Source organism: Ambystoma mexicanum, chromosome 8 (assembly GCF_040938575.1).
Source record: "Ambystoma mexicanum isolate Mex_15411 chromosome 8, UKY_AmexF1_1, whole genome shotgun sequence".
NCBI lineage: Eukaryota > Metazoa > Chordata > Amphibia > Caudata > Ambystomatidae > Ambystoma > Ambystoma mexicanum.
The window spans coordinates 202,166,718-202,238,806 of NC_090929.1; positions in this window are offsets into that span (position 1 = coordinate 202,166,718).

Below are 72,089 nucleotides of genomic sequence, written 5' to 3' on the forward strand. Positions count from 1 at the left end.
CACGGAGGGGCAGGTCTGGCTTCGAGTGCTGATGCTTCTTCAATGGTGAAGCGCAGGACTCTGAAGATGGACAGGAAGGGCCCTCAACTCTGGCTTCTCCGGCTCGCAGGAATATTCCCCTGTGCGTGAAAAGGGAGTATTACCTACTGACTGAGTTATGATCAAGCCTCCCACTCTCTTCCAACCCTCCACGATACCCTTCCACGATTCCCCGTGAAGTCTCACCTTAGGGTCAGGAAGGATGAGCTCTCCATCCTGCTTCTGATGCAGGGGCGCGTTGAAACCCAGTTACTTCACTGGATTGAGGATTGATGGGAGTTCAGGTAAGCTTGACTATTCAGGTAAGGCTCTGTAAAAGTTCTGTTGCAAGTTCAAAAGTCCAAGCTTAATAATAATGTTCATTGTCTTTTTGCAGCAAGCGCTAATGTTTATGTCTTTTTTCCCCTTAGGGGCCGGGGTTCGGAATGCCGGAGATATGGCACTGACCCGAAGTGAAACGTGCAGTTCCAGTTGCAGTAAATGGCAGGTTAGTTCTGGATGAGCGCTCGGGAACTGACTTTGCATACGCTCATTCAATGTCTTTGTCTTTTTTCCCCATAGGGGCCGGGGTCCAGAAAATGCCTGGAAGCGGCAAGCCCAAAATGAAATGAGGTAAGTCTTATTCCCTTCCTTCTCTCACCTCTTATTCTTGTCTTTTTCTCTAGGCTCTGGGAAGTGGCTGTGTATCCGGATGATCGCTGCTGAAGATGGAGGAACCCAGGAAAGGTGAGTGAAATGCAGCGCTGCAGCCATCGTAACGAAATGCTTTTAAAAATAATGTCTTCCTTTTCAGGATCGTCGGTGATGTCTCCGTGGTGCAGATTTAGCTGGTAAGGTCTCTTGTCTCCCTTTGCAGGTGACCCAGGATGCAGACAGGTGTGGCTGAAGCCCAGAAGCAGGAGCTGACACAGTGAGCGTCCAGCTGTGCGGAGCAGAACAACGCGAAGCGTGAGTTGCTGATCGGGTGTGGTTTAAATAGATTTGGAAGAAGTCCCAAGTGTGTATCCTTCCTCCGATCAGGTATGTATCCTTCCCCGACCACACCCGGGTGAAAAGTAGTCCCACAGGTAAAGTAGTTCCATTCAGGCCTCAAGAGGGCCTGGATGTGGCAGCATGGTCTGCATCAGGTAAGTGCACATGAAAACACTTGAACACATGTATAGCTTTATGAGCCTGGCGCCTAAGGCGCCAGGACAGAGGTCCAACATGAGCCTGGCGCCTAAGGCGCCAGGACTGCGTCCAAAGGGCCCCAGCTTGGGCCCGCTGGCACTCCCCTGGGGGAAATGATGCCTGCCTCTGGGGTCGCTGGGTCGGACCTGGCTCCTTGGAGGTAGGCATCATGACAACATTCCTAGTGCATATTGTTGTTGTTTTGTACACTGCATGGTGTATTGATATGTTCTTGTGCATCCATGTCTTCCTCCTAATTTGCAGGTTCCTTCCTCATGTCTTCACAAGGCCGTCTACTTTGCAGATGGAGTTCATGTTGTATGCAGTACACTGAGACATTTGCGGGGCAATAACACTGTACAGTTGGAAGGGGTTGATGTGCTGGCGTATTCCGGTGGTAAGACTTGCACTACTTTGATTTTGTGCTGTCATATTTTGCCAATGTTTCATCCTGTGTTTCTGTATTGTGTTGCTGGTAAGTATTTGTCCATGTGTGCTGTTTCTTATTGATTACTGGGAGCATATTGTCTGTGGCCTGTTTCCATTTCGGACAGTGCACTTTGTGACACTTGTGTCATGTGTTGTGCATTCGTTTGGATACTTTCACATTGCATGACATGCCATGGTGTGTTGGGTAGCTGAGATGGGGAGGGGTTGGGTGACATGGCACTATTTTCATGTTGTATTTTGCAAGGGGGTAGTCATTCATGCAGCATGAATGTGTCTTTTTGTCACACTTCATTGGTTGTCTTTAAGTAGGTAGGGATTCACAGAATGTAGCACTTCCAGGTGACCAATCTCAGGCTGGTATGGTACTGACAGTTGGCTTTCCCTTATGTCATCATCATTGATTGTCAGCTGGTGCCAGGGCTGTGTGCAATCCGCAGGGGTGTGATTTTAGGGGTGTGATTTTAGGTGAAGTAATTAGCCACCAACTGAGTACGGGCTGCCTCACCACGTGCCCTTTCCCCTCCCATGCGCATGTCCACCGGCAGGCCCCGGCGTGTTGCAGCGTTGTGCAGGACACATGCTGCCACTATGATCCTGCACACTACTGGTGGAGCGTATAGTAGCTGTCCACCAGAACGGTCAAGGGAGCGAAAGCGTGACTTGAGCACTCCGAATGTGCGCGCCACTATGCCCCAGGTGCAATATGGGCTGTGTTGTATCTTACCTCGGGTGGCGTGGTGGGGTTCCGAATTGGCGTCATCATGTGGGTGCTCAGAGGGTAGGCACTGTTCAGATGCCCGGGGGGACGTAGAGCCACATGGGTGCAATCAATGGCACCTAGCACTTTGGGGAATTGTGCCACCCCGTAAAAATCCTGGACGGCAGCATGCCTTTCTGCAGGTGTTGTGGGCAGGTATATGTGCCTGCGGACTGATGGGCGTGCAGTCATGATGGCCAACACCTGGTGTAGGCAGCGTGACTGCGTGGCCTGTGACACCCCCCCACTATAGCAGTTGTCCGCTGAAATGATCCAGTGGCCAAGAAGTGCAGTACATTGAGGACCTTCTGCAGGGGGCTGAGTGCTTGGGAGCACAGGGTGGGTGATGTGAAGTCATCCTCCCACTCACTGACTAGGTCGAGTATTATGTGAGGTGGAAACCTGTACCTTCCATACACCTGGTCATCAGGCAACCCAAAAAGGCTGGTTCTGGGTGTAAAAATTCTGGGCCTTACTATCCTCCTCCTGCAGTGTCCCATGACCACTGCTGCTAGGAACGGTATATTCATCCTGGCGTCTGAGCTTGTTTGTTGTTTGCGTGCACATTTATGCTGCGCGGTTCCACGTATGCCTGCCTTATGCTGGTGTACGTGTTTCCAGATTAGCGCGTCTTTTTTGGCGCATGCGTTAGCCCCGTTCGATTCCATGAATACGTGTTTTGAACGTGCGTGTGGGCGTTCCACGCATTTGCCTCCTGTACTTCCCCCGTGACGCCCACATTTTCACACGTTGTTCCCCATTCCGCGTGTCACGCCCCCTGTTCCTCCTACTTTTGTTGTGTGCGCCGCGCTATGTGCGATTTCACTGTGCGCGTAGCGCACGCTGTTTGGAGACGTAGAATTTTGGCGCACATCCTGGGATTTACACGCGCACGGACTTCCATGAATCGCTGTGCGTGGGTTTCGCTGCGATTTTCACACTTGCACTGCGATTTGCACGCTTTCAGACGCTTTCGCATGCTTTCGCACGCTTGCACCGAAACTTTCAGCACACATTAATTCCATGAATCGGCCTGTTAATCTGTTTTGACCAAACAACAAAATGAAAAGCAATCCAGTAGGACCAACCTGTTTTGCCCGTCCCATCAACATGGCAGTTCAGCCACTGAATCCATAATCCTATAGCACACATGTTGCTCCATGTTCAGAATCCCGCCTCCACCCTCCTGGCAGCCACAGTCCTGGGCTGGGGCAATCTTCTCACCCCTTCTGACAGAGGTTCCTTTAATGCATATTGATGCATTACCTCTGAACACCCGGGCTTGAGGTTTAGAGCGTCTCTTGGCAACTTGGCAATACAATGCTTTTCATCGAAAGGCTGATGGACTGCTGGAGGCTTGGACATGCTTTGCTTGGACTGATTTATTTTCTGGGATGCAGCGTCTTCAGAAAACAGGTAATTTCTGCAGCTAATCACTTGTTACATCCAGAAAATAGAACGTTGACTGAAAAGGTTATGTTCTCTGATAGCCACGCGACCAGGAGTGCAGAACATTATGATGGATACAGAATGCTGGGGAGCATTAGCGGGAATTGCAGCCTGAAGCCCCTGGGACACATTCAAGCTAGGAGGGCATATTTCCTCTGATTATATGCCCCCAATGCACGCAACTGGCCATGTTGCAGTAAAAGATCTGGGGCAGTTCAGTCACCTGTACCAATCAATCGCCAAATGGAAACAATATAAAACTGCTGGAAAGCTTTTACTGGCTTTCATTCAGGTGAGGGTAAGGTGGGGATTTTTATTTTGAAGGCAGTGCGCTGCAAAGGTGAATCTATATCTTCTCGGCTTTGCTTTTGATGGTGTACATTAGTAAGAAGCTTTATAAACACTGAAAATCACCAGAGAGCTTGCTCGGTTCCACTTCCTAGCACTCCTGAAAAGCATGTAGGATTCCCAGGAAATAAAAGTTCTGATTATTTTTTTTATTTTTTATTGTGCATTTTAGTCAACATTATGACTATTTTTACACAGAGCATATTCGAAAAAAAGGAGAAAAGAAAAAAGACAAAAAAACACACTGCATACAAATAAGATAACCATAAAACAAAAGCATAAAAAGTCAAACGTCAAAGGGAGCTATGAGCAGACAAGGCACTATGAATACTGTAAATCAGAAAGTAAGTTGAGCTCTATACAGAGAAACAAGAGCACAGCTTCCGTCCCTCTCGTACCTCCTTTCACAATCGGACCATTACCATACACAAATGCTAAGATCATCTTTCAATTAATTTCAATTCTTTCAAGACTGATATCACTTCTGCTGTTAAAAATGTTTCATGTCCCTGGCTTAACCTTTGCCAAAACAGATTTCTGTTTAATGATGCTCCATCGTGTACAAATCTTAATAGTCTCTTCTGTCTAATGTCCCAAGATCCTTCACATTCCGATAGGACATGAACTATGGTCTGTTTTACCCCCTCTTCACAGAGGTCACAAATGTTAGATGGAAAAGATATAGGGGCTGATTCATGGAATTTTTGTGCCGAAAAACGGGGATTTGTGTACCATTTTAGCTGCAAATCCCCATTTGTTAAACAGGGATTCGCGGGCTGAATGGCACACAAATCTCTGCTTTTCGGCGCAAATAATTCCATGAATCCGCCCCATTAGGTCTCTAATATGCTTGATTTCCAATGTTAATATCAAGTTTAGCCGAAATCTCAAGAAGTCCATTCTGGTCCTCGGGTTAATCCCTTTCTGCAGATAAGTGGGAACCATTGCTCTTGGCTTATCCAGCTACGATCAGGACGAGAATATTTTGGCTTCCCTCATCTTTGTTATGGTTCTAATCCAGAGTTCTAATCCAAAATTCTGATTATATACTACTGTGTCTCAGTGGTGTCAATTCTCCCCAAATTTAGAGGTAGCAGAAGCTGCGTCACCCATCCTTTGACCCCCACCCTCCCTGCCGCTGACAAGCAGTGAAAAGGCAAGACATTAATTCACATTGCTTTGCTAACAACATTGCACTAATGTAATATTTAAATGATATGTGTTGAATATTACACCCAGTATACGATGTTCTGGAAATCACTGAATCACCCTATGTTTGGGCATTTAGGTTACCCACAAATATTTAAAATGTTACTAGAGATTCATCCATTGAATGTTATTGGCACTCCTGGGTACAAACCTCGGGTTCATAAAGGTAGGGCAGCCTACTGGCATCAGTCAAAGGGCCCTATAACATGGAGGCCCCCTCAACACAGAGCACTGGAAACAGAAAAAAGTTGAAACTTTTCTTGTAGGGATTGATATGAGGAGGGAGATAATAGGGGGGAGTAGGAGGCTAGGGGAAGCATAGGGGTGGTGCAGGGTGGTGCAGGGATGCTGTTTGCACACAAATACATTCCCCATTATTACTTGGGCCCAGAGATAGAAGTGAGCGGGGACAGTCAGGAATGGTGTTCCACTACTTTTATTTTCTGTTTAACATTCCTCTACTTTTTACGACCATAGTCGGCATTCTATACAGAGGAATTGTCCGTTCATGTCCTTGTGCAAGTGTAAAGCCTTAATAGGAGCCTTAGTTAGTTATCACTTAGACTATTGCAATGCCCGGGCCGCAGCATTGTGTCACATGTTGCCCTATGCTTCCGTATACCCTCTCCCCTGACGAGATCACAGTTCTTCTACTTTTTTTAATACACTTTAACCGCTGCTTGTGGCTGGCTGAACATTTGGGTCAGTAACCGGGAGACATGTGCAGTTCTGTTTTTTAAATCAGGCCACCAAAAATCTTTCAAATCCGGCCAGACCTGCAGGTTAAGTCATATAGTTTATTTACATCACCTTAGAGTAATGAACTTGATTTCATAATATTTCTTGTATTAAAATACATGGTGACGCATGAAGAAACATTACCATCAATGGTAATGTGCCTTTTCAATAATCTCCTAACCCCGGACATATTGAAACACAATTTCCACAGAGTACAAGATCCACCCCGTGTGAAGTGGTGAGGCTAATATGATGATTGTAATAAACTTGGATGACAGGCTTAAAGATTGCAATAGCTTGTACGTTGGTGTAAGGGTTATAATAGGTCCAAATGTTATGATTTAAATTCAGGTTAGAATTAATGATACCACACACAATGGACCATCAGCCGAGGCACGGGATCATGGAAGAGTGTCAGCATATTTTTGGACTTGTTAAAGAAATGGAACACAAAATAGTGCAGTGTTCCTAGAAAGACTATGTAGGGCATCCTTACAAGTTTGGCAGTCTGGAAATAAGGCTGCTGGTAGCAGTGTACAAGCACGCTTTCTGGACTGCCAAACCAAGTGTCTGCCGTAAGGGGCACGGTACTCCCGGCAGGCATGACCAGCTGGGAGTTCAGGTCCCTGCCAGCAGTGTTTTCACTGAAGCACCAGCACCATTAGCAACGGTACTTCAGTGACCCCATTCCCGTGGAGTCCTATAGGCACTCATGATATCCCGGTGGCACTGTGATATCAGGCGGCGGAAACAGTGTTATGAGGTCGGCAGTAGCTCGCCACCTACTGGTGGGTTCTATTACAAACCTCGTAATGAGGGCTTATGCTTTGCTGCAATATGATGCTGAATTATATTAATATGTTTAACACTGCATGAGTTATTTAAAGAATCAATTCTTAGTACCTAACAATACAGCTCCTCACTAATGATCTGTGTGCTGTTGTACATCAGTGGTGGCAGAGACTTACAGAAGGAGCTATTGGCTGTTATCTAATATTCGGTCAATATACACATTTGCAAATGGCTGAACAGGGTGCGTTGTGGGCATACCACGGGCACTGAGCTGCAATGCTGCTGCCCCTATTCTCTAATCCCTCACTTGTGATCTGTCCTATTATGAATGAACAAAAAAGAGCTCATATGTCCAAAGTCTGTGTCGATGTTGCATTGTCCTTACTGCTTCCTTAGATTTTTCATTTTCTCACTATGGTACATACAGTGGAAACTCGGCTACACGCTGCTCTTGGTCCTCACTCCCCATAATAATGCTATACTGATCCATTGATTTCTGTGGAAGCATTAAGAGCTTGGATCCTAAGGATCCTAAGGATCTGAGTGTATCACTCTTTGCCTCCCTCAGGGTCTGGTGGATCCCACCTGCCACAGGTGACTGTGTCCAGCAAGCCTTCATCATCCATGGACATATCGGGTCTCACTGCCCAGGCTCCATCCTGAGTTTCTGGCTCTCCCAGCTCTGTGCCCCAACATCAATAGGTAATTGAACAACTCTGTTCATTTTGCAAAATCCTTGCAATGCCTGCCTTCCTCAACACATAGCCTAGGTTATCAAGCTTGCATGCCTCTAGTATTCAAGTTTATACATTTCATGTATGCATACAGTGATAAAGAATAATGTTTCTGACTAATTATCAATGCTATCACAAGACACATTTACACAATCTAATTAATGTTAGGCAGGCATGGATTGCACAGCCAACAACTTCATTCAGCAAGTTGCAGTGTAGTCATTGCGTGGGACGGGGGATGTGGGTGGGTATGATGCAGAGTATTTTGACATCCTGACTGGTGTAGTGTGAGATATAAATTGTATCACACCCTTTCTCAACCAACTTGGATTCCTTCATTTGTTTTTACTACTTACAGGTCTCAGTGACTGCTCAAATTGGAAGTCTTATTAGAGAGAGCAGAAGTGGGCCAGTCTCCAGACAGGTAGACCGAATGGTACAGAGAACACATCCAACTCAGAATTGCGCCAGAGCTCACAACCAGCCTTCACAAACAGGCTTGAATGGCAGACTATGACAGCCTGACTTTCAAGTAATTTAGATTGTTGCACTGCTGCCATCCAAAAATGTAAACAGTGACACTCAACCACAGGGACTAGCACCATGAAAATAGTACTCGACCATCCTAAAAAGTGCTCAACTATGCCAATGTGTGAGTGGATTTCGCAAAGTGTTGAATGTCTGCCTACCCTTATTTAAAGCTAAAATCTACAGCATGTTAATAAGCAGTTTTTGATAACTCATAAACTGAAACATAAAAAAAGGCAAAAGCTAAAGGCATTCTTGAGGTAAGGAAGGTGTGTGCATACCTCTCTGCTGTTGGCGGCTTTAAAACAATACTTCTTTTGCATGCAGATGATTCCAATCTTATTGCACACAGACTCCATATGCTTTCCAAGCCTTGTGGATTAACAGACAAATTCTGCCAGAATAATGCTTTGCTGTAAAACAAAAGCAGTAACCTTTAGACTTAAAGAGGAGAGTTGGCAAATTGTGAAAACCTTTGCATGCCTGGGCTTGACTATGGGGTATACTTTCAGCTCCCAAGATACAAATGAACTGCCTCATGCTGAGTTAAGTGCAAATGGTGCAGAAATCTGAAAACACACTGTTGGCAGAAACAAGGCCAGCATGAGCCTCAAGTAACTGAATCCTGGTTTCTAAAATTAAATGGGGCCTGAATGTGAATGACAAATCCCAAAAACAGAGGCCTACTAAAATGGAGCTGCAAGGAAAAAATGTGAACATTATGCAGCTTGGAAGCAATGAACATTTTAAATAGGAAACTCCATTGAAAGTAATTTGAGGGCCCACTTTAATGAAGGTCGTGACATTTTATCCTATGGAAAAATACTGACACAGGCAGCACAAGGAAAAATGAAGAGAAACTTCTTGTATTTACTGCGAGATGCAAAGCACATTTAATGTATAAAAATGCAGAATGTAAAAGCATCATGTATTTTGCTGTTCCTAGGAATTTAGCTAAAATCTGGATTTAGCACAATATACCTTTGCCCATGAGATTCAAAGACCAAGAACCGTTCTCCCTCCCCTTAAACTTAACAAGCCCTGTCTTCTCCCTCTAGCTAGAAAATTGTTTGGAAGCTTCTGCCAGCCAGGAAATGGACAGAGCTTGTGCCTAACCAAAGTTTATTGGGATGATGGAATAACCGCACTGCATAAACAATGACCCAGCTAATAGATGTGAACCCTAAATAATCCCCCAAAATTCAAGTCATTTTGTGGTGATGCCCCAAACTGACTGATGATTGAAATGCACCAGAGAGTATCACATGGGCAAGGGGGTGGAGTTGTCCCCTCTGCTCCAGCAAGATTAGAACACAAATGGGCACTAGACCCTAAGAAAAAGAATGATTAATTGCTTCTGTGTAGGCCAAACCAACAAAGAAGCAGATAGCTCAAGTCTGCACTGAAGGCTTGGGAAGAATATGCATGGTTAATTGAACTCATATTATGTATGTAATTAAAATGTTCATAGGATTGTACGGCAAAATCATCATATTTTGTTAATTAATTTGAGAACCGTAGCACATACAAAAATAGTTCAAATATGCCCAAAATCTAATGAAAAGCCTCATCTGATGATACAATTCGACCTTGGGAATCAGAGGTATAAGATAAAATGGCATTATAGCTTCCCAGAAACAGTTACGCAGCAGAGAGTTGGGAAGATGGTAGCTTATTAAATCAGATACCTGTATATAAAATCTCATGATGCAATTTTCTTCCGTTTGAAAAAAATATCACTGAAATCTGCCATTCGCACCCACAACCATGTGGCAACATGAGACAGTGCATGAAATTTCATATGGGTGAAGTTATACCTCCCAGAAATGAAGAATAGGAACGAAAAGGAACCAATCTGAGACATGGGGCTCTGCCATGTTCAAGGGGAAGGAAAATAGGGTGTCCAATCAGAAACATGAGCCAATAAGCTGGCACCTGAAACTTAGATGTTTTGTGGTGTGATTATGGGTTTGAAAGTAGACACACAATGGGATAAAGGGATCTCATGAGAAAGTGAGGATTGTCTGCCCATAATGAAACACTGACTAAAAAGAGGAGAGTTTCAGAAATGATCTGAGCTGTCTAAACCGACTGGAGCTCTATAAAACTATGTCAAAGAATGCAAAAAGAGGTGGATGAGACCAGGAGAAAAACTAAAATCCTGAGGGAACGAGGACAGAGGGATTGATGCTGGAGGCTACTTATAAACAAGTCTGCAGGGGAAGTTTTACCAGGTGCCTAGGCTTCCTACGAGATGACACTGGAACTTGATGACTTTCCTGAGCATACATCCAGAGAGATATTCAGTGTGAGTACCTACCCCCAATGGAACAAACCGTTGTTGGGGATCTTCGTAAATTGGTATCTTTTCCCATATAGACATTCCTGGGCAGGTCATCCAGTAATATATCCAGGGACATCCATTGGGGGTTGCCAGGGGTTGTAATTGAGACCGCTGGCAATGCCTGTGCAACACCTGGCTCTGCCTGTGCAACCCCTGGGGTCTCTTGGGCAGAGAGAATCCAAAAATGAAGAGGGCTCTCAGAGACGAGAGCCCTCTTTATATTCATTTATTTTTGAAGTCACTCTGACTTCAAAATAAATAATTACCGTTATGACTTTAATTTATTTTTGAAGTTTGACCTAATACAACCCTCTCACCCTGCCCCCCCCACAGAACATGAAAGGGTCTGTCTTCCCTGCTCTGTGCATGAAAGGAAAGCAGAGCTGGGTTCTTTGCGTGCATGGAGCATGGGAAATAGGCCTACCTCAGAGGAGTTCCTCAGAGCAGCAAAGAATTTGGAAAAATAAGAACGTGGTTTTTTTGTACATTTGTGTGCGTGCATGAATCAAAGTGTGTGTGTGTATGTATATGTATAGTATTTCATCCGTGCAAGTGAGTTCATGATGTATGGGTGGCTGAGAGTGTGAGTGAATGGTGGATGGGTGCAGTATAAATGAGCATGTGAATGGTGTGCTTGTGTTCAATACCTAGATGACTTACCTGTAATCTTCCTTACTACTAGTCCTACTCTTCCTCGTCCCAGCACCTTGCCTCATATGTAAGCACTGGGATGATGAAGATGGACTTGGAGGCAATGCTGGGCCAAATTGCTGAGTTTGAGGTTGGATGGGGAGGGTTGGAGGGATAGGGGATATGTCAGGAGGGTGGGGCATGTGAGATTGCACTATCACGTGATGGACATCCATGATAAAGCAGGCATGATATGTGTTATTAGTGTCTAGACTCGCAGCTTGGTACAGCAAGTCTAGTCATTTCTTAATGTGGCATGACATTTTTACAGGGCATATATGATAAGGTAAGCATGACAAGTGTTATTAATCGTCTAGACTGGAATTTGGGTTGAGCCATTTCTTGTTATGACCTGACATTTTTACAGGGCATCTCTAATAAAGGAAGCATGCAAAGTATTATTAACGGTCTATGATATGATATGATATTTTATTTACAGCGTGCCTATACACAAGTGTCTAGACCAGAGGTCTTCAATCTGTGGGGGCGCACCACCATGCCTGGGGGGGCGCGTGATGCCTGGCGCAGGAGAAGAGTAACGCTTTTTTTTTTTTTTTTCCCTGCACTGAACTGAGCATGTGCAATGGGGAGCCACTGGCTCCCATGCACATGCTCAGCCAGTGGGATGTGCTGGGGGCGTGGCCATGAAACAGGAAATAAATGCAGCCTGGACGCACGCTTTCCTGCATTTGGATCGCGCGTCCAGGCTGCGTTGTGGTGTCCTGTGTTCCTTGCTCCTGCTGCCGCCGCCTGTGAGAGGTAAGTGACCCTTTATTTACAACGCGGCTCCCCGTGGCAATATGTGTCTGCAGAGTTTCCAACTTTATCGAAATGTGCATTCAGCACCTCATACCTGTGCAAAATTGGGTTCTCTGCACTTGCAGCCCTAAAGACAAAATATCGGTCAAAGCTGGAGGTGGAAGAAAGCCTGCGGTTGGCTGTTGGAAAAATTGAACCCAATATTGACAGGCTGGCTGGTGAAAGGCAGGCCCACCCTTCACACTAGTTCTCCAGTATGCCACTGCCCAACTTGCAAGTGACAGCATTGACAGTACGTTGTTGTACTTGAGAAACAAATTGTTACAGCACTTGCATAGCAAATGTTACTACAGGACAGCAATATTAGGTGTTTTCGTTTTTGTGAAATAAATATCCAACACTATTTTTAGTTGAGTCCTCTGTATTGTAGCAAAATCGGAATGCTTTGTTCACAAATATTTGTCCTCTAATCTGATTTGAATCATTGCAAGCAATGATTTTGAAACAACATGGTGTTTGGCATTCATTCCTTCGTTAGGGGCACCATTCTACTCCAGCGCGCGATAACCGTTCGCAACCGAGTACAATTTTGGAGTCCATGTTTATAGGGGGGCCTGGGCCGGAGAAATTTTTCTTAGGGGGGGCTCGGGGTCAAAAAGTTTGAAGACCACTGGTCTAGACTGACATTTGGGTGCAATCAGTCTAGCCATTCCTACTGCATCATGGCATAGCTTTCTGGGCATCTATAATGAAGTATGCATCATGAGTGTTATTACGTGTCTAGACTAGGATTTTGCTGCAGCTAGATTAGCCATTGGCTACAGTGGCTTGACATTTTGTACTGGGCATCCTTAAAAAGCAATTGTGATACGTATAATTACCTGGATAGACAGGCATTTGGGTGCAGCCAATCCTTACTGTGGCATTGTATATATCAGCTATGATAAAGTAAGCATGATAAGTACTATTACATGGTTAGATGGTATTTTGGTCTTGCCATTCTAGGTATGGCTTACTGTGGCATGGCATTTATTACTGTGCATCATCAAGGCTACAGTAAACATGAAAATTGTTATTAGGTGTTTGGCTTACATTGTACAGCCAGTTTTGACATGCTTTCTTATGATGGCATTGCATTTTAAATAGCAAACTGGTAAAATAGCTCAGCTGGTTGAGGGTTCACTGATGGGATCAGTGTCTGATCTGCAGGTTCAAATCCTGGAAGGGCCAACTCAGACTTTCATTCTTTGGAGTTTCATAAATAATGACCAACTTCGGTTGCAATGATAATTGTATGTGACATGAGATATGTACAGCACTTTGGCAAACGTGCTATAAAAATAACAAATCATTATCATTAATTCTCCTGTGCACTGAAAGTGACTTGCATCTATTGGATCTTTTGATACAGTATTATTGCAGCAACTGGCAATGTAGGGGATCTATTTTTCATATAATGAAAATACCTGACATGCAACTATAAATGGCATAATCTGGAAGTAACTGGCCATTCAATGCTTAAGTAACATATCTATGACAGTGCTTCGGCCTATTTCTTTTTTGTGTTTATAGTTTAGAAAAACCTTTAACACATTTTTAATCATATACTTCTCAACTCTTTGTTCATTACAAATGGCAAAAAATTACTTCAGGCACAATATTCCAGACAAAAGTGCATTTCAATGAAACAATATTTCAGCCCTGAGAATTTAATCACGGAGCACTGCATCTCCATATACTTCTTCTGGTTGTGGTGAACTCCCTTTGTAGTTTATCCACTGACATTCTCTGTATATATTTCCCCATTTACAATATTCATTTAGTTGTACATCTTCACTGGGCTCTCCATCAAGGTAAGCTTGTCTGAGTCCATTTCAGCAAGAATCGGGTCACAGAATTCCCCAAAATTGCTCAATGCTTCGTCAAATGTATTGCTTGAAGAAACATTCAAATCTTAAAATAGCAAACCCGATGGTGGAACAAATATTTCCTCGGCTTATGTTGTACTACCATGTCTAACCCTATTATGTCATGATCCCATCCAAGGCATATGAAGGCAGCACAATTGTTAAAATGTGGTTGGCATCTAAAATATTTCTGTCTGCTTCAGCATGAATTTTTTATTTTAAGGTATTTATGTTTATGTACTTCTTTTACTCCCGCAAGCCACTTTCGGCATTGTCACTAGGGTTAAAGAGGAACGGATGCCACCTTGGTAAAAGGTCAATAAACAATACTTCCTGTGATGTCATCACATCTGTAATGTCACTTCTACTACCGCTGCTGTTTTGGTGACTCAACATCCCTGAGTAGATCCCTAGCCATTGTGATGTATTCAAATTTAATGAATTCCCACACAGTCAAATGACATCGGGTGATCTTGGAGAAGTTTGAAATCTCCAACCTCTACCCCATTGTCAATAAAGGTATAGTCCTATGAAGTGCTTTTAACCACCTGTATCCCTGTTGCAAACCTCAGAATTTCCCTTAATGGAAGGGGGATGCAAAAAGAAATTTCAAACTGTTGAACACTCCCTACACCTTGCATTAAAGCAGACAGGGTGCAAATACCAATTCAATATCTGAGTCTGTGCTGTTCAGGAAAGTGTTTTCTAGGTTAAACAAAGTGAAACAATTGATTTAAAAGTCCATTCTCTAATGAGAATGAGAGAGAGACTCCAACTTGAATGCAACACTGTTCAATACCTTGGTGTAAAGGGAAAGGGTTCATTATATATTGAGAAAAGAGGTTGGTGATTAATGTTGTTGTACCAGAATCTTGCTAGAACTGAAAAGGTTGCAGGGAAGACTGAAATAAAGAGTGCTGTGCATGTCTCTTCTGTTGCCAAATTGAAAAGCATTACATTTCATTTAAAGTCAGATAATTTGCAATCTATATGGTAAAGCAAAACTATCATGTCATGTTCTCGGGTGCTGCCTATATTACCTTCATATGAAGTGTATTTGTGAGTGACCCAAGTATATGAAGGATTCTATAGACCTGTGTTTCTATTTAACAAGGGAGAATATAAAGTAAAGATGAAAAAAGCACATGTTGTTGTGTCATAGACATTCTGTGAAATGTACTCAAAAATAGTGAATTGTCCCCATCTTGTTTGTATTGCAGTTATTGGAAGGAAAGGTTTTGAGCTACTTATTTTGTGATAAAAGTTTTGTTTACTAAATAATAAATATATATTCTTTCTGCACACCAGCTTGATTCTTGGTTTGCCTATTGGAAAAGGGGTGAGGGATAATAGTGGTGGTATATGTGTTAAAGACAATGCTAGTCAAGAACCCAAACATATTTAGATATTAGTTTGTCGCTTTTGATTGGGGCGAACAAACTCCCTGCATTAATTGTCGCCTCATAGATTTCTTCTACAGAAAGTGGGGCCCATCCGGGATCTAGCTATCTTATTGATTCATGACAATTGCATTGTAAGCAGGCTATTCATTGTAGTGCAACATCAGTAAGGCGTATGGCTAGTTTTTGATGCAGTTGTTAAAGCACAATTGTTTGTTACACCCCTGAGAATTATGGAGGTGTCCAGAGGAATACGATTGTGCAGAGTTAATTCAAAGATAATTTGATAAAGCATTGGTTGTTATGAAATCTAGCAGGAATAAGGTGCAATGTTTTTGTTCCTTTGTAGAGAGAGTTTATAAGGTTGCAAAAAGCCACTTTTAAAATGAGTGCCATTGAAATGGAAGATGCCAGGAGACACCTCCTAGCAAAGCTATTTATTTGTGGAGACTGGCCTGAGAATGAGGCTGGGTTCTGGCATGTAAGAATGGCACTGACATTTGGCATGAATGTAGGATTTACATAAAGCCATAACAGAATTTTACATGACCCAAAATATCCATCTGGGACATATTAAAATGTCCCAACTCACGGCTCAATTGTATTTCCATTTCATTTTCATAGAAGTGGGATTGCAAAAAAAAGATGCTAGTCTGGTACAAGTTCAGCAGCCACTCACGCAATTATAAGAAAAATTACAGCAGAGCCAATTTCTTGAATTCAAACATGAAACCTCATTGAGACACTTTAAAATGAGGTAAAAACCCACCTACAGGCCAGCGCAATGTGAGAAATTAAGTTCGCCGCGCTGCAGGACACACATACAGAGAGTGTAAAAACATTAAATTGACTCAAACAGCAGCTGATTTACCAAACTATTGACAATAGTGCATTGTTGGGTGAGATTGTGGCCTTTAACTAAAACGTGAAAACAGTCAGTTCATCATAAAAGAGACGACAAGGAAAGTGACCCTGAGAGCTCATGATGGCACAGGCGAAAGGAGGAGTCCAGATCCCATGATTCTGGAAGACATTGAACAGGGGTGCCCAATGCCCTCCCTGGGATTGTGACATCTCTGGATTAGGAATGGAACATTGAAGACTAAACAGGGAAGTAGCAAGACACTCAGTCTGAATTTCAAAGTCATTTTTATTCTTCACAGAAAGCCCTCAGACAGGCTCCAGCAGACAGCGGAAAATTCAGCAACTCTGGGGCTCTTTCCTAACTTCAGCCATTTTAGAAAAAAACAGCCTGACTCTGTCTCCACCAAAATGGCCAATTATTTTACAAAATGACTGAGCAACCTAATTTTAACCAAAACTTAGTTCCTGCTCGGATTTAAATCTAGAAATTGAATAACTTATGATAAACATGTACTGTTTAGCATACTTTCTATTGTGCAAGGCCTTCTGACTTAAAACGTATATGTTGCTCTTTAATGTGCTTGTTTTGGCCTTCCAGGCACTATTAATCCAATTTTTACAACACTTGGAACTATCAATCATCTTGCTACATTCAGTTTGAGGGGGTTGGGGTCTACCTTCTGTAACACTCCCCCCTCTTGATTGTATTTAGTCACTTACTCAATAAATAGCACTACATCCAATGTCCATCCTCCTCAATTTTCAGTGTACCTAAATATCTCTGTCCTAATCACCCTCTTCTGTAAAACAATTTATTTCAATCCGAGAGATAGCCTAAAACATTTCTACAGAGTCAGTACTAACACATTATATTCTTGTAGTCTAAACATGTATGTGTCCCCGTAGAATGCCTTTGTTTACTTTTATCTGAATCTATCTCCATTACCCAATTAATTATATGCCTCAGATAATTTTACAGCCACTATGAGAATTGAGAGATGGTCTCAATTTGAAGGAACCCACAGCCCGTTTTCACACATTTTTCACATGTAGCTTATACTCCACAAGTGTTCTGCCACTCCCGTTCCACAACATTTCCTGATTCCCCATTGTCTTCCCCATTTGCATTTTAACAAGTTCATTTTCCTTTTCTTCTTTATTCATTGTTTATCATCGCATCTTCCATCTGACTCATCTTAGTTTGGTATCCATGGACCATCTTATTCCGGTTGCATTTGTAATCTTTGGGGGCTACTTTGCAGCATATTCCTGGGCCTTTCAATGCATAGGCAACTAAGTCCATTATTTTTCCAATACTTCAGCATTTCGTTTATGACAAAGTACTTTAATGGTTGCAAGGAACAATTTAAACATGGGGGCATTCCACCACTTCTTGGGGGATTCAATGATATGGGAGTTTTTACAGGAAACAGTTTTTCAAACAAGGGTTGTTTACAACTGGGCATTTTGGTTTGGTTCCTCAGCCCTTCTCTCTGCTCATAGGTCGGAGTGCCGCCAATTCTCGGAGTATATAGGTATTTTTTTGTCCACCTGTAATGCACAATTGAATGAGTTTCCTTTGAAAAATATGTATGTCTCTATCATCAATACTTTTCTTCTTAACTCAACTCTTAAAACCAACTTGTGTGTGTTTTTCAAACATTGCTGCCTTCTAAACAAACTGCATCAGATATTTTGGTTTTTAATATACCACAGCTGTTGATCCTCTCCATTTTTGCGTACATTTTTACTTTTCCTTAATTTATGCTGTCTGATTACTGGGACCTGGTTTGCATTCAATGAACACATTCACCCGTGTCTAATATTTGCCCTCATTTTTCTATGGGCTTGTCCTTTCATCACAAAATTGTATGTCCTTTCAGAGGACATATTTTTTCCCTTTAGGTCAACATTCTCAAACATAGGAATCAAAAATAAAAAACAACAAACAGACAACACAAACAAATATAACAAGACTCAACATCTTCTTCTGTCTTCTAGGTGCATCTGTAGCACAAGAGGATATTGCTGGTAGGGATCCCTGTTCTCTGTAGAAAACCAAAATAGAGACAAAAGTCATTCGGGGACTGAGAAGGGGGTCAATTTTCCTCTATCCTAGACCTTCTCTCCTTGCTGCTAACAAAAAAGATGTCTACTGAGATCATTTCTCTGGCATTCTCATACTACTAAACTATGGGATAGCCTTTTCCTAAAACTTTGGTGCACATAAGAAAACAACTTTTTTCATTGATTTTGCGTGACATTTAGGCCTGCACTTGATTCTCTCCCTGCTTAGCTGAATGGTCTTCATCTGTTTTGCGGAACGTTCTTCTACTGCTCAGCAGAAAGTTCTTCTCCTTTCACTGGACGTTTTTCCTTCGGATCGCATAGGATCGCAGTCATTTCCTTCCCTTGCTGTGCATTCATCCTGTTTGAGACATAATAGACATTTCACTGCATGTCACTTATCGCCTAATGACTGTCGTTAATTGCTTATGGCTCTACACTTATCTAAACTACCCTTGTTTTTCTAGACCCTGTCACTGATTCTTACTGCGTGCCTTCAAATGTTGTCCTCTCACTACATTGTTTGCCTAGTCTAAAAATGTCCTATACTTCTGTCAAATTTGCCTTTTATGGCATCCTGCCAATTATCATAATTAAAAAATAATTACTCCACCTGTTATTTGACGTTTCTCTCTGTCCTGCGTTGTCTGTGGTGGCCATGCTTGCATCTATATGCTACTCTATGCTCACAGCTGTTCGCACCTATCTTGGGAAAAAACTACACAATTGAAACACTGTATCCGTCCCTACCTTTTTTCTTTCTGTACTCTCCTAGGTCGTCTTACTTTTAATAAGGATCCACAGTGTGTCCTCACACTGCGGTGTTAACCAATACTCACCTATTTCCTTCTCTCCCAATTCACTAGCACTCACCTTTGTCATAGTATACTGTCTCTTCCCCTATCAAGGCATGCAGACATTCCTCCCGTGTTCAAGAATGGTTAACAATCTTCATCTATAAAATATAAACCAATACCATTAAATACAATCAAATAATACTATTTTACTTACTCTTATATTTTCCTTGAATTGGCTCTGTACAAAATGTTCCTTCCATGGTTAACTCAATTTTTGTCAACCATAACCCGTTGGTCCTTTGTTAATCCCATCATCCTTTTTTATTGAAATGCACAACTTTTTTCAGTTACAGCCAGTAACCTTCAATGATGCTACTTTTTATCTGAAATGTTTACTTTGTTATGCTTTCTACTGTTTTATTCATTTTTTATTTATTTATTTAGTTATTTATATTGTGCTCCCTCATTTTTTCATCAAACGGTTTAATGTTCTGGGTTTCTCATTCCTGTACTGTTCAAGATCAATCATTTATTTTCATCTTCCCGTTATTCATTTTATTGGACCCATGCCATGAGGATCTGCAGTCCACCAGACATTTGGCTCTCTTTTCAAGCCGTACTGAATTATGCTGAGCACTGTTACATTATTGTCATATGCAATAAGATTTTTCCCTTTTCTCTTTTTCAATGTGTTATGCTCCTAAAGATACACAACTTCATCCTTTATTAAGCCTTATCTAGATATGTCATCATCAGTGATGTCAATCAACCTGAACCCTTTCTTGGGGACCATCATTGGCCCCCACGGTCCATTCTTATTGTCCACTACCTTGATCATTGTCATTTTCTTTTACATTCCTGGCTGCTTCTAATTTCATGAGGTTCGGCTGTCGCCCTCTTTATTTATAGATATTTGTGGTCTGAAACTGAATTCATCAACTATTCTCACAACTTTTCTCTACTAGGCCACATAGCCATGAGCAACACAATGCTTATTTTATAACACCAAAACCTCTGGTTTCACCAGAAATGCCTTGCAGGGGGCCTCTTGCCCTGTGCACACCACTATGAATTAATTTGCGCTCAAATGGTGCATCCTAAAAGTGGAACGCACTATCCCTTACTCACCTAAATAGAATCATCATGTTAAACTCTGTCATCTAATCCCTTCTCAAACCAATTGACAACTGCCTGCCACTAATATAACAAAGATCCGCTATAACACACTTTCCTTCAGACACTGATAACTCATCAACAAAGACACCCCAATCATAGTTTCAACAGAACCCTCAATCTTCTAATAATCATTCAACACCTTCCTGTCTTTTCTGCATAAACATGCAGTCCCAGTGTCCTTTAATGAAACGAAGATTTCTCTTTTCCCCTGTCATATTGATTCTTGACACCTTTTGGGGCCTAGTGTCACTAATAATTCTGAATACATCAAGTCGCCTTGTGAACTGTCCTACTGTGGGTTCATGCATAACCCTGTTCCTGTATAAGGATTTCTTCCTTTCATAATGACACTTTCTATCCTAGGTGTCATCATCTGTCCTGTGTTTGCATATTGCTTAATCTGCATAGGGGCTCACTGCCCTTACCCTCTGCAGTGAATTCGTGTTACACCTTTCCTGGCTGCTGTTCCTGTTGCACTTTTCAGCGCTCATGTCTAATATAATGTCTAATCCTAGACAAACCCTTCCTTAACTTTTGAATTATATATTAGAGGGTGTGATGTCCCCCCTCTTACTGAAAGTTCGCCTTTAAGGTCAATCTGGCCGCGCGAGAGACTCTGGCATCCTCGGTATAGGTAGCACCAGGTATGACCATCCCACTTCTTTGTCTGTCTGAGACCACTTCTCCCCTCAGGATCACATACACCAGCACCCTGCTTCCCATGAAAGGTTTCCCCTTCTTGGCCTGCCATATCTTTGTGCCCAACTGGTGTGGCCCTCACCTTTCTAGTCTCCATTTTAAATCAACCTATCCACAGACAAGGCTCTTATGCTTCATGCAGAACAAGCCTCCTATGTTTAAATGTGTCCAATCTGCATACCCTTAGCTTTCATATGTGTGTACAATGTGCGCTCTGTTGTATCTGTATGGGTGCGAGCTGTGATTGCAAAGCCTGCTGTATTCGCGATCTGATCTTGGGTGAACCTGTCTCTACTTAGTGAGATATATGCTGGAGGATGAGCTGTCCCCTCCCCCTCTTGAGAATTGCCCATTCTATATATACCCTTGGTGCCCACATTTTCGCGCTATGTGCCCTGTCACTCCACATGTACAACATACAGGAGAGAATCTCCTAATTTGCCCATCCTGCGTACCTTGGCTGCTGCCTTGCCTTTTCCTAACACTTCCTTGATTATTCCAAAAACCTCCTCTTCCACCGAAGCCTCGTCCACCTTGGTTTTTCTGCAAGCCATCTCTTCCTTTAAAATCTGTTCCCTCTTCTCTTAGCATGCACTCATTTTTTCCGTAATATGTTTAATACTTAATTATTTGCCAGTGATACATTCCCTTGCTTGCTATATTTCTGACCTTGCCCTTCGCTAGTCAGCACCATCCTTCCCATGACATGCCTGAATATGTTCTTCTTTGAACCAGCCTTGACCTATGCAAGCTTTCCTCTATTCTGCACCGAATATGCGATAATTGCCGCATTCTTCTCTGGTGATCTCACTATTACTCCCACTTGCTCCCCAAACGCCTTCATATCCACTTCAAACAGTCCTTGCTATAAACCGCTGTAAAATACTACCCCTGCTTTTCATTCTTGCTTGCATACTGCAAGAATCTCAGTAATCTTAAATAAAACCATGCAATCTTTGTTCTTTCTATTGCTTCGAGAAGGGTCAGCTTATTCATATTTTTCATGTCAGCCGTAAACATAAGACAAAAACATCCTGTGTGTGTGTGTGTAGATACCTAGGTGCGATAGTGCGTGTGTTTTTTTAATGCATTGTCCATGGTGCACTGATCATTTACACTTTCATAAAATCATGTGTGCCTGTGTGTGTATGTTTGCATGTGTGCGTGAGTGTATGTGTTTATGTTCTTTCTCATGTCAGTGCATCTACGTGAATGCCTTCTCATTGCATGCTCCTGCATGAATGTCTTTCCATTGCATGCATGCTTTCCTTCAATACTCACTGCTTCCTTTATGCTAAAATATAAAAATGTAATTTCCAAATAATGGATCATATTTTGTCAACAAACAAAAAAGTGCCTTTTAATTAATTTTCCCTTTCCTCCCCGATAGATATTTGCTGTATCTAATTCAATGACAACCACTGACATATTGGCCAGCTTTTCACTGCTGTTTTGCACCCATAACTACATTTTGAATCTCAGCTACACTTCTTCTGAACTGTGTGATTCTAGACACATTATTTCAAATTTTATCTCCAAATGTCTTCAATTTATATGGACATGATATACAGCACGGGAAACATTGTTCCGTTGCTTGGCATCCCTCCAATGTGTTCTGAATTTATTCAGAACAACTTTTTAAAACTTGCATGAATTGGACTAAATGCTGCATGTCTATGGAACACCTCCCAACATTATCAACATTCTAGCTACCTAAAACACTCCTCATGCGTTTCTCATTTGGCAATCTGTCTCTTTCCTCTTCATAGCACACTAAAAAATGATTTAATCACAAAAATACATGCCTCGTTCTCTTCTTCATAAGAGACAACTTTTTGCCATGCATGAAATCAATGACTAAGTTGCCACTTCTTAACATGTGCCTAGTAATAAAAACATCCATGACCATTCTATCAAAATGACTTAGCCAACCTTTTTACAATTAGAAACAGCTTCTGCAATCCTTAAACAAGGTCTCAGTGTGGCTTTTCCTAACCTACACATGGCTTCACCGCCGTAAAGCAATACATTTCAAAATAGAACTCCAACCATTCAATCCCTCAGTCTGAGGTTTTAGATTTTTCAACACACCCACCGCTAAGAGGTTAACTTTCTTCACCCATTTCAAGTTAAAAACAAGGGCTTCCTTTAGCATCTGTTTTTTATTACTGAACATTTACCATTCTTCCGCGCAAACTGCCAAAGTTGCATATTACTCAGAAAAACTGTTACTGTGAACATAAATTACCTCGTCTAACTCTGTCAACTGTGTTATTTCCTAATCCTTTAAGCAAACACTGTGGCCCTCATTAGGACCTTGGCGGAGGACCATGGCGCTATTAGCACCATGGTCCATGGCGCTAAGCTGCCAACTCCGCCATGGGGGTTGGCGGACTTACCGCCCCATTCCGAGGTTGGCGGGGCGGTAAGTCCCCAATCCCCATTTACCCTTCCCCATTCCCATTTCTGGCCCCATAGGGCATAATGGGAGTGGGGAAGGCGTTAATTACGCCACCGTAAATTACGGTGGCGTAATTAACAACAAGGTCCCGTAGCGCCATGGATTTTTCCGCCTGCAAAAAGCAGGCGTAAAAATCACCATGGCGCTACGGGAACTCGTACTCAGGCGGAAGGGGCGCCATGGTTTACGCCGGCGTAAACCCCTTACCGCCTGGGTCCTAATGAGGCCCTGTGTCTGCTTCCAGCAATGCAGCAGTCATTTACCTACTGTGTACAGTCTATCTTGGCCAGCTGCCTAGCTACGTGCTTCAGTTTTTAAGAAAATATCTATTTTTCTGCAATATTCTCATATACTGCGATCTTGTTAGCTGTACTTCCTCTAAACAAGAAGGGAATGTATTGGCAGAGTTACAACCCTCTCCTCTGTAGGCTACGCAGTTGGCTGTAAATAGCCCAAGCCACCCTTTTTTATTTCTTGTCAAATCTTATCTTGGCTTTTTTTGTTCTAAACCAAGTGTGTTTTTTGTTGTGTAAAGTTATTTGAGTAGCTTAACTGGCTATTATTTGTAAATACAACAAATAACCCTGTATCTACTAGGTTCTGGTTTTTACACAGGTTCAAAAATGACCACATTTTCTAACTTTTTCTGCATTATCTCGTGTAATATTTATTTTAACCTAAATTTACACAGGTGCAATCTCATCTGTAGCCCAATTTTACATCCCTTTTTCTCAATTTTTGATCACTTTATTTTTCTGGATTGGTGCCAATTTTCCTTAACTCAATGTAAAAATGTTCTTAATTCCTCAACATAAACACATACTCAATACACACCACATAACACACAATACATATAGACAATACTGACCGGATCACATAAATCTCAGCCATGCGCCTCATGGCTTTCTCTTATGTCCCTTAATTGACCCCTGAGGGGGGTTGTAAAATATCTTCTTTAACAGACTTGTCGGTTCGTATCCTATGGATCTACTTTTGGTCCGATTCATGGAACAAACGTGCGCCGAAAATCTCAGCGCAAGGTGGCGCAAGCGTGAAAAAGCAAGCGCACGTGCACACGTGCGATTCAAGGAAGGGCCTGCGTGTGTTTTCCACTGGTTGTGCGCCAAATCCGTGCGTGGCGCACACGGGCGCACACGTCATTGCAACAACCCAAACGCTGAGCGCGACGTGCACAGGGTAAGCGCACAACGTCGGCGCACACACCAAAAAGGGGGCGGGACACGGGGCGTAACACGCGGAATGGGGAACAACGCATGAAAAAGAAGGTGTAACTGGGGAAGTACTGCAGGGAAATACACAGAACGCCCACACGCACGTGAACTCGTATTCATGGATTCGAATACGGGAAACAAGCGCACTCTAAAAGACGCGCACAGGCGTCAACACGTCCGCCACAGGAAGGCAGGCGTAAGCATCCCTGCGCACAGTATAAAAGTGTGCGCAAACAACAAACACGTATATACAGCTACGATGAATGCCCCATTTGTCACAGCACTGATCGTTGGACATCGCAGGAGGAAGAGAATAGCCAGGGCCCGCATTTTCTCCCCCCGGACTAGCCTTTTTTAGATGCCTGACGACCAGGACTACAGCAGGTATAGGTTTCCACCTCGTATCATCCTAGACCTGGTCAGGGAGTGGGACGATGACCTTACATCCCCCACCCTCTGCTCCCAAGCATTGAGCCCCCTAGTCCAGGACTTTTACAGGGTGGCACACTTCCCCAAAGTGCTCGGTGCCATAGATTGCACCCATGTGGCCCTACGTCCACCTAGGGCCACTGAGCACACCTGTCGAAACCGCAAGCACTGGCTTTCCATCAACGTGCAGGTGGTATGCGATGCAAAGGGAATCATCACCTCTGTCTATGCAAACTACCCAGGGTCCACCCATGGAAGTTTCATATACAGAATGTCCGCCCTGATCCGGGCTCTGGAAGCAGGGCAGCAATGTGACACATGGCTCCTAGGTGAGTACAAATGCCCGTGCACATGCATGCATGTCACGCACAGACAAATACACAAACCCCAATAATCACAACCATTATCACCTCTACAGGCAGGAGACAGTGCCTACGCTCTGAGCAACCACATGATGACGCCAATCCGGAATCCCACCACACCACCCCAGGTAAAATACAATGCTGCCCATATTTCAACCGGGTCATAGTGGAGCGCACATTCCGAGTGCTAAAGTCACGCTTCCACTCCCTTGACCGCTCTGGTGGGCAGCTACTCTATGCACCTCCAGTAGTGTGCAGGATAATTGTGGCAGCATGTGTCCTGCACAATGTTGCAACACGGCAGGGTGTACCAGTGGACATGGTGGTGCCCCCACATCCCCAACCACAGTCACAGGCGCTGCCCATGGGAGGGGATAGGGCACATGGCGAGGCAGCCCGGACCCAGCTTGTGGCTACATTTTTCACCTAAACTCCCACACCTGCGGAGTGCACACAGGCCTGGCACATACCAGGTGACAATCGATGATGACAAAGAGACAGTCAATTGTCACAACCTTACCACCCTGAGAATGTTGCCATGGAAGTGCTACATTGTGTGCATCCCTAGCTACTAAAACATGAACAATCGTGTGTGACCAAAAGGAACACATGCATCACACACCCCTGCAAAACAGGCCATCACAATCCCTGGTATGTCATCCAAACCTTCCTAAACCACATCACCCTTGTTTGACACACAATGACATGGCAAACAATAGCAAAAGGCCAACACATTACCAATAATATACGAAGTGACATGTGATAAATATAAATTGGCTTCACACAATGACACCTGTCATGGAATCTGATGAAATGACTGACCAACAACCTCCCACACAAAACAAGTCATATCCAAATGCATTCCAACAGTTGTAGCATGAACATATCAATCAATGCCTGTTCACATACACATTGGCCAAGGCAAAATCCCTACTCCTGAATACGTGTGTTGTGTGCATCTCCTCCAACACACTGCTCAGCACACAGCATAGTGACCAGCCATTGTGTCAGAGACACACCTTGAGCATCACATGAAAAGGACAAAATAAATAAATAAATAAACAATTGACGCATGTACAGGATCCACAAATGGTCATAGATCATGTGCTGCAGGGACACAGTGGTCCCCAGAAGGCAAACTGTGTGCACATTTGGACATGGAAGGGTGGATGTACATGTGGTGGAGCATAGTGCGACTGTGTGTGTCAGTAGGGACATGTACTCAATACATGCATGTCCAATCAAGTGACCATCAGTGTCCGCTACACATCACATGTGAACAATGCCCATGTGCACCCCCCAGCATGTCAAACCACACCAATCCCCTCACACCTGAAAGGTAAACACAACACAGGAACAGGCATTGACCAGAGGAACACATCATGTACATAGGATACCACAATAACAATGCCAGGGTGCCCATCACACTGTAGGCCAAGACAACTGTCCAACCACCAAACACCCTCCCTCATTCAGATATCACCATGACCTACTGAACAACTGTGTCTGGGGTATACAGCCTTCTTCCTTGAAGTCTACCTGGCCACAGGATCACCCTACCCCTTTGTCTCCATCTACCACCTTGCATGTAAATAGTGTCCAGCACCCTCAGAGGCCACCTTGACTAGCAAAAATACCAAATCGAAGAGAACTGAAAGGAGCCAAACACACAAGCCAGGCAAAAAGCCTGTAAGCAGCAAAAAACACTTGAAGAGTCTCCAGTAGATGACTTGAAGTAGCAGTCAATTTCAAAGCACATGTACAAGCACAATGATGGAACAACCAAGTTAGCACACTTAAACAATGCTACAACAGGATGTGTACCATGTTTGCTACATAATATACAATGATGCAGCACCAACTGATGGGTAGTGTCGCTGCTCCGGTGTCCACGCGCAGAAGTGGCACAAACCAACCACCCCCTCCGTGGTCTGGGCGCCTGCAAGGTCAAACTTACACAGGCCTCTGAAACCACGGTGGGGAAGGAGGGTCAGGGATATGTTGACTGTACAGGCATTGGTATTCTGGATAACCGGAAAGAGGGGCAGGAGAGGGGAGTTGGATTGTCAAGGGAAAGTAGGGAAAAGACAAAAATCTACTATTCACAATAACACATACTCAATCAGATAAACCATGTACATTATGCACATTGTACCAAATGACTTAAATGGAAGTAAAAGAGAATTATCTCTGGGGTGAGTGCTGTCCTCCTGCCTGCGCACTCTCAGGTCCGGTAACAGGAGCAGTTCAATGCTGCAAAGATAGTAAGAGTTACTAATCTGTGTGTGTCCATAACACACACACACACACCACTATACATGCCCCAAAGCAAGTAAATCCTCCACAAACAAACACTCTTGTCTGCTGCTTCGTACCCATACGTAAGACTCCCCCGTGATGGTTCATACACTGCCAATGCAGTAAGTCAGATGCACGTGGGCGCGTGGCAAATGGAAGACCAATGTGTCAAGATTCACACATCATGCAATGGTCCCTGGGTAAGCAGCTACACGCATATAGCGAGGTACGACTTCAGTACAATTAGTGTTCTGGCATCCCCCAAATAAACAAGGTAGTGAATGTGTCAATTTGAACATGCAAATGATATGCAGTGCACACCAGTCTGTCCCTCGCTGGGTCTCCCTGTGCGCAGCTCTATTTTTTCAGGCTTTGAACGCTAATGGGTTTATACATCTGCTTCAATGGAGCATGGTGGACTGGAGGATATGTGCGACAGCCCCTGCATGTGCCCCTGACAACTTGGAATGCAACTTGCCATGTGTCCACCAACTCATCTTAGCTGTACTGTGCGCTTCAACACCAATAACTGTCCAAGCTCACCGTCAGTGGCGCTACTTAGCATGCATGTGCAACAGGCCTAGTGGAAGGTTGGCTGTGGTGTGTGCCCCTTGTGCTGCTCACCTTGCCTGGAGCTCCTGGAAACACGTCTGCTTCTATTGGATGTATGAGCACAAGTCCTGTGGCACTGCTAGCGCACACATGCGCATGTCTGCACCACCGGACGTGGCCAGCTGCCAGACATACACGGCCCATGTCTGCCGGCAAAGGTGGTCTGGAGGCTCATTCTCCTACAGAAAGGGAACAAAACACAACATTAATGCAGGAAAGTCACCTGTGTGTGTCTCTTCATGCTGGTTGTGACTGGACCATGTCAGAGACGTTCATCAGATTCCATCCCACCATCAGTGTGACTTTGACAGGCAAAGGGTGGCGGACACTCTTTACAGCATGAAGTGCATCAAGCACATGTACATTAAAGAAAATAAACATATAACACAATGTATAGCAATTAATGGACACCTGATTCCTGAAACCACCCATTTCTAATGCTGAAATGCCGTCGATAAGACCCCTACAATCCCCACTAAGGGTGTTAACACAAGTAGTACAGCAGCAGACAGGCCACCGATATGACAGTCCAAAGCCCTTGTGAAATAAACTGTAACACCGAACCATCCTTGCGAGCCCATGGATAAGGGAAGCAGGAGTGGCCTGTGTGAGTCAGGACCCCAAGCTGCAAACACATACATGAGACAAGCCTGAAGGGCCCAGCTGGAACAGACAGTGGATGCTTTCAAAAGACACAAAGCACCACACCGTCACATGAAAGCACAATAGACAAGCAATTTTAAACTATATTATCTAATTACACTAATTATAAAAAACCTACATTACCTAATTAAACTAACTATCAAATCGAATGTTAACTAACTAAACTAAAAAGATAAATCAAAAATGCCACATACGACCCAGGGGGGAGGCACCCAGGAGGGGGGAGGTACAGGTTGCAGCTCAACACCCACATGCGAAGATGTTGAAGAAAAAAAAACCTCCATGGGCTCAACGCCTGCACAGCACGACCTGTGTGGGAGATACCTCTTCGTCCGAGTCTGGCTCATCCTGAAAAGGAGAACATGGCACAGGAGCCTGGCCATGCCTAGCCGCAGCTTGCCCCTCGTCGGCAGCAAGTCTGCTGGATGGGTGAGCCTGGTTCTGTGCGGCAATGACACGTAGGTCTGCATGCAGAACCTCCCGTGATAGGCGTGCTTCCTCTTGCAAGGTAACACGTGTAACACAGAGTTCTTCCTGCAAGGCCTGGCTGGACAACTGATGCACCTCCCAGCAAGCACGTAGCTCAGCCGAGATGGTACGCTCAAGCTGCTCAGACCTCTCCTCTGACCGCGCCCTCTGGGACATCAAGAGGACACCCAGAGTGGATCTGAGGGACTCATACTCAGCCCTCAGGGCCTCCATGTGTGCCTCTGCGTGAGCAGCAATTGCTTGAAGCAAAGACAACATTTCAGCCTTGCGTGCCCTGTCTGAGGCCGCCATGCCCAGCCTGAGCGAGCGGGCCGTGGACTGTGCCGCCCGCTGCTGGAGAAGCACCTGCCTAGCAGGGGGGAGCACAAATTGGGCCACACGCTCCATGCTCACAGCGATGTTTTCCATTGCTGCCCCCTGGCTTTCTGAATTGTCAGTCATGTCTTGCTCCCACTCAGTATACCTCGGTGGCACGTGGCCACTGCGTTGCTGGGCTTGACACCTGCGGGACCCAAGGACCGGCCGTCCTCGTTGGGTTGGCACCGCCCGTGCAGGTGTCGTGGACAGAGGAGTGTCCACATCAGAATCACTCACCCCTGACGTATGGACCTGATGCACATCCAACTCGACATGGACGTCAGAGTGGTCCTCTGGGCTGGACCCATTTCCAGCCAAAGACAAGATGGTCTGTAGCACATGTGGGTTCTCGTGGTCTACCACCCCATGACCCCCACTTGTGCCGTTGCTGTAGTGATAGCAACCCTGTGCCTGGCATGGCAACACCATCCTCTGGCTCCATTGCGTCATCATCTGAAAAGTAGAGAGAAAAAAAGATCACTACACATGTTAGAAGCACACAACACACACAGACAGCCAACACATGAAGCAGACGTGTCACACACAAAAGAGAACCTGCCATGCATGCCGGGTCAACTTGACATTGCTTCTGTGATTAGGCATGTAGAAGGGTGTTATACCGCTCAGAAGTGGCTCAATTCAGTGCAGAACATTTGTACGTTACTCCCTATCTACATCTACAAGTACTTGATGATGTGTATCATAAAATGTGAAGGCAGTGCAAGGTCAAGTTCAGGCATCACGTGCAATGTGCATGCAATGGGTTGCATGGCTACAAGCAAACCACCCCTCTACCTAAGTGGAAATGCAGGGATGCCTTGCATGGTATCAAAAGGATGACCAGAGACCTGTGTATTGGCAGACAGTGTTGACTAGCATCAATTGCATCATCTGAGTCAACTGACAACACAGCAGATGATGATGGGACAGTAAGCAGGACACATGATGAACCCTCAGTAGTACACCCACGTGTGCAGAAGACACTACACCAGTTGGACAGAGTCAGTGGGCCTTAAACAGGCTGAGGCCTGTGACCCACACAGACTGTCACACCCTAAACATGTGTGGGACGCAGGACTGAGCCACAGTGGCCATGGGAAAGCTTATGAAATGCCATGAAACATAGGTCACCCTGGACACGTACTACAATGATCAACCAGTCAAGGACACATAGGGGCATGCATGGAATGCACATGGAGCATGAATGGGCACTCATGTCCCTGCGGAGCATCTGACATCTGCACAGTCCAAGTGAGACAGCCTGCATCAAGTACCCCACTGTATGTGTCTGGCAGGTTGGCTGGTGGAAGTTAGCATGTACACAGGACGCATGAACAGGCCATTGCATTATGGCAAAATGATGCAGACCAGTGCAAAGTTGATATTGGGGTGCAGGGGGGGGTAGAGGGGCAATGGAGCATGCCTACATGGAGTACACGCATGCAGGCAGAGGACACATGCACGTCAGTCATGCTACGACATAGGGCCTCATCACGACTTTGGCGGTAACCCTTAAATCCGGCGGTAGCCCTATTACCGCCGGATTTAAGGGTCCGCCAAATCAGGACTTTGGCAGATTTCACCCCAGCTCTGAGCTGGGAGGAAATACGCCGAAAATTTGCGCTATTACCGCCGGCGGGAAATACGCCAGCGGTAAGAGCGTGAATTTTCCCCATTGAGCCCAATGAGGAATGGGGCATTCCCGAATGGGCTCAATGGGGAATGGGGATTTACTTTACCGCCGAACTTGTGATCTAGCGCTATTAGCGCCGGGGAGTTTGGCGGTAGGGCTAATACCGCCGGTGGTATTCCGCCCAAGTCGTGATGAGGCCCATAGTCCCAGTGATGAGAGGAAGGACACCCCAGGCTACATGCAGAAGGGACAGTGAGCTGGAACATGGACTGGAGGGGCATCCAGGTGACCAGCATGTGAGTAGGGTGCAAGTGTGGTGATGAGGACAGTCCCCGTCTGCTCCACATGTCCGCCATCCTGCAGAGCAGCCATGCATCAGTGAAGCATTGCATTACTTGCACATCTGAACCATGAACACACGACATGTAGTGACAGTCATGCACAACACATCACACAAGTAAAACACTCATGGCCTCGACAAACACGCAGCAACACTCACTGGACTGGGTATCAAAGTCGGGCATCTCTCCTACTCCTTCGACCGATTCAGGTGGTATGAAATCTGCAACGAGTGACTTGTGCAGAGTGAGGTCTTCCTATCAGGTGCCGGCCCACTGCCAGTCACCAGAGTCATGTTGTAATTTGAGGCACGCTTTGCTTTAGCGCTGCATTTGAGGTCATTCCAACGCTTTTTGCACTCTTGCGCCGTGCGCACCTCAAGGCCGAATGCACTAACATGTTCTGCAACTTGCTTCCAGTGGGTATCACGATGGGCAGCCGTAGTTTGACAATTAGGCCCCACTAGCATGTCACGGTTGTGGTCCCGCACGTAGTCTACAAGGAAGTCCAGTTCATGCGCACAGGAAGGCTTCTTCCTCGACGTGCAGGAGGTTGTGGCTGTGTGTGGGGTCCCAGCCTGTGCTGCAGGTGCAACCTTCCTCCTCCTGGATAGTGGCGCAGACCCTGGCTGGCAAATGCTGCCCTGATCAGTATGGCCAGTGGCACTGGTGGATTGAGCCAAGGGAGTGGCAGGTGGAAGGACGACCAAAGGCCTGACTTGCGTCAGTGGCTTCTGGGTGCCCTCGAATGGACCCTGCGCAGCAACATCCGCTGTGGCAGGGTCATTGACCGCAATCGTCCTGGTTGGTAGACTCACAACCGGGGTGTTGTTGGCTGCATCTGCCCCTGCACTTGCCAACAACCGGCTGGTCAGGGCAGCAGATGACATTACTGCCCCAGGGACACGTGTCTCAGTCAGGGCAGCCCTGCATGCACCTATGGTGTTCCTCCTGCCCTGTTGGAAATCTTCCAGGGACTCTTCAAGTGCCAACGCAGCCTGCGCTGGCAGACCCTGAGTCTGGGTGGTGGTGTCCACAGCTGCACCTGCAGCTACCACTACCCTTGGGCCCGTGGCAGTCGATGAAACGGACTGCTGGGTCACATGGGCACCAGTGCCAGATGCAGAAGCTGCATCTCCCGGAACCACAGGGGGTGGTGGCATGACTGCACCAACACATGGCACAACATCGTGCCGAAGTGGCGCACCCCTGCCTCTTCCCCCTCTGCAGCCACCCTGGACACCCTGGAGTCCCCCTACTCCCTGGTCACCCAAGCCACATCCCTGACCATGCCCACCACGAGTAGTACGCCCAGCTGAGGCACCCCTCACCTTTGATGGCCTCCCAACCATGGCCCAGATGGAGTAGTGCGGCACAGATGGAGAAGTGCCAATGGGAAGTGTACACGAAAATTGTCCTGGGCAATTGGGGTGAAGGGGGTGGGATGCAAGATGTTAACAGCACCCCTGCACCTGCAAGGCTGTATGTGACCCCAGTGATTAAATGATGGGTCACGCAATGCTCAGGCACCCCAAAACTGCCGTAAAACCGTGCACGCAACCCCTGCATCCTACGTGTGTTGAATTAACCTTCCGCAGTACACGATGGCACCCAGGAACACAAAAAACGCGTACGCGTGGGACACGCAGACTACTATGACCTTGAAAATGGTTACGCGATACATAGGGGCACCCGCAGTGGGAAAAATAGCGTGCGCGACTCACCGTCAGACTAGCATGATGTTGAAAAACACGCATAGCCAATACCCCCGCCAAAAGAAGAGATACGTCCTTGATCCGCTGTGAAGTTGTGATGGTGCGCGAAACAACACGAAGTAGCAGCACACACATCGGTCTCCACGAAAGGCACGTACAGTGAACTGCTGGCCACGCTCACCTTTTACCCGTGCTGACGATGACGCCTGCGCGCATCACGTCACTTATGCGCTTAGGCTATTTCCTCGGATTGCACGCATTCACACACAGACGTGTGGTTTTTTCACGTGCTGATCCACTATGCACCCGTGTTGAGGGAAACGCCCGTGCGTGTTACGTCACAGACGTGATTATGCTCTAAGGGCCTTTCCTCGAATTACACGCTGACGTGCACTTTTTCATGTGCCAAATAACTCCATATCAAGCTGGCCACGCGACAACACACAGAAGACCACGCTCCTGCCCAAAAGGCCATTTTACTGCCCCCCAGATTCCCGAGCATGCTCCCACCTCCCATCTGTTGCTGCCTGCCTGCTGCCCACGTGCCCTGCTATTTGGTGCCTACACGTCAGCCATCTGCATTGGTCCAGTTGCTGTGTCCACCCATACTGGAACAGAAGACTCCACAGCCCAGCCCCAGGACCCCGTTGCCCACCCAAACCTGCAGGCAGAGAGACAGAAGGCTACCAGCTTCAGTGACAAGGAATTTGGTATCCTGGTGGAGCAAGTTCTGGGGCATTATGATGCCCTCTTCACACCATTGCGCGCCGACAATGAAGGACAGGAGAGGATCTGGGAGGACGTAGTGATTACCATCAACGCAGAGGGGGAGGCAACCCGCGACATCAAGCACATCTGGAAGTGCTGGGAGGACTTCAGGTCCAGGACCCTCAGCAAGGCCCGGCACCTCTTGAAGGCAGAGGATGCAGAGGGGTGCCGGGTCAGCCTGACCAACATCCAGATAAGGGTCCTGGAACGCATAAGCCCAGCGCTCCACATCCAGATCCTTCGAAGGAAGACCCGTCCGGAGTCGAGCGGTAAGTGTCCATACATTGCTGTGTGAAACAGGGCATGTTGCAGTGTGCTGGTAGTCAGCTACTTGCCTCTATGTGTTACATAGGCCATGTATGGATGTGTGTGTGCAGGGACATCATGGTAATGCATGTGAGACCAGTAATGCGTGAACCACATGGGTGGTGCATGTGTTCCAATACAACATGGGGAGCTGCATGCGGAATGCACACATGAATGCATGCCTGTCTCTGTTCTTGGACATGGATGGGGGTGGGAGATGGGTGCTGCTCTCATGTACATGTATGGTGTACATGTCTGTGTGTCTGAGAAGCGAGTGTGTGACTTTGCAATGCCATGAATGCATGACACATGTCCGTGGCGATGTGTTGATTCACTTATGCAGTCTAGTCACCCTTGCTTATACTGTGTCTGTGGTGTACGAGTCCTGATGCATGACCCTCCGGTGATGTGTGTGCATGGGATCAGTATGAGCCATGATGCATGTGAGTTTGAAGCCAAACCTTCATGTCAATACACTGTCAAACGTCACTTCCATCCTGTCCCTCCACAACACATGGGTCAATGCAGGCAACACATATGCAGAAACAGGCACGGTGCATGCAATCAACATCAGCATCCATGTGAGGCCAATAGAGGCCCTTGTACATGGATGCTGATGTTGATTCCATGCACCGTGCCTGTTTCTGCATGTGTGTTGCCTGCATTGACCCATGTGTTGTGGAGGGACAGGATGTAAGTGACGTTTGACAGTGCCACTCATTTGTTATTGCTTCCTGTCTAGGGGACTATTGTATAGTACCCTGATGCTTGTGTTCTATGTCTCCATCTACGCAATGTCGAGTGAAGAAGAGGGCGGAGACGGCGCTGTGAGCAAAGCGACGGGGATGCCTCCACCGAGCGGCGACGCAAGGCCCAGTCACCCACCCAGGAATTGCCATCATCCGGGAGTGAGGGGACTGGTGCCGAGTCTGCCACTACGGCTGTAGGGGAAGGGCCGGGTAAGCCCCCACAGGGGCTTGCAATGGCGGAAGACGGTGCAGAGACATCCAGGTTGGTGGTCTCCACAGAGGAGGAGGAGCCCTCTACTGAGCCGTACATGGGGCCTGGTGGGGGTAGTACCACTGGTGCAAGTGGTGCAATCCAGGGCCAGGGGCAGGAGGCAGCACAGGTCACCGCGGAGGGGCCTGTGCATGTCGCTGTCCCTGACCCTGCAACTGCACCACCATGCACCAGCAGGGATGCCCCGTCCCAGGCCCGTCCGCAGGTAGGGGGGAGGCCCACGTCATCTGGCACTCCACTACCTGCAGACGAGGAGTCCCATGACCGTATGGGCTCCTTCCTGATTGGTGTTGCGTTGTGCACGCGTGACTTTCGTGATGACATACGTGCATCCTGGGGGGACCACGCATGCCATCACGAAGAGCTGCGTGGCAACGTGGCACAGTTGGGAGGGGCCATGGTCGGAGGCTTCCTACATGTGTCGCGCACTCTTGCGGACCTCTCCTCCTCTGTGGAGACTATGCGCCAGTCGTTCTCCCTACCGTCTTCCGGCCCAGATTCCCTCAGGGCCCCCTGTGGACCTGGCCTGACCAACACAGCCAGCTTGGTGGAGATCCCATCCCTGCCACAGTCGGGAGTCGGAGGACCGGCAGGGTTGGACACCCCACCAACTGGAGACCAGCAGATGGAGGATGTGCAGGCATCATCGGACAGGGCACATGGACAGCAGCGGCAGCAGGCTCAAGGTGGGAGCGATGATGGCTCGGGGCCATCAACATCAGAGGGGCAGGCATCGGCCAGAGGGCAGGGGGACCCTGGAATGGGAGTGTCTTCTCTGTTCTGCGGTTGGGCCAGCGGATAGATGTGGAGCGGCGGCGGGTGGAAGAGCCGCAGCTCACCATGGTCAGGTCGGAGTTCTCCATGCGCTGGGCGTTGAGGCGGGCTGAGTGCTCTGAGGCGACTCACAGGGAGTTGGAACAGGCAATGACTGCATCCCTGCAAGACCTCGGGGACAGGGCAGAGTCCCGCCTCTGGGACATTGAGATGGAGTTCGATGATGCCCTGGCCCACGGCCTCAGAGAGTGAGCCGTAGGACTTGCCCACCGCCATTGTATATAGTTAGTTAGTGTTAGGTTTCCTTTCTGTTATTATTTCTTTTGGGACGCTTGGACAATGCCCCACGTTTTTGTATATAGTTCTTCATTAGGTAGGTTTTTTTTTATAGGTTTCATTTCATTCGTTGGGCTCATGGACCCTGGATTGAATCGTTGTACATAGTTGAACTGTGGATTTCTGAAAAATGATTTATTTTAAATCACCATGGATCAATGGATTTTACAATTTACGTTTCCTTTGGATTTGCTTTGGTGGACAGAGAGTTTGGACTAACTTTCTTTTGGATTCCTTTGGATTGAGACTTCATTCTTTTTTTCATTTTAGGACATGCATTTCTTTTCTTGTTTAAAATAATGTTCATGTTTTCATTCCATTACCTTCATTTTGTGAAAAATACATTTTGATTTATTACTTCCATGTGTGGTATTCGCTCATTGGTTTACTGCATGTCACCATGTGGGTTTAGACCATGGGTGCACAACATACGGCCCGCGGGCCAGTTGCGGTCCGCCATGCTCTTTTGTCTGGCCCGCGAGGCACAAAGACTTTCGTAATGGAGGGCGGCCCGCGGCCGCCCTCCATTAGGAAAGTCTTTGTTGTCTTCCGGGCCGGACAAAACACTGGCCCTCATTGGCTCAGCACACACACGCACCACGTCGCTCCTACGAGCCACGTAATGCGTGTGTGCTGCACCAATGGAGGGCCAGCACTACGGCTGACGTGGTCCATAAGGCTTGATGCCGGAAGGCATTTCAGCCTTGGACCACGCCAGCCGTAGTACGATTCCAGCGTTCCATCTTACCTGCCTTCCAGCCTTCCAGCACGTCTCCGGTAAGTGCTCTGTTTGTGTTTGTGTATCGGGTTTGTTTTGCTTTATGTTTTTGTGTGTATGTTGAGATGCGGGGGTGGGGGTGTGTGTCGGATGTGTATGAATGTTTGTATTTGAACGTATTTTGTGTGTATGTTGAGATGCGGGGGTGGGGGGTGTGTCGGATGTGTATGAATGTTTGTATTTGAATGTATTTTGTGTGTATGTTGAGATGCGGGGGTGTGTCGGATGTGTATGAATGTTTGTATTTGAATGTATTTTGTGCGTATGTTGAGATGCGGGGTGGGGGGATGTGTCGGATTTGTATGAATGTTTGTATTTTAATGTATTTTGTGTGTATGTTGAGATGCGGGGGTGGGGGGTGTGTCGGATGTGTATGAATGTTTGTATTTGAATGTATTTTGTGTGTATGTTGAGATGCGGGGGTGGGGGGTGTGTCGGATGTCTATGAATGTTTGTATTTGAATGTATTTTGTGTGTATGTTGAGATGCGGGGTGGGGGGTGTGTCGGATGTGTATGAATGTTTGTATTTGAATGGATTTTGTGTGTATGTTGAGATGCGGGGGTGGGGGGGTGTGTCGGATGTGTATGAATGTTTGTATTTGAATGTATTTTGTGTGTATGTTGAGATGCGGGAGTGGGGGGGTGTGTCAGATGTGTATGAATGTTTGTATTTGAATGTATTTTGTGTGTATGTTGAGATGCGGGGGTGGGGGGGTGTCGGATGTGTATGAATGTTTGTATTTGAATGTATTTTGTGTGTATGTTGAGATGCGGGGGTTGGGGGGTGTCGGATGTGTATGAATGTTTGGATTTGAATGTTTTTTGTGTGTATGTTGAGATGCGGGGGTGGGAGGGGTTGTCGGATGTGTATGAATGTTTTGATTTGAATGTTTTTTGTGTGCTGAGTTGGGGGGTGGTGGTTCGGGTCTGTATGGGTGCATGTTTGTGTGTGTGCTGAGTTGGGGGGTGGGGGTTCGGGTCTGTATGGGTGCTTGTTTGAGAGTGTGCTGATTTGGGGGGGTGGGGGGTTTTGGTCTTTATGGGTGCATGTTTGTGTGTGTGCTGAATTGGGGGGTAGGGGTTCGGGTCTGTATGGGTGCATGTTTGTGTGTGTGCTGAGTTGGGGGTGGGGGGTTCGTGTCTGTATGGGTGCATGCTTGAGAGTGTGTGCTGAGTTGGGGGGTGGGGTGGTGGGGGGTTCGGGTCTTTATGGGTGCATGTTTGTGTGTGTGCTGAGTTGGGGGTGGGGGGTTCGGGTCTGTATGGGTGCATGTTTGTCTGTGTGCTGAGTTGGGGGGTGAGGGTTCGGGTCTGTATTGGTGCTGGTTTGTGTGTGCTGATTTGGGGGTGGGGGTTTGGTTGGGGGTGAGGGGGACATGGGGTAGGGGGTTTGGTTGGGGGTGAGGAGGCCATGGGGCATAGTGTTTGGTTGGGGGTGAGGGGGCCATGGGGCATAGTGTTTGGTTGGGGGTGAGGGGGCCATAGGGCATAGTGTTTGGTTGGGGGTGAGGGGGACATGGGGCATAGTGTTTGGTTGGGGGTGAGGGGGACATGGGGCATAGTGTTTGGTTGGGGGTGATGGGGACATGGGGCATAGTGTTTGGTTGGGGGTGAGGGAGACATGGGGCATAGTGTTTGGTTGGGGGTGAGGGGGACATGGGGCATAGTGTTTGGTTGGGGGTGAGGGGGACATGGGGCATAGTGTTTGGTTGGGGGTGAGGGGGACATGGGGCATAGTGTTTGGTTGGGGGTGAGTGACATGGGGCATAGTGTTTGGTTAGGGGTGAGGGGGGCATGGGGCATAGTGTTTGGTTGGGGTGAGGGGGCCATGGGACATAGTGTTTGGTTGGGGGTAAGGGGGCCCTGGGGCATAGTGTTGCACTCCAAGAGTGAACCCAATAATAAAGCTAAAACAGGCACAGTTAGGAGATGTTCATCTTTGGCTTTTTGAGGAAACCTGACTCAACGAAGGCCATACTCCTCTTGGGCAACCCAAATAGCAAACTGCAGCAGTCCAAAATAACGGCATGTCAAATCTAGGGTCAATAAAATATATATAAGTTAATTAAACAGGCGAGATACAATAACTAATTAGAAATAAATTATAACATTGGAAAATGTGTAGTACAAAATGTAAGTTTGAAATGCAAATAAAAATCGTTACGCCTCAAAAACATTCTTTTTCCATGTGTTTAGTACAACTTGGGGGTTTAAAAAGCCTCCTGCCACGCCCTGCCTACCACCCCGCCCACATTTACTTTTCGGCCCACTATAGCCCTCATGTAAGGTACTTTCGGCACTCTGTCAAAATCAGTTGTGCACCCCTGGTTTAGACAATCACTGGCACCCAGTGTGTGTGTGTGACAGACATATGTTGATGTACATAGTTGACTTTTGGTTTGTGTCATGAAATAGGCCTTTCAGTGTGGGGTGGATGGGAAACTTGATTGGGTCTCAAGACTGGGGTGGCGTGCAGTGGGATTTTGGTGGACATGAGGTCCTTGAATGTGCATTTTTATGACATGTTGGGGGGGACATGAGTCAGCGCCTGCTGGCAGGTGCCCGTCAATGCTGGATGGGTAGGGGTGCAGGGGGACATGAGTCGGGGCCTGCTGGCAGGTGCCCGTCAATGCCAGATGGGTGGGGGTGCAGGGGCACATGAGTCGGTGCTCACTAGTGCATGGTGACATGTGGGCTGGCTGGGGGACATGCCCAGGATGGATGAGCTGCCTATGGGACATGACCAAGGTTGCATGGTAGTCCCCTGTGGTGTGGGCTGCCTGCAGGGGCTGGGGAGGGGGTAGAGGGCACACCTGGGAGGACCCACACTGCCAATTCACGTGTGAAACTCCCTGCGCACCCCTCAGAATACACGTACCCGCTCTGCAAGCGAAATTGCGTGTGAAACTCCCTGCGCACCCCACAGAATACACGTACCCCGCTCACACAGCTAAATCGCATGTGAAACTCCCCATGCACCCCCCAAATACACATACCCCGCTCGCACAGGGCCTATAGTGTGTGATTCTCCACACGCACTCCCCAAATACACATACAAAAATCATACTTGCCTGTATGTGTTACATAGGCCATGTATGGATGTGTGTGTGCAGGGACATCATGGTAATGCATGTGAGACCAGTAATGCGTGAACCACATGGGTGGTGCATGTGTTCCAATGCAACATGGGGAACTGCATGCGGAATGCACACATGAATGCATGCCTGTCTCTGTTCTTGGACATGGATGGGGGTGGGAGATGGGTGCTGCTCTCATGTACATGTATGGTGTACATGTCTGTGTGTCTGAGAAGCGAGTGTGTGACTTTGCAACGCCATGGATGCATGACACATGTCCGTGGCGATGTGTTGATTCACTTATGCAGTCTAGTCACCCTTGCTTCCACTGTGTCTGTGGTGTACGAGTCCTGATGCATGACCCTCCGGTGATGTGTGTGCATGGGATCAGTATGAGCCATGATGCATGTGAGTTTGAAGCCAAACCTTCATGTCAATACACTGTCAAACGTCACTTCCATCCTGTCCCACCACAACACATGGGTCAATGCAGGCAACACATATGCAGAAACAGGCACGGTGCATGCAATCAACATCAGCATCCATGTGAGGCCAATAGAGGCCCTTGTACATGGATGCTGATGTTGATTCCATGCACCGTGCCTGTTTCTGCATGTGTGTTGCCTGCATTGACCCATGTGTTGTGGAGGGACAGGATGGAAGTGACGTTTGACAGTGCCACTCATGTGTTATTGCTTCCTGTCTAGGGGACTATTGTACAGTACCCTGATGCTTGTGATCTATGTCTCCATCTACGCAATGTCGAGTGAAGAAGAGGGCGGAGAAGGCGCTGTGAGCAAAGTGGCGGGGATGCGTCCACCGAGCGGCGACGCAAGGCCCAGTCACCCTCCCAGGAATTGCCATCATCCGGGAGTGAGGGGACTGGTGCCTAGTCTGCCACTACGGCTGTAGCGGAAGGGCCGTGTGAGCCCCCACAGGGGCTTGCAATGGCGGAAGACGGTGCAGAGACATCCAGGTTGGTGGTCTCCACAGAGGAGGAGGAGCCCTCTACTGAGCCGTACATGGGGCCTGGTGGGGGTAGTACCACTGGTGCAAGTGGTGCAATCCAGGGCCAGGGGCAGGAGGCAGCACAGGTCGCCACGGAGGGGCCTGTGCATGTCGCTGTCCCTGACCCTGCGACTGCACCACCATGCACCAGCAGGGATGCCCCGTCCCAGGCCCGTCCGCTGGTAGGGGGGAGGCCCACGTCATCTGGCACTCCACTACCTGCAGACGAGGAGTCCCATGACCGTATGGGCTCCGTCCTGATTGGTGTTGCGTTGTGCACGCGTGACTTTCATGATGACATACATGCATCCTGGGGGGACCACGCATGCCATCACGAAGAGCTGCGTGGCAACGTGGCACAGTTGGGAGGGGCCATGGTCGGAGGCTTCCTACATGTGTCACGCACTCTTGCGGACCTCTCCTCCTCTGTGGAGACTATGCGCCAGTCGTTCTCCCTACCGTCTTCCGGCCCAGATTCCCTCAGGGCCCCCTGTGGACCTGGCCCAACCAACACAGCCAGCTTGGTGGAGATCCCATCCCTGCCACAGTCGGAAGTCGGAGGACCGGCAGGGTTGGACACCCCACCAACTGGAGAACAGCAGATGGAGGATGTGCAGGCATCATCGGACAGGGCACATGGACAGCAGCAGCAGCAGGCTCAAGGTGGGAGCGATGATGGCTCGGGGCCATCAACATCAGAGGGGCAGGCATCGGCCAGAGGGCAAGGGGACCCTGGAATGGGAGTGTCTTCTGTGTGGCTGCGGTTGGGCCAGCGGATAGATGTGGAGCGGCGGCGGGCGGAAGAGCCGCAGCTCACCATGGTCAGGTCGGAGTTCTCCATGCGCCGGGCGTTGAGGCGGGCTGAGTGCCCTGAGGCAACTCACAGGGAGTTGGAAAAGGCAATGACTGCATCCCTGCAAGACCTCGGGGCCAGGGCAGAGTCCCGCCTCTGTGACATTGACATGGAGTTCGATGATGCCCTGGCCCACGACATCACAGAGTGAGCCGTAGGACTTGCCCACCGCCATTGTATGTAGTTAGTTAGTGTTAGGTTTCCTTTCTGTTATTATTTCTTTTGGGACGCTTGGACAATGCCCCACGTTTTTGTATATAGTTCTTCATTAGGTAGTTTTTTTTTTTATAGGTTTCATTTCATTCGTTGGGCTCATGGACCCTGGATTGAATCGTTGTACATAGTTGAACTGTGGATTTCTGAAAAATTATTTATTTTAAATCACCATGGATCAATGGATTTTACAATTTACGTTTCCTTTGGATTTGCTTTGGTGGACGGAGAGTTTGGACTAACTTTCTTTTGGATTCCTTTGGATTGAGACTTCATTCTTTTTTTCATTTTAGGACATGCATTTCTTTTCTTGTTTAAAATAATGTTCATGTTTTCATTCCATTACCTTCATTTTGTGAAAAATACATTTTGATTTATTACTTCCATGTGTGGTATTCGCTCATTGGTTTACTGCATGTCACAATGTGGGTTTAGACCATGGTGCACAACATACGGCCCGCGGGCCAGTTGCGGCCCGCCATGCTCTTTTGTCTGGCCCGCGAGGCACAAAGACTTTCCTAATGGAGGGCCTGCACTACGGCTGGCGTGGTCCATAAGGCTTGATGCCGGAAGGCATTTCAGTCTTCGACCACACCAGCCGTAGTACGATTCCAGCGTTCCAGCTTACCTGCCTTCCAGCCTTCCAGCACGTCTCCGGTAAGTGCTCTGTTTGTGTTTGTGTGTCGGGTTTGTTTTGCTTTATGTTTGTGTGTGTATGTTGAGATGCGGGGGTGGGGGTGTGTGTCGGATGTGTATGAATGTTTGTATTTGAACGTATTTTGTGTGTATGTTGAGATGCGGGGGTGTGTCGGATGTGTATGAATGTTTGTATTTGAATGTATTTTGTGCGTATGTTGAGATGCGGGGGTGGGGGGGGTGTCGGATGTGTATGAATGTTTGTATTTGAATGTATTTTGTGTGTATGTTGAGATGCGGGGGTGGGGGGTGTGTCGGATGTGTATGAATGTTTGTATTTGAATGTATTTTGTGTGTATGTTGAGATGCGGGGGTGGGGGGTGTGTCGGATGTGTATGAATGTTTGTATTTGAATGTATTTTGTGTGTATGTTGAGATGCGGGGTGGGGGGGTGTGTCGGATGTGTATGAATGTTTGTATTTGAATGGATTTTGTGTGTATGTTGAGATGCGGGGGTGGGGGGGGTATGTCGGATGTGTATGAATGTTTGTATTTGAATGTATTTTGTGTGTATGTTGAGATGCGGGAGTGGGGGGTGTGTCGGATGTGTATGAATGTTTGTATTTGAATGTATTTTGTGTGTATGTTGAGATGCGGGGGTGGGGGGGTGTCGGATGTGTATGAATGTTTGTATTTGAATGTATTTTGTGTGTATGTTGAGATGCGGGGGTGGGGGGTGTCGGATGTGTATGAATGTTTGGATTTGAATGTATTTTGTGCGTATGTTGAGATGCGGGGGTGGGGGGTGTCAGATGTGTATGAATGTTTGTTTTTGAATGTATTTTGTGTGTATGTTGAGATGCGGGGGTGGGGGGTGTGTCGGATGTGTATGAATGTTTGGATTTGAATGTTTTTTGTGTGTATGTTGAGATGCGGGGGTGGGAGGGGTTGTCGGATGTGTATGAATGTTTTGATTTGAATGTTTTTTGTGTGCTGAGTTGGGGGGTGGGGGTTCGGGTCTGTATGGGTGCATGTTTGTGTGTGTGCTGAGTTGGGGGGTGGGGGTTCGGGTCTGTATGGGTGCTTGTTTGAGAGTGTGCTGATTTGGGGATGTGGGGGGTTCGGGTCTTTATGGGTGCATGTTAGTGTGTGTGCTGAATTGCGGGGTGGGGGTTCGGGTCTGTATGGGTGCATGTTTGTGTGTGTGCTGAGTTGGGGTGGGAGGTTCGGTTTGTATGGGTGCATGCTTGAGAGGGTGTGCTGAGTTGGGGGGTGGGGGGTGGGGGTTTCGGGTCTTTATGGGTGCATGTTTGTGTGTGTGCTGAGTTGGGAGTGGGGGGTTCGGGTCTGTATGGGTGCATGTTTGTCTGTGTGCTGAGTTGGGGGGTGAGGGTTCGGGTCTGTATTGGTGCTGGTTTGTGTGTGCTGATTTGGGGGGTGGGGGTTTGGTTGGGGGTGAGGGGGCCATGGGGTGCGGAGTTTGGTTGGGAGTGAGGAGGCCATGGGGCATAGTGTTTGGTTGGGGGTGAGGGGGCCATGGGGCATAGTGTTTGGTTGGGGGTGAGGGGGCCATAGGGCATAGTGTTTGGTTGGGAGTGAGGGGGACATGGGGCATAGTGTTTGGTTGGGGGTGAGGGGGACATGGGGCATAGTGTTTGGTTGGGGGTGAGGGGGACATGGGGCATAGTGTTTGATTGGGGGTGAGGGAGACATGGGGCATAGTGTTTGGTTGGGGGTGAGGGGGACATGGGGCATAGTGTTTGGTTGGGGGTGAGGGGGACATGGGGCATAGTGTTTGGTTGGGGGTGAGGGGGACATGGGGCATAGTATTTGGTTGGGGATGAGGGGGACATGGGCATAGTGTTTGGTTGGGGGTGAGTGACATGGGGCATAGTGTTTGGTTGGGGGTGAGGGGGGCATGGGGCATAGTGTTTGGTTGGGGTTGGGGGGGCCATGGGGCATAGTGTTTGGTTGGGGGTAATGGGGCCCTGGGGCATAGTGTTGCACTCCAAGAGTGAACCCAATAATAAAGCTGAAACAGGCACAGTTAGGAGATGTTCAACTTTGGCTTTTTGAGGAAACCTGACTCAACGAAGGCCATACTCCTCTTGGGCAACCCAAATAGCAAACTGTAGCAGTCCAAAATAACGGCATGTCCAATCTAGGGTCAATAAAATATATATAAGTTAATTAAACAGGCGAGATACAATAACTAATTAGAAATAAATTATAACATTGGAAAATGTGTAGTACAAAATGTAAGTTTGAAATGCAAATAAAAATCGTTACCCCTCAAAAACATTCTTTTTCCATGTGTTTAGTACAACTTGGGGGTTTAAAAAGCCTCCTGCCACGCCCTGCCTACCGCCCCGCCCACATTTACTTTTCGGCCCACTATAGCCCTCATGTAAGGTACTTTCGGCCCTCTGTCAAAATCAGTTGTGCACCCCTGGTTTAGACAATCACTGGCACCCAGTGTGTGTGTGTGACAGACATGTGTTGATGTACATAGTTGACTTTTGGTTTGTGTCATGAAATAGGCCTTTCAGTGTGGGGTGGATGGGAAACTTGATTGGGTCTCAAGACTGGGGTGGTGTGCAGTGGGATTTTGGTGGACATGAGGCCCTTGAATGTGCATTTTTATGACATGTTGGAGGGACATGAGTCAGGGCCTGCTGGCAGGTGCCCGTCAATGCTGGATGGGTAGGGGTGCAGGGGGACATGAGTCGGGGCCTGCTGGCAGGTGCCCGTCAATGCCAGATGGGTGGGGGTGCAGGGGCACATGAGTCGGTGCTCACTAGTGCATGGTGACATGTGGGCTGGCTGGGGGACATGCCCAGGATGGATGAGCTGCCTATGGGACATGACCAAGGTTGCATGGTAGTCCCCTGTGGTGTGGGCTGCCTACAGGGGCTGGGGAGGGGGTAGAGGGCACACCTGGGAGGACCCACACTGCCAATTCACGTGTGAAACTCCCTGTGCACCCCTCAGAATACACGAACCCGCTCTGCAAGCGAAATCGCGTGTGAAACTCCCTGCGCACCCCACAGAATACACGTACCCCGCTCACACAGTTAAATCGCATGTGAAACTCCCCGTACACCCCCCAAATACACATACCCCGTTCGCACAGGGCCTATAGTGTGTGATTCTCCACACGCACTCCCCAAGTACACATACCCCGCTCGTACAAGGCCTTTTGCGTGTGATTCTCCCGGCGTACCCCTCAGAATACACGTACCCAGCTCCCCAAGGCCTATCGCATGTGATTCTCGTTGCGCAATCCCCAAATACACGTACCCTGCTCGCACAAAGCCTATCGCGTGTGATTCTCCACGTGCACCCCGAAATACATGTACCCCGCTCGCACAAAGCCTTTTGTGTGTGATTCTCCCTGCGCATCCCTCAGAATAGACGCATCCTGCTTCCGAAGGCCTATCGCGTGTGATTCTCCACGCACACCCCCGAAATACACATACCCCACTCGCACACGGCCTTTCGCCTGTGATTCTCCCCGCGCACCCCTCAGAATACACATACCCCGCTCCCCAAGGCCTATCGCGTGTGATTCTCCACGCGCACCCACGAAATACAAGTACTCTGCTCGCTCAAGGCCTTTCACGTGTGATTCTCCCCGCGCACCCCTCAGAATACACGTACCCCGTTCCCCAAGGCCTATCGTGTGTGGTCCTCCACGCGCAACCCCGAAATACACGTACCCTGCTCGCACAAGGCCTATCGCGTTTGATTCTCCATACGCACCCCCGAAATCCATGTACCCCGCTTGCACAGGGCCTATCGCGTGTGAAAGTTCCTGTGCACTCCTCAAATACACGCAGGCACCCAATCCACCCTGGACATGCCCCACAGGCAGCCCACACCGAAGGGGGTTGCTTTTTGGACGCTATTTACCTGGTGCAAGCGGGGTACGTGTATTCGGAGGGGTGCGTGGGGAGTTTTACACGCAATGTTGCTACTGCGAGAGGGGTATGTGTATTCTGAGGGGTGCGCAGGTAGTTTTACAGACATTTTCATTGTTGGGGGGCTGTATGCTGGTCCACTGGCCTGTGCGCCATCTATGGGATTTGTACCCTGTTCATGATGCACGGGGCGGGGTTGGGGACGTAACTGGCGCTGCTGCAGGGTTGGTGTGCCACTCTGCGCCACGGCTGGTTATGGATGTTAAAATCCATGAATACGCTGTGCGCGGAAATGGATTTTTGGAGCAAACAGCTGGCGCAGACTGCCGCTGGCGCACACTGTGCACCAGCCGCGTGCGCCACTTGTGCGACGATTTCTATGAATTACCCTGTTTATATTTTAAGATATCTTCTGCTGACGTTCCTGAACGCAGGTTTCTGGGCTAAGCTATGGAACGCTCATCGTCCATATATCTCTTACACTATGACGTTCCTCATCTCATAGCCTACATAAAATGAACACTAAAACAATCCTTCACATAATATTTACAAAATTACCACAAAAAAAAGAAAAACCCTTCTAAGTTACCCTTTAAAGAATATATCCTCCCCATTCCATAGGTGTCACAGCATCCTGTGCTCTGTTATGCTGTGAGGTCTGGGAGCCCTCTCCTAGCAGCAATGATATGCGGGCACTCTGCAGCTTGCCCCCACAGCCCCGCCAAGTGTCCTCTCCCAACTCTGACAGCATAATACCTTATGTCTCGGTTTGTCATGACCCTGGAGAGATCGGCATTCTTGCAGTCTTCATCTCATGTCCCCTTGACATCTAAAGGTCTCTATTTGTGGTTGCCAAGTGAACAGGGGGGCCCAATGCCCTCTCTGCGGCTGTGACATCTCTGGATTAGGGCTGGAACACTGAAGACCAAACAGCGAAGCAGCAAGACACTCAGGGCCTCATCACGAGTTTGGCGGTAACCTTTAAATCCGGCGGTAGCGCTGTTACCGCCGGATTTAAGGGTCCGCCAAATCAGGGCTTCGGCTGATTTCCCCCCAGCTCTTAGCTGGGAGGAAATCTGCCGAAAATTTCGTGCTCATACCACCGGCGGGAAATACGCTGGCGGTAAGAGCACAAAATTTCCCCATTGAGCCCAATAGGGAATGGGGCATTCCCGAATGGGCTCAATGGGGATTTCCAATTCCACCAAACCCGTGATCCGGTGCTAATAGCGCTGGTGGGTTTGGCGCTATTAGCGCTGGCGTTACCGGCCAACTCGTGATGAGGCCCTCAGTCTGAATTTCCAAGTCATTTGTATTCTTCACAGCAAGCCCTCAGACAGGCTACAGCACACACCAAAAAATTCAGCAACTCTATGGGTATTTATATATTTATATATTTATATCAACATGACTTGCAGAAAAATACACCATTTTATATGCCCAGCAACCATTTTAGAAACGAACTGCCTGACTCCGTCTCCACCAAAATGGCCAATTATTTTACAAAATGACTGATCAACCTAATTTTAATCAGAACTTAGTTCCTGCTCGGATTTAAATCTAGATTTTTAATAATTTATGATAAACATTTACTGTTTAACATATTTTCTACTGTGCAAAGCACTCTGACCTAAAAGGTATACATTGGTCTTTAATGTGCTCGTTTTGGCCTTCCAGGCACTATAAATCCGTGATAGCAGAAGATTTGCAACCACCACTGAATATTGAGGAGTTGTAAAGAGAACCTGACAGGTGTAAAGTGATGTCATAAGGAAAGACACGATGGCGCACTGAAACAATATGAGAATACTTAAAGAGTGAAGATGTAACTGAAGAAACAAGAGTAAGCACATGTACAAGTTAGAAGGAACAATATATACACAGAAGATACGTAACCAGAGAAGTAGTGAGATTATATACGCAAAAAAACAAGATAGATGAGCTATGTGGAAGCTTGCTCTAGTAGAAAAAGTAAGATGGGTGAAGCGGCCATATTGAAATGACGGATGCCTTCTCTCAATGATAGTAAGTGAACATCTTGAAGCAGAGAGACCAGAGCTGCAGAGCTGACAGAGGCAGGAAATACAATTTTTTGCAACACTTGGAACTATCGATCATCTTGCTACATTCAGTTTGAGGGGCGTGGGGTCTACCTTCTGTACAACATTCCCAATCTCAGAGAGCTAGAGAGAACCTAGAAGACATGGACTGGCATTCCAACAGCAGCACTTATTTTGAAGGTGAATGGACTCAGGTCCAGAGGCACAGAAGTTAGGCAAAACAGAAAAAAAAATTGTTAAGGAATCCATTAGACAAAATAAAGCCATAAAAAGCTTTATGACCCCCATGCCATAAGAATGCTAAGTAGTCAGTGTGGGAGCACTTGGAATTGTACAAACAAATTATGTCATCATTTGAAATAAAAAATGATGTCAATTGTATTTAGTTTGCAATGTTTTCTCCGGAGTACCTCAATTTCTTTGCAGGACTGGAAGACCAGGATCATTATAAATGTCCTCCTATAAGGCGGCCATTTTTAAACACTTTTCAACTCGCAGGACACTTGATTGGGCAATAGAGCAAGTCACTCAGAGTTATAATATACAGAAACCCACTGATAATAAAAGTAACTGCAACGATCTGCAAAGGGTAAATTTTCCCATTGGCCGTTGTAAAATCCTGTGCCCACTTATTTGGCCTTCCAAATGTGTTAATCCATCTTTTTGGGAAAATTATGTTCCCATCTCTATCAAACAAGCATGGACTGCCCATTTGCTAAAAAAAAGCATCCTTAGATCCATCCATGGCAGGCAAATATCGGCCCAAAACTAATACATCATTTCTCCTGAAAATGTTAGATAGGTTCTCTCACCAGCAAATTCAAGATTTTCTTGGCCTTCATAATGTTCTAAGCCTAAAACAGTCAGGTTTCAGATGTCATCACAGCACGGAATCCACGCTGTTGGATCTGAAAACCAATATCTTGCAACATCCAGATAAAGGTAAAAGAGCAATCATGATGCTTCTGAACCTGGCTGCAGCTTTCAACCTAGTGGATCATGCCATGTTACTCACCAGACTCCAAGAAATGGCTGCCTTTTCTCCTGAAGCGGCTAGATGGGTTCTCTCTTTTTTGATAGAGCAAACAGCAAGAGTCTATTGTTACAATGCTGCTACAGAGGGTTTTGTTCTGGCCTCTGGGGTACCTCACGGCTCATGTCTATCCCCCATGCTTTTTAATATGTGTACCCTGCCTCTCTTTGACCTGTTGGACTCCAATCATGTGATTTATGCAAACTATGCTGATGACACCCACACTGGCAATCATAATGTGTGTGACTCCTTTACAATCAACTCCACTTACAATCTTATACATAGGTGGATGCTGCTTAATGGTCTGGCACTTACCAACTCAAGGACAGAAATCATGATTGTGGCCACTGCACACAAACTCAGTGAACTGGACTCTGTATTCCAAACTTTCAAAGTAGTCGAATGTTCTCTCAATACTCTTACAACGGTCAAAACCCTTGGAGTTCTTTTAGACCAAGAGCTGAGAATGAAAGCTCATGTTAGTTTTCTTGTTTCCTGCTCCTCTTATTATATGAAGTTCCTGGTGCAAATCCGCCCCCTCCTGGATGCTAGCAGTGGTGCCACTCTGCCTCGAGCCATCATCAGGTCCCGCTTAAACTACTGTGCTTGCCTTCTACAGGGGGTATGTCGAGGGAATTGAATCGCCTTGTTGTGCAGAACAATGCCATCAGGGTAGTTTGTGGCCTGCACAAATCTGACCATGTATCTGTAGCAATAACATCCCTGCCTTGGCTTCCTATTAGAAAGCGCATTGTCTTCCGTACAATCTGAATTGCTGACTCCTGTCTTTCTGGCAAAAGCCCAGCCTACCTTTCTTCTCTGCTGGGTTTGCTCACTGTCAGACGTATATTACAATCCAACAAATCAGGTCACCTTCTGACCCCAAAAGCCAAACTGATAGTGGTATCTGAAGGCTGCTTACCTATTGTAGCCCCTCGCCTCTGGAATGCACTTCCGCCTGACTTGAGATCTTGCTCTTCCCTGCCAGCCTTCAAACTTATGCTGAAGACAAGCCTATTTGAATGATTGACTCTTGTTTCTGACATCTGACTGTACATATCATGTGTTTTCTTGTTTGTCTGTCCAGTCTCACGCGTCCATGCCTCAGTGCTTAGTTCCAGCGCTTTACAAATAAAATAAATAAATAGGACAAGGCCCACACCGTACTCGCAGCCAAACTGCGGAAGCAAAGGGCAGAAAGGGTGGTCAACAAGATTAAATCCCTATCATGTGCCACACTAGACGACCCAAATGAAATAACAGCTTGCTTTGCTCAATTTTATGAGCGGCTGTATACTTCAGAGTACGATTCCTCCCATGAGAGTATAGCAGAATTCATGGCCAATGTGACGTTCCCCCCAATACAGACGCTGGACCAAGATGGGTTGAACGCTCCCATAACAGCAGAGGAGGTGTACTCCGCCATCTCCAACCTAAAGGTGGGATCGGCACCGTCTCAGGATGGCTTCATCCCGGCCTACTACAAAAGGCTAAGAGGCGTCCTAACACCTTTCTTGTCTCTCTTGATCAATCATATGATGACCACTGGACAGGCTCCAGCCTCCTTTATGGAGGCTAGAATCATAGTGATACATGAGGAGGGGAGGGATAGACTTGAATGCAGCTCTTAAAGGCCAATCTCATTATTGAACGTGGATGCTAAGATATACGTCAGCATCCTTGCCAACAGGTTGATCTGTGTCCTCCCGCATTTGGTGCATAGTGATCAGTTGGGGTATGTGAGGGGGACGAAGGGTATGGACAATGTTCGTAAGACTCTACACTTAATGGCATTGATCAAGGCAGGTGACGTAGACCCCTGCCTGATCTCGATCGATGCGGAAAAGGCTTTTGACCGGGTAGAGTGGCGGTTTATGCTCCAAGTCCTGGAAAAAGCCAATTTACGGCCGGGGTGGATAAAGGGGGCACAAGCACTCTACAACAACACAAGAGCGAGAGTCATGGTTATGGGTGTGGCATCTCAACCCTTCACCTTGACTAGAGGGACTAGACAGGGGTGCCCCCTCTCGCCCCTGGTATTCGCCCTGGTAATGGAGCCTCTGGCCCAGATCATCCGAAACTATAACTCGATAATAGGCCTCAAAATGTTTGGCAAAGAATGTAAACTGGCCCTGTTTGCCGATGACATTCTGGTCTATGTGGCTCACCCGTCGTGGCCCATCCAGGCGCTCCTGGCCAAGATGGAAGAGTATTGTGTGCGCATTCAAGGTTACGCATAAACTGAAACGAGACCATAGCCTTGTCATTGCAAACAAATGCGCACACCCGGACTCGAGCCCAGCGATCTGGAGTCTAAAGGTCACTAGCGATAGTATTTGCTACCTAGGGATCACTATAACAAAGCAACTGAAAGACTTTTACCATGCAAACTACAAACCGCTTTGGACAACCATAAAGCGTGCCACAGAGACTTGGGCAAAATTAAAGCATTCCTGGGTGGGGAGGTTCACAGCCATATAAATGAATGTGCTACAGTGGTTTCTCTTTCTGTTTCTGTCACTCCCTATCGCTCTCCCAGACTCCTTTCTTCCCGAGGCCAAGAGCACCCTGCTAGCATTTTTATGGGAACGGAAAAGACCCCAGATCGTATATAACACTTTGATCCTCCCAAGGAAAAGAAGGTATGGCGTTCGAGACCTCCAAGAATATTATAGAGCAGTGCAGCTGCGAGTTCTTGTAGATCATATTCGGGAGTCCAAGAACAAACAGTGGGTCCACCCGGAGAAAAGCTGTTTTGCTCTGTTTACCCCGGGAGAATGGCTTTGGGCCCCCTTGAAATTTTTTCCACGCAAAGTGCGAGAACACCCAGTTTTAAAGGTGTTATGGACGATTTGGAAAAAAAACATTAGCAGAGTCATGACCTGACCATCCCCACTTAGTTGTATTTGGGCCCCCCCGATCAGGGACCTCATCATAGACCTGATTTGCTTCAAGCCCCAACATGAACAGGGGTTAGTCAGAGTGGGCCAGATGTGGAGGGAGTCTTCCTGTTCAGGGAGGAATTAGAAAAAGCACAAAAGGGCTTGAACATTAGGCCACTTCCATACTTGCAACTGAAGGGGGTCCTCACAGACACACAGTGGAAAGCACAGCTGCACACCCCCTCACTCCCCTCGAAAACATTTTGAACACTCATTCAGGGACTAAAGGGCTAATTGCTAAAATGTACCAGGCTCTTATAGGAAGAGGTAACTTGCCAACCCCCTGTACTCAGTTGAAACGGGAAAGGGAGCTGGGGTGGGAAGACAACCAGCAAGTCCCTACTGCTGGCACGGATGTGCACAGATTAGCATGTACTGGCATCAGTGGTGGGATTGTGCCAGCATACAAATCTATTGGAAAGAGATACTGGGCTGGATTCATGAGTTAAAATTTAAAAATCTTGGTCATGTATTTGCCTCATATTGCAAAGGAAAATGTGATGTACTTACTGTGCAACTGTTGATCATAATAAAAATATATGGCAAAAAAAGAAAAAAAGAAAAATAACCCAAAAACCAGAAAGCCTGCTGCCACACCAACCACTGCGAAGGTGGCAGAAGTGAAAACTACTCCTCATTTGGACCTGGAGATGGGGGCCTAAAAATACTCCTCCAGTTGATAAGCAGAATGAGAGGCAGAGCGATGCTCTGGCCAGGTCCAATCGAATGGTAGTCAATCAGGGTATTAGAAGAATTACCCTTCTGATCCCATCACCTACGTAATTCCTTGGTACAAAGGTATACGGCCGGTTCCAGATTTTTGTGTAAACTCCAGTGGAGCAAAGGGGGGCCCAAAAAAGGTGAGTAATTCCACAGGGAATATCCCTCCAAATACCCTCCATACTCGAATTATCATAAAAATCCTCCTCCATCTCCCCGGTTCCAGGACAATTGTTCCCTGAACCAGGGAGAAGGGAGAATCAGGAATGAACATTATGGGGAACATTTTTCATACCTAAGTTACTTTGCTAGAGGGTATAGTTACCTTTTCATGGAGCAACAGAGGTATGAGCAAAGACCTCCCTACAGCTATGAAAGTAGGGAAAATGTTACACTACCGGAGTGACAGGTCCAAAAAAGTGACCGAAGACCTGGGGCTCATGGTGAGGACTCAGTCAAACCCTCCCACCAACCATGTTCCTCAGAATGCCCCAGGATCTGGGTTAGGTGCTCCAGGTGGGAAATGGCTGGAGGAAAGTCCAGATAATCAACAGGTGACTGGGGATGGTGCCCTGGTTGAAGGGAGATGCCAATTCCTAGAGGAAGCTTCTTTTCTTACCCGTAAAGAGCCCCTGGAAACCTCTCAACCTGATACTGACTCTTCCACCCCCGGGGAGCAAGAACCCAAAGAACAGAGAACAGGTAGAAGAGGCAGAAGAAAAACTCACTTTGAGGAGAACGAAAACCAAATTATCCTCTTTGAGAAAGAGAAGAATGCCTTGAGGATTCAGGAAAGGACATTTTTTTGTCAGGGATGGGGCAATCCCTCCCAAAGAAAAATGGGTCAATATAGACCTGGAGTCCAAAAGTGTAGAGACAGAGACCGGCCCATATAAGGAAAACAATAGACCGCAATGGTATTACCCAATTTGATTGATTTTAATTGATGGAAGGGTACATCTTGCCGAATTCGGCCAGTACCATTTTATCGTATAAAATCAATCAAATTAGGTAATCGCTACGGAAGATAGGGAGCAGGGATGCGGGGGTGTCCCCTGCAACCTTAGGATTGGAGGCGGGGACAGGAAGAAAAAACATTTAAAAAAGGGAAAAACAGACCCTGCAGTAAGTGGGACAGAACTGACGCTGGAGGATCAGAAGGAAGTGGAGGAGCAAAAAGTAAGTAACCTCAACCACACGAGCTAGATAATCCAACGACCAAAGAGGTACCCTGCCCACAAACAGGTTCTGAGAACTGTCTTCAGATTCCAGGGGACAGCAAAAAACCTGGGGAGAAAGATATACATTTCATTGCAAAACGAAGATTTATTCCTACATATTCCCGATCTAAGACACTGAAAAACGCTCAAGCTCACACAGTGATGGAGTTCCACATTAAGAAGATGACCGCCGAGCTGGCAACTAACTCACACTTTCTTTGTAATCTTGAGGAAAATGTGGGCAGATTTGAAGCCCCAGTCAAGGTACAGGGTCAGTGTGAATTATCAACTCTGGTGGATACTGGATCCTAAGCTGGTCTCATGTCCAAAAAGGCTCTCAATCAACTGAATCTAGGAAGGGGAGAGAGTTCCCGGACAACTCCAAAGCTTTGATGGGAATGATATGGGAATGAACCAGGTCCTCTGGACCAAAACTAACTAGCCCATCAAACTCAAGAAAAGCATGAATTATGTGAGCCTGAATGGCACCTGGCATTTATTTGAGCGATGTACTGATCAAGTGGAATTTCACTTCCAGAACATCCAAGTCTCAGAAATCACTAGCATCTCTATAGGAGAACAAACTGGTGACGGGAACTCTTCTCAACTATTGAAAATCAACCTCACTCCCAGTTACAAGTGGTACTCCACACTGGAAGGGAATACTTTGAAATGTTATACCAATCAAAATTTCAAAGAGAGAGGACGATGGACAGCCAGCTCCAAGTCTGACCGATATTTGGAAAAAGAGTGAACAATTGTTTTTGCCCATTCAGATAAAAGAGGGGGAGGAGACAGTGCTCACCAGAGTATGTCTCAATAATGTAAAATGCTTAATCAGCCAAGGATTATTCAGTATACTCCAAAAAGATCAGACCATTTCTACATTTAACTTGATTGATACATGGGAAGTGTGTTTGAAACAAAAAATTCTAAGCAGGTCCTACCTACCAGATATATACTAAAAATGTCCATTAACAAAAAAAATCTATAGAACATACTTGTTGGGTTGTTAGAGATGTCCCTTCTGACCTTTCTTTGGGTAGCAACATTCTCCATCGATTTGCAATTAGTCTAGATTTGATTAACAACAAAGTATGGTTACCAAATGGGGGCAACCCCCATGGGCTTTGACAACATTGAGAGGGCATTTTGGTCAGGCCACTGCTGCCTTATGCTTTTGAAGTTAAAGTGGAAGAAGAGGTTACAATTCCAGTACAAGTGTGACAATTCATGATTCACCTTAAAATTAAGTGAGGACAGAACCTCAAGCAGAGGAATGCTTACATCAATTTCTATCCGACACCCCTATTGAATATAGAACATGACACCATTCAAATATTGGTGGATAAAAGCAACCCCTATACTATTACTTGAGGTGTGGACAAATCTATTGGAAAGGCTGTCGATGCCCAACACTATTTGATCGATTTAGGGAATGAAATTGTTGGATCAATTCCTCACAACTGCGATGACACCACTGACAGTATTACTCCAGTTTTGGACCCAACATGGGGCGAATATCTTGCTGTACTCTTCATGCCCTTATGGGGTGGAAGAGGTAGCCTGTGATCATCAGGAAGTATGATGTGGTATTTTGAGTCAACCACAACTACCTCAAATCCACAGAACATCATGTCCAGGTAAACATCAATAACATTATCTCTCCACCCACCTGGAGGATAGCGATGACATTTCCAAGCCCAAGATCTTTCCAAGTTTCAGGCAGATGGTCGACAGATGGATCAATCTAGCCGATGCCTGTGACACTGAAGAGCAGCTGAAACGGGTATTCTGTGGATTCTTATGTGGACGTACATATATTCATTTCGTTCTATGTTCTTAGATCGGCAGGCTTTGTTTAGCTATTTTTTGCTGAAAATCTTCGGCCAAGAAAACTCATAGATTTTTTTCTTTTTAATATTTGGGGGGCTCTCCCAAACCGCCCTTCCCTTTTTTTATTCCCTATACCCCATACCCCCTTACTCTTTATATGACCTTACCCACCCACCCCCTATATTTTTCAATTAGTTTTTCCGGCAGATATTTTCATCAAAACGCAAAAAAAAGCCTGCAAATGTAATAACGGCTTACCATACATTCAACCTCCATACCCATGGACCCAGAGATGGCTGCCATATTCCTTAAACAATACTGGTTACTTCGACTCCATGGAGTCACTCACAGAGATTATCAATAACTTGGAATCCTGTGGGATAATTTGTCCGATCCACAGTGCCTTCAACAACCCGGTACTAGGTCTCCTTAAATCCAATGGGCAATTGGTAGAGGAGCAATCGTGCATGTCACTGATAGACCCCACCACTTCACCTCTGACCTATTGGATGAATAACAAGTTTAAAACTGTGCATGACACCTGGTATAATTCCAATACCACAACAAGTGTATGAGAGACCTTATGCACTCAGACAACCGTACCGAATGTACACTCACACTGAAGTGGTAGCAGGAGATTTGCAACCACCACTGAATATTGAGGAGTTGTAAAGCGAACCTGACAGGTGCAAAGTGATGTCATAAGGAGAAGACACAATGGTGCACTGAAACAATATGAGAATTCTTAAAGAGTGAAGATGTAACTGAAGAAACAAGAGTAAACACATGTACAAGTGAGAAGGAATCATATATACAAATAAGATGAGTAGTGAGTGTATATACATAGAAACGTAAGATAGATGAGTTATATAGAAGCTTGCTGCAGTAGAAAAAGTAACATGGGTGAATCGACCATATTGAAATGATGGATGCCTTCTCTCAATGATAGTAAGTGAAAAGCTTGAAGGAGAGAGACCAGAGCTGCAGAGCGGATAAAGGCTGGAAATACACATTTGTGCATGAACAAAGAATAGTTGTTGGCCAGAGATCAAGGATGCCACTGTGCTCTAGCACCTTGAAGCATCTCATGTGCTAGATGGAATTACCAATAATGATCTCAGACCCAAATACCTGGACAGACTCAAATAATATGGCGAAGTACTACTTTATTATCAACATAAAATAAAGTAGGGCAATCTGTTGATCAACAAGCTGTGGTTCACACACTCACAACCAAATGTGATTATAAAAAGGCTTTATACCTCGATACGCGTCATATATGACATCATCCTATGTGGAAAACCTATTGAAGGGAGGGATTGGTTAAGGGAACATATAAACCTATATATTATGTTAGTATTTAAAACAGTCACAGAAGCTGGCCAATCCTTGAACCACCTCTAAATATGTATAACATTGATTATAGCAGAATAATGGCAGCAGATTGGTCTGTGCAACATTGTATAGCATGTTGCTACATAGAATCTCTGATTAGTTGACATGCTTTCCCAACCTTGGACTTTGGCTCGTAAGCAGCATGTAAGCAAAAAATGGACCCCAGGTGCTGAGAGTAACGTCAGACTACTCCCCACTTTCCCATATAGTCCATCATATCTCATCTTTCTGGCCCTAAGCCAAGGCTTCTCCTTTGTAGTTGACCTTACAGCCTGTTATTTATTCTGGGACTTTTAAGGAAGTGTAGGCAACCCATTATCTTTGCCTAGAGCGTAATGAATAGCCCTTGTTTTCGACTTCTGAATCACGTGTGAGGAGACCACGAATTTGTCCATTTCGACCTTCTATTTACTGCTATTTGATTCAATTCTGCTGGGAGTCAGTACAACTCTCGGCAATTAGAGACTTGCTCACTCCACCTTGCATAGGCTTGTCGCATCTTTAATTGTTGAATACTTGACTCTTGGAGATGTTTTATTCTTTACTAAATCCAAGAGAAATATGTGTTATGCACATGGTTTATCCTTTTGACTCCCCTTGTACCCTGCAATTGTTCCTTGAAGTAGAATCCTTGATCCTAGGCCAATAGACTCCTCTTTATTCCTCACAAGCTGTTTTTCCAGTTTCTCCTAAATCTTCAGCCTTGGTCTGTCTCTGAGGTAGCTTAATTGATTTCAACATGAGTCCAACGTCCATCTTTCCATCATGGCTGCCCCAGCCATATTATTTTTTCTTCTGCAGCAAGCTTCTATATATCTTGTCTACCTTTCGTTTCTGCATATATACACTGATTAGTCAGCAGGTTACTTTATCTTCTTTGCATATATGATTTCTTCATATTCAATTACATGTTTCTCTTGTAACTTCAGTTATATCTTCATTCTATAAGTATTTGCATAGCGTTTTAATGTGTCTCAATATCTTTCCTTCATGACGTCACTCTGTTCTCTTCAGATTTCACTTATAGCTCAATGTCTAATGATGTGTGCCGACATCCTTTCACCCATTCAGTGCAAGGGTACATTCAATACGGTTGTCTGAGTGCATATTATCTCTGATAGACAAAATGTGGCATTGGGATGAAACCTGGTATCCCGCATAGGGCTCTTCTGCAGTTCCAGTATGACGAAGGTGAGGGGGTGGGAGATAGGGATGACGTGTCCACCTCATGCTCTACATTCCCCCCTCTGATTGAGTCCTCGGCCAACACCTCTTCTTCAATCTTCTTCATCTCCTCTTCATTCCTAGGTTTCTTTGGGATGCATATTTTTGTCACGCCCACCTCCTCAAGTCATCTGCATTCTTTATATGTTCATCCACACTGCAGGTCATGTGACAGCCAGTAGGTTGACGGAATACCCAACGTCCTACATATTTCTTCTGATCCTTAGGGTAATAGACCTTTGTTCCTGGGGATGCCAGGGGACTTTTCTTTATGTTCTCATGGGTGGTGTCTTCAGTCTGTGGTGTATGATCCCCATTCACATCGATTATTATCCTCAACCCAACAGCTTTCTTAGCTGTCTTCTGGCATTATCCCAAAATGATCCTTATAAAACAGAATTCTAGAAATACTAGCACTAGTATTGCTTCAAGTAACTTAAAGGCATTTGCAGACATGAAAACCAGTCATCACCTGCTGCCTCATCAACTTCATCCTCCATCATTTTATGCAGGGTTGTCAGCATAGTTATTGCATCTCTCAGGTTCCAATTTCTCCATCATTAGAAGGTATGAATTTACAGCAAGAAGGCCCTACCTTGGCGCCCATGCCTCCTTCGATTGCTGTAATTAACTCCAGGACACACCTGTTCTGGATGGGTATAAGCCTGATGATGCTCAGTTCTTCTCTGATTGCATTAAATCCTTTCATTATTGCATTGATCATTTGCAGCAGCTCCCATCTGGTAATATGAAGCCACTTGGCGTTCACTGCATTCTGATGTTCTGCCAAAAATATAGATGTCATTATCATTGCCGTCTTGCTGAGTAATGTTTGCTAGTTTGGAATATCATTATAGGATTCTATTGACTTTAATGATAAATACTTCTCCCTCTTCAGCCAGCAGAATTCGAGCGACATCTTCTTCCTCTGGTGTTCATCCATCTTTGGAAATTCATCAATATTGAGATCACTTTGAGGAATCACTAATGCAGGAATGTGTATGACTACAACAAAAAATACTCTTCCCCAATCTTTAGGTGGCTGCATGAAAGCTGTCGATCCACAGGCCCAATATCAATCCATCATCTCAGCAGTTCCTCCATTCATTACTGGTACTTCGAGCACCTGCTAACATCCTTTATTTTCTCCAACCAGAACCAGGCCTTCATTCTTGAAGCATGTTGTCACATTTTTTATGGGTATAATAGATACTGGTCCTGCTTCATTGTAAACCTATGTTAGTAGCTTAGAGTCCTTAGCCCATGACTCTAAACACATCCCATTTACTGTTTGCACTATGATTGCTGGTTCCTTCTTCAATATGTGTACAGGGCAAGATAACATTCCTTCTTCCCATCCTGTACTGGTGGCAACTCGTCCATACACCAAAAGCTGAGGTATCTCCCAGCATCCTGGTACTCCTGATCTTTCCACTATGTCTGAACATGCTATCCTCTTCATTTCAACAACCTTTATTTGTTCTGCAATCAGTGATAATATATATGTGTTTTGCTTGTCCACCCCATCCCTTTTTCCGTTCTCTGTGTTTTCACATAAATATCTTCATATGGAAATATTCTCCTTGCTCGCCATTGTAGGGTTGCCCATTTTCCTTCAAATTGTCCCCTGGTTGTGCATGCTGCTAGATGACTAATGCACTTTGCATCATGTGCAGGCATTTCTTTTGCAACAAATGTTCTGGCTGTGTTCATGGCATAGGGGATGAGAGAACAGACATAGTAGCTTTTATCTCACATTCTCTCTCCCACCTCCATCATGTGCTGGTAGAATAGGTTATTATTTAAGTGAGCTGCATGATCAAGATATGTATTTATGTCTTCATGATCCTCCCCAGCATCTCTTTTAAGTCAAACAGGTTGTTTATTAAAATTAGCGAAGATGCTGCTTGTGCTTTTTTAGGGATCATAAAGGATGTTTCATTGTCCCACATTCTATCTACATTTTTAATCATTATGTGTCTAAATGCCATAGTAATAAGGAAGAAAAGACAAATCATAAGACAAAATGAAATTACAATTAGCATTCCAGAAAAAATGTGTTATACTTTATAAATCACACTTGTATATCAAGAACTGTAAAACTTTTGCGACAATAATTCTGAAAATAATGTGATTTTTTTTAGGATTGCCCAAAAATCATATAAAGTCCACAGGTCGTCTTTTCAGAGCTCAGTAAGACTGTAATATTTAGGTAAAAACAGCGGGGAGGGGGTGTGGCTAACTGGCCATGTAGCAAGACGTGCCTGATGAGAGCTGCTCCGGAGATCCGACATTGATCCGAAATTGCACATGCTGGAATTGATCATCCTCCTCCAATAATGGAAACACGGGCGTGTGAATGGATGCCCTGCCACCACTGAAAATATTGAGCAGGTTGTGTGAGCAACAGCAGGGAAACTGACATTGGAACGTTCAGCGGCCTTGATACAGTGTATTTAAAATGGTGGACAACAATGGGCGAGCGGCCGCGGTTGCAAGATCAGCAGAATGAACTGAGGCGTGGCGTATATGACAATACACTGTTGCCTGGAGTTCAATTGGACCCGTGCCGATGGAACGGGGAGCAGCGACTTGGTGCGAGGTTGCGCTGCCTTGAGGAGACCGAAAGTGCGGGTGAGCCCAGGCTGTGGCCGTGGTGGCCGTATGTGGTGAAGTTGGGAGCCGGTGACTGGAGCTTGCACGGCCCCCCCAACAGCGTGGGATATCATGTGAGCGGCTCCCTGCAGCCTGCAAGGGCTGACAAATTGCATGCGCCGGGCCGTGTACTAAGAGTGGAGGTGCGGCTGAGAGCCCGGGCAGCAGACAGCTGCTGAGCGTTAGCGAAAGGAGCAGAGGACCTGTGAGTGTGTGGCGGGCGCTTAATAAAGCCTATGCGGACACCCGTGTGTGCGCGCTATGGTGCCGGGACTCGCTGAGTCCATTGAAGCTCTGGGCACCGGGCCACGTATGATGAGGGAGCTGCACGGCTCCTTGGAAGACATTTCCTTTGTCTCTTCTGTGCGGCGGATAAAGGGAGGGGCCACCATCGTCGCCTTGAGACGAAGTGTCACCATTACATAGTGAATGCACCCGCACCCGTGAGAGCGAGGAATAGGGGCTTGCTGCCTTTAATAATAAACAATACTTAGACTGAATGGAAAGTGGGACCGGTGTTGCTTGCAGGACTTTTCTCCCTCATGGCAGGCAAGCTGGAAAGGAGACACCTGGAACGAGGCGCTGCTGACAACGAAGGAGAGCTATCCTTGGTATTGACACAGGGGGGACCTGGAGCCTGGTGTCGGACATTAACTGTAGCAGCCACTGGACATGAGAGGTGCTCAGTGAAGCGCCTGATATAGGTGGACTGCGCCATTGTGTTCGCTGGATGAAAGTGTGGGAGGCAGAAGAAGAGAGAAGGACTTCCTGCACCATCTGAGGCACGACTGCATGGCTGCCGCGCCACACGAGCCCAGAGGCTCCGGGGGAGGTAGATAGCCCACAAAACACAAGGGCTGTGATTCAAGAGCAGATGCTGGAAAGCGCAAAGTGCGGAATTGCGCTGGGAGGCAGGTGAGCTAACTGATACATGGGAGGACATAACCCACTCGGGCGCATTGCTCAGTGCGCAGGAATCCATGCGGGCACCCCGAAATAATAACTAGAACCAGTAGTAACCCGCAGACAACATGGTGAAATAGAACAACAGAACTGCTGTGCCACGGACGGAGCGGTGTGGGATGCTTGCCCTGGATCACAAGATGACTGGGAGAGTGATCAAAGGCAAGAGCAAGCAACCCACGATGGAGGCATTTGCCAAGACACAGCAGTCTCCAGCTGCGCCGGCGCTGGCGGGTGCAAGTGGGTCCATGGGAAGCCCCCCTGGAACTGAAAACCACCAGATATTGGCAGCCATAACGGAACTAAAGGATTCCTGGGGGATAGCAATGGCAGACTTAAGGACCTCCTGAGAGGCTAAGATTGACACAGTGGGGATAGATGTCAACTTGCTGCGACAAGATGTCAGGGCGCTGGCGGGCAAAACAAGCAGCCTGGAATGTGCGGTCACCACCAGCACTGATAATGCAAAGGAAGTCCACATACTAAAGCAGCAAGTGGCAAACCTGGAGAACCGTGCGGAGGAGGCGGAGGGAGAGCGAGAAGGAACAACATTAGAGTGGTTGGTCTGCTGGAAGGAGAGGAAGGCCAGGATCCTACAGACTATGTGGAGAATATGATCCTGCAGGAAATAGGAGCTGACAAACTCTCAACAAGGATTCACAGTGTAGCGTGCACATAGAGCCCTGACGAGGAAACCGAAGCCTGGAGCCCCTCCCCCCACAATCATTGCCAAGATTTTGAATTATAAAGATCGTGAGAAGGTTTTGGAGTATTTCAGGAAAGGGGGAACGATAGATAGAGCCTCGGCTACCATCACAGCTTATCCAGATTATACAATGCTGGTCCAGAGAAAGAGGTATAGCTATGTAGCGGTGAAGAGACGGCTGCGTACGGCTGGCATCAAATATATGCTTCTGTACCCTGCAAGAATGAAAGTGTTACACAAGAGTCAAATGTTCTTCTTTGACACCCCAGAGGAGGCTGCTGCATGGCGGGACCTACAGGGCTGGCCGGAACAGGATGCTGCATGGGCCCAGGGAGAACAAGATAAGTGACTGAGACAATTCATGCATACTGGTATATCACATTGTGAGATATCCCAGCAGAGACCCGATAGAAACATTAAAAGATGAGTAGGGGTGGGAGGTGCGGAAGCTAGGTTTGGATATCCTTGATTCTATTGAGGTGCATTGGACTGGAATATAGAGCTCTGATTATATAAGTAAATTGGATACTAGTATGTGGTTGAATTGTGGCAAATAGGAGCAGCGGAAAACAGGCACCTTACCCCCCCAAGTAGTAGTAGAAGTAGCAGGATAGCCATTAGGGCTACCTCACCCTGCTGAGCTTCGAGTACAGGCTATTGCCAGAAAGTGCTAGATGCGGTGGTGCCTGAGATCCAGGGATGGAGCTGGGCAATTGTTGGGGAGGGGGTAAAGTTGGGGAAGGGAAGGGTGGCGGGAGGGAGAGGGGGAGGGGTGTTTAGGGTGTTTGTAGTTAAGGGTAGTTTGAAATGGGGAACAAGCCTATATAGACAGAAATGGGAAGGGGAACTGGACTGCACTGATGGGGAGGAATAGGAACTCTAACAAGCCATGGGGGACCTTAAAATAATTACGTGGAATGTCAGGGGCCTCAATAGTTATCTAAAGAGAAACAAGGTTATGTTGTACCTGCGTAGACAAAAGATAGATATTGCACTGCTGCAGGAGACTCACCTGACACGGGAAAAGCTGTGAACGGTTGTGAAAAAATGGAAAGGGGTCGTGGCGGGCTCGACATATTCTGCCTATGCTAGAGGAGTGCTCATCTGGGTGGCGCCGCATGTCCCATTTCACTTGTTGCAGGAAACTGCAGAAGCAGATGGGAGGATGGTCATACTGAGGGGATTGGTGGAGAATAGGGAGATAAGCATTGTGAATACATACACCCCAACCAGAATACGGCAGCATATTTCAGAACCCTGAGTACTAATCTTAGCATGTGTATGGAGAGTGCAGTGATCTGGGGTGGGGATTTTAACTGTGTACTAAACCCCAGGGTGGACAGATCGGATCAGAAGATTGATAGACCCGCCCCAGTGGCTAAAGCGCTGCGGACATTGCTAGACGACTTTGGTCTGGCGGATGTGTGGAGAATGAAACACTCCCAAGAAAGTCAGTACTCACACTACTCTGCCCCGCAACAGTTGCATACGAGGCTGGACTATGTCTTTGCCACGTCGGAAATAATGATTGCGACAGTGCAGGCAGAATATAAGGCGAGGGTCCTTTCAGACCACTCGCCCCTGATTATTGACTTGCAATACTGCCCCCCGAGAGCAAGGATTCCGACATGGCGTCTCCGGGCAGAGGCGCTTAAAGATCCCCTTTTTAGGGAAGACATAAGGGAGGAGATTATAAACTACTTTGAGGTGAATACGGGCAGCGTGGATACAGCGAGCACACTATGGGAAGCTTTCAAGGTTTTGATGCGGGGTGTAGCCATAGCAAAATCTAAAGGCCTGCAAGGCGGGATCCTGGCCGATCTACATGAAGCAGAAAGGGAATTGGAAAAGGCACTGAGGGGGAGAGATGACACTGAAAGAGACTGCAGAAGACATGTGCAGAGCAATGGGATAGACTGTGTAACCTTAACTATAAAAAATACATAGAGAGAGAGCATGCGGGAGGAGATAAAACAGGAAGGCTTTTGACATGGTTATACAAGAGTGAGATCCCCAGACCCACAATTAGGACAATAACAAGAGAAGATGGCAGTATAGCTGACACCCAGGAGGGAGTTAATCAGGATTTTGCAAATTACTACAGGGAACTATACGGGGATGAGGAGAGATGCAGTTGTGAAGAAATAATAGAAACACTAGAGGACATAGGGCTGCCTACAATAAGTGCTGAAGAAAGAGAGGAGCTGGATGCGCCGATTACCTTGGAGGAGTTAGAAGAAGTGGTGAGACAGCTACCTACTAATTAGACCCCGGAGGCGGACAGGTTTCCAAGTGAGTTTTATAAAGTGTACAAAGCAGAAGTGCTCCCCCCGATGTTGGATATGTTAAATGAAGCGTTTGAGTGGGACGGCTGCCAGAGTCACTTAGAGAAGCGATCATAATACCGCTTCTCAAACCTAACAAGCCTGGGTATAGCTGTGGCTCCTATAGACCATTGTCAATGCTGAACCAGGACAGAAAGATATTGACGGCTGTCTTGGCAAGCAGACTGCGAAGAATCATCGGCAAACTAATGCACCCCGACCAGACGGGCTATGTCCCGAATAGGAAAATAACTCATAATCATAGACGACTCCATCGGGTTGTCGAATGGGGGAGCAGGAATGAGGGTGAAATGGCAATTGTGTCCCTGGACACTGTGAAAGCCTTCGATTCTGTCAAGTGGCCATGGCTGCTGGTGGCCTTGGCGGGCTATGGTATGGGGCCTGGATACATAAGATGGGCAAAGATGTTATAAAGTGAACCGTTGGCCAGAGTCAAAACAGGAGCAGTGATTTCCGAAAGGTGGCAACTAGGCAGAGGCACCAGGCAGGGGTGCCCATGGTCTCCTATGCTGTACATATTAGCCTTAGAGCCTTTGGCGATATACCTCAGACAACAGTACGATACATAGGCATCGAGGTGGGAGGGGAGCGACACCTGATCTCCTTGTATGCGGATGATTTGCTGTTGTACCTGAGGCATGCGGAGGAGAATCTCCAGTACATCCTGGAGGTGATGGAGAGGTATGCAGGGCTGTCTGGCATAGCGGTAAATCCTCAGAAATCTATTATTTTCCCGCTAGGTAGTTATAAGGGAATCCCTGTCAGACGGTTGCCGGTGCTGCAAACTCCTTGGGCTGTTGGTACTTTTCGGTACCTTGGGATAGATGTGTACCACACGGTGGAAGAAGAACATAGGCACAATACCGAGGTAGCCATAGAGAAAATTGAGAAGTGTATGAAATTCTGGGTGAAGTTGCCTCTAGCAATGATGGGACGAGGGGCAATGCCCAAGATGGTGGTCTTACCCAGGATCCTGCATTATTTCGGGAACATCCCGTACTTGATACCTAAGACGTTTTTCACTAGACTGAACGGCATGTGCAGGGATTTCCTGTGGCATGGCACCAGGAATAGGGTGGCACTATGGAAGTTGCAGAACTTTTATGAAAAAGGGGGAACAAAACTGCCTAACTATGAGGTCTATTACGTAGCGAGCCAACTGCAATATGTCACTAAATGGCTCTCAGATGAAGTGACCCTTGAATTCAGATTGTTTAGAGAAGATTGTGCCCCATTTTATTTAAAAGAGATGATCTGGCTGCCCAAGACAGAAATGAAAGAGCGCCCTAAAATGATGATGCCTGGGTGGAAAATGTGGCGCCGAGCGTGCCAGATGATGGAAGACCCAGTCCCATGCTCTCCGCAGATACCGTTGGCTGCATTGGCAGGGGGAGATGAGCAGCAACGAATGACAATCAGGAACCACTGGGAATCTGTGGGGTTGGTAACGATGGGAGATTTCTGGCGGGAGGGGACTATCATACATTTTGAAGAGCTAGGAGAGGAAATGGGGTTATACGTGGGCCAATATATCACATATCATAGAATGGTGCAGATAATTAAGAAAACATGGCCTGAAACAGTACTAGAAGAAGAACCAGATGCCACCATAGACACGATATATGATATAACGGAGGGAGGGCATGAGATCTCTAGATTGTACGAGATGATTATGTCTAAGGTCGGGAAAGAATTAACGCAATTGAGACTAGACTGGGAGGCAGAAGTGGGAGCCCCGATAGAGGACGGGATGTGGGAACGTGCCCTGGGGTACCATAAGAAGGTGTCAAGAAACGCAAGATTAAAACAGATACAATTATATACTACGCCCAGGACATAAATAACACCCCTCAGGATTTTGAGGTTTGAAAATGCCGGACGACAAACACATCCCAAATGCGATGAAGAACAGGCTGATATGGTACACATGTTCTGGTCTTGCCTGGTGATTGAGCGCTTCTGGGGTGAAGTAGCGTGGAAACTGGCGGAAAGGGGTGTCACTATTATCAGAGATTCAGCCTGGGCCTGCTTGCTGGGGGGGTTCCCCATATCGCAGAAACTTAAGCATGTCAATAGATTGAAAGATCTAACATATGTGCTCGCAAAAAGGAGGATTACCATGGGATGGAAGACTTGTCATAGGCCACGGGTGGAGGTGAGGTGGAAAGAGTTGCAGAAGGGGGCGGAGGCAGAGACCATGGTATGGCAAGAGGCAAGTAACATGGGGGGAGAGGAAGAGGTTGGAACCCTGATGGCATGGAAATTGTTGATAGCGGAACTGTTTGGAACGATACAAGATCTGACAGAATCCATGGAAGATGAGACCCCACCACACGTGGCAGATACAGAGTGAGTGGAACAAATAGACTCGTAAGGGGGAGTGGGATAAGCGGAGCAGTGACTGCAATTATGCATTGAACAACTTGAAATTGCACTGTTGATAACTGCACTGCGTGTTTGGTTTGTTTTGGTTTTGTTTGTTTAAATATGCAATAAAAATTGTTTAAAAAAATAATAATAATAATTTTGGTAAAAACAGCACACAAGAATGTGTGCAATGTTATTATGATAGGTGGCATAGAAGATGCAGTGTGCTCTTTTCCTTTTGGCTCCAGTACGTCAACACATTGTTCCTTATTCCTATCTAAAAGAATTCCAGGATAGCTGCAAGTCCATGCATGCCTTATTAGACTTAAGAAATGTTGATCTTTATTTCAAAGGTGCTTTGATATTTCTTAAACTCTTTTTCTTTCATCTTCGTTGCTGTTCTTGTCTGCATGCACAGGACTTCTTCTCTTGCTTCACCGTTAGTAGATGTAGGTGTGGTTGAAGTTTCTCCCTTGTGCGGTTTGATGTCATGTAGATTCAGCCAGGCTCGACTTCCTTGTCACCAGGCAGCTGTGGGAGTAACTTCTTCCACCTTGTAGGGGCCCTCAAAATGGGGTTTATTCCAAGTGCGGACACATTTATCTACTCCCCTGGATACAAATTGGGTTGTTTTAATAGACAGTCTGGATCAGTTGGCTTTCTTCTTCAATCCTCTTTGTCCCTCCCTACTATTCTTCATCTGTTGAGAAATAAAAGAAACACTAGCAGTGATAGTTCTCAAATAATAATGCATCTCATTACCTAATGTCTTTGCTACACTGTGGGCATCAGTTTCTAACCTAGTTGGAGGATCAAGAGGTGTTCTAATTTGGTGTCCAGTCACCAACTCATGATGAGTTAAGTGGTGATCTGTGCCCGGTTGATTTTGCAGCGCATGTAGTGCGAGGGGCAGGCAATGTAGTCCCTCCTTTGTTAAAGTAATTTTAATCTTGGCTATATTCTCTTTAAGTAATCCATTTAAACGTTCACAAATACCATTCACCTGTGTGTGATAGGCAGAGGAGAACTTGTATTGTATTCATAATAAAAGAGTGATCGTCTCAAATAGTTCATTTACAAAATGGGGTCCACTGTCAGACCGTAGGACCTCACACGCACACCTTCTTGGGAACACCTCACAAACAAGGATCTTGGCAGCGCATGTGGAATTGGGGTGCGTACATGGACCTGCCTCAATCCATCTAGAAAAGGGACATACCACGACCTTCTTATACCTATAGTCATTGCATGGTTGCAGCATATCCACATAATCTATATGTAGATGCTGAAATGGGCCATTGGGTCTAGAGATTGCTCCTCTCACTGTTCACAAAGTGTGCCCTGCAGTACATTTCTGGCACACGATGCAATTCACAATAAAATGTGCCACATGTTCTAATACATTTGGTGAAAAGCAATCTTCTGCAATTGTATCAGCAAGACACTATTGAGTCGTGTGGGGCATTGAAGCTGCTCCAGTGCCACCCTCAATAACACTAGAGGCTTAACTGACTTTGCAGTGCTTATCTGCCTCCAGATTACCTCAGTGGGGAATAAAGAACACCCCTGTTTTCTCCATAGGTTTTGCTCTTCTTGTGGGGCTTGTCCTTGTAACTCAATTAAATTAACAATAGACATCATGTTAAAGCCCTCCTTTACTAACATACAACATCCTGTCAACTGTTTAACACTCCTTATTTTAAAATCTGAAATATTTGGGAAATATGCTGCCTTTTTGGTTTCTAAATCCACAGCTTCATTTCCGTGAGAAATCATGTCTGTTCTTTTAGTGTGGGCTGCACATTTCACAACTGTAATAGTCAATGGGAGCCTTAATGCATCAATAAGCTTATCCAATAGGGCTGCATGTTGCACTGGTGTGCCGTCTCATGGAGGAAGCCCCTCCTTTTCCAGTGTGGCAAACCTGCGTGTACAGCTGACGTCACACAGGCAGAGTCAGAGTACACTGTCACTTCCTTATCCTGTTACCTCTGGTAATATCGCCCTTGTGACTACTTCAAATTCACCCTTTCGGTTCAGCTTTACTACTGCTGATCCAGTAGGCCTTTCACCCATTTTGGTCAATTTTTGAAGAACTGCCAATAAAGAGAACCCCCCCCCTCAAAGAGCATTTTCTCTAACACAGCAAATGTCATCCTCTGTCTTTCAGGTGTCACTGTTGTCCCTTCTTGAGAGATTAACTGTCCTATGTACAGGACTTCTTCCTGACAACAGTGTAGCTTCTCCATGTCTACCTTGTATCCCTTCATTGCTAGTATGGTCATGATTCGAACTACTCTGCATCTTTCTTCTGTCTCAATGAACACTAAAATATCTGTCATGATGCCCGCTCCCGGGGAGCCGGTTCAAGCCCTGTGTCCCCGAAAGCGGACATCCAGTCCCCAAGGAAGGACCCAGCAACCCCATATAGGGGCCCTTTGGACAGTGTCCTGGCGCCTATGGCGCCAGGCTCATAAAAGACATCAGTCCTGGCGCCATAGGCGCCAAGCTCATTATGGAAGTGCTTGGGTGCACTTACCTGATGCAGACCATGCTGCAGGATCCCGTCCTCCTTGAGGCCTGAAAGGAACTACTTTACCTGTGGGACTAATTTACCATCCGGGCGTGGTCGGGGAAGGATACATACCTGATTGGAGGAAGGATACATACCTGGAACTTCTTCCAAGGCTATTTAAACCCCACCCGAACAGCCACACGTGCTTCGCGTTGTTCTGCATCTAGCAGCTGGACGCTCACCGTGTCTGCTCCTGCATCCTGACTTCTGCCATGCCTGCCAGCATCCTGAATCACCTGCAAAGGAAGAGAAGAAGAGAACAGAAGAAGGAAAAGTCCTTACCTGCTAAATCCGCATCCCAGAGACATCTCGCCGACAATCCTGAAAAGGAAGACTTTTATTTAAAAGCTCATTGCGTCGATCGCTGCAGCGCCGCATTCCACTCACCTTTACAGGGCGCCTCCATGTTCAGCAGCGATCATCCGGATTCGCAGTCACGCCCCAGTGCCTAGGGAGAAAAAGACCAGAACAAAAGGTGAGAGAGAGAAGGGAATAAGGAAAGCTAAATCTCCATGTTAAGACTTACCTGTTGATTCATTCCCTCTTCATTTCGGGTCTGCGCCGCATCCTGGCATTTCCGGACCCCGGCCCCTAAGGGGAAAAAGAGACATCAGCGTTAATGAGCGAATGAAAAGACATTACCAAAAAACGCTCATTAAAGACTTACCTGATTTCTACAAGGATTTCACCTCTCATCTCGGGTCGGTGCCTGTTCCCCGGCATTCCGTACTTCAGCCCCTATGGGGAAAAAGACACTAGCATTAGTACATTAATGCATGGACACAAGGGGAACCTCTTATCAAAAAACTTACCTGGAAGCCAAGCAAGTTTGGTTCTCACCAATCCGAAAAT